Source organism: Rhinichthys klamathensis, unplaced genomic scaffold, assembly GCF_029890125.1.
Source record: "Rhinichthys klamathensis goyatoka isolate OS25496 unplaced genomic scaffold, OSU_Roscu_1.1 h1tg000685l_1, whole genome shotgun sequence".
Classification (NCBI taxonomy): Eukaryota; Metazoa; Chordata; class Actinopteri; order Cypriniformes; family Leuciscidae; genus Rhinichthys; species Rhinichthys klamathensis.
In genome coordinates, this window is record NW_026607114.1 from 275,351 (window position 1) to 347,439 (window position 72,089).

At 37.5% G+C, this 72,089-nt stretch overlaps 3 protein-coding genes across 4 annotated transcripts in view; all 3 read left to right on the forward strand.

Annotated features, from left to right (window-relative positions):
- Positions 1-1,416: 1,416 nt before the first annotated feature.
- mrps27 (mitochondrial ribosomal protein S27) lies at positions 1,417-24,527 on the forward strand. Its single transcript, XM_056241946.1, has 11 exons — positions 1,417-1,530; positions 4,971-5,048; positions 5,143-5,213; positions 5,722-5,780; positions 6,734-6,848; positions 10,422-10,500; positions 10,597-10,712; positions 11,861-11,963; positions 13,935-14,077; positions 16,314-16,442; positions 24,150-24,527. Exons 1-11 carry the CDS (start codon positions 1,455-1,457, stop codon positions 24,384-24,386), a joined length of 1,206 nt encoding a protein of 401 aa, XP_056097921.1. The 5' UTR covers positions 1,417-1,454; the 3' UTR covers positions 24,387-24,527.
- A 7,808-nt stretch (positions 24,528-32,335) lies between these two features.
- On the forward strand, positions 32,336-36,742 carry ptger4a (prostaglandin E receptor 4 (subtype EP4) a). Its single transcript, XM_056241945.1, has 2 exons — positions 32,336-33,253; positions 36,308-36,742. The coding sequence occupies exons 1-2, from the start codon at positions 32,462-32,464 to the stop codon at positions 36,740-36,742; spliced, it is 1,227 nt and encodes a 408-aa protein (XP_056097920.1). The 5' UTR covers positions 32,336-32,461.
- A 5,291-nt stretch (positions 36,743-42,033) lies between these two features.
- The window catches only part of loxhd1b (lipoxygenase homology PLAT domains 1b), an 82,320-nt gene continuing 52,264 nt past the window's right edge, over positions 42,034-72,089 (forward strand). Inside the window, exons 1-17 of one of the 2 annotated variants that reach the window (XM_056241928.1) lie at positions 42,034-42,853; positions 50,443-50,557; positions 52,499-52,579; positions 53,318-53,502; positions 54,107-54,205; positions 54,897-55,045; positions 57,224-57,347; positions 58,540-58,790; positions 60,567-60,702; positions 62,534-62,694; positions 64,489-64,575; positions 64,655-64,790; positions 67,561-67,715; positions 68,528-68,688; positions 68,772-68,848; positions 71,372-71,568; positions 71,986-72,089. The exon at positions 71,986-72,089 is cut by the window's right edge and continues 89 nt beyond it. In XM_056241928.1, the coding sequence (XP_056097903.1) occupies positions 42,175-42,853; positions 50,443-50,557; positions 52,499-52,579; positions 53,318-53,502; positions 54,107-54,205; positions 54,897-55,045; positions 57,224-57,347; positions 58,540-58,790; positions 60,567-60,702; positions 62,534-62,694; positions 64,489-64,575; positions 64,655-64,790; positions 67,561-67,715; positions 68,528-68,688; positions 68,772-68,848; positions 71,372-71,568; positions 71,986-72,089 (2,897 nt within the window). In that variant the 5' untranslated portion in view covers positions 42,034-42,174. Of the gene's footprint in view, positions 42,854-50,442; positions 50,558-52,498; positions 52,580-53,317; positions 53,503-54,106; positions 54,206-54,896; positions 55,046-57,223; positions 57,348-58,539; positions 58,791-60,566; positions 60,703-62,533; positions 62,695-64,311; positions 64,325-64,488; positions 64,576-64,654; positions 64,791-67,560; positions 67,716-68,527; positions 68,689-68,771; positions 68,849-71,371; positions 71,569-71,985 lie in introns of those variants that run through there. The other variant, XM_056241930.1, reaches the window with a different exon arrangement.

The window sequence follows — 72,089 nt, forward strand, 5'->3', positions numbered from 1 at the left end:
TGTTCTTTTGGTAATACTTTACAATAAGGTTTATTTTTGGATGCACCGATATGAATATTTTGGCCGATACCGATAATATTTTATATTTGAACGCCGATATATCGGCTGATAAACCGGAATCCAAATTTTTATATACTTTTTGCGATTCTGATTACAAAAACGAAAGTCTCACAATTAAAAACCATAAGCACACAATTATAATGTTCTCATTATGATAGCCGATATGACACATGTTGCACTGAACTGTATTTTCCTTTTTGAAGTGATTCCAATCATATTTTAAGCAATTCAAGACCATCATGTTGAACAGTGCGCATCTGAAGAGTCTCAGCTGAAGGAAATAATACATTATTTATCCGCTTTACGTAATATATCGGACACATTTTCTTGTCCGATAACAATAACATTAAAAATTAACATATATCGGCTGATACCGATATGGTGGGCGATATATTGAGCATCCCTAGTTTAATTTGTTAACATTAACTAACAATGAACAATACTTTATTTACATGTAAGATAATATTAATCTACACTTAAAGGGACAGTTCACCCAAAAAATAAAACTTCATCATGTACTCACTTTAACGTTGTTCCAAACCTGTATGAGTTTCTTTCTTCTGCTGAACACAAAGGAAGATATTTTGAAGAATGTTTGTAATCAGATAGTTCCATTGACTTCCATAGAGAAATCCTATAGAAGTCGATGGGGTCCAACTGTTTGAATACTGATATTCTTCGATATCTTAATTTATGTTCAGAAACTCATACAGGTTTGGAACGACGTTAGAGTGAGTACATGATGACAAAGTTTTTATTTTTGGGTGCACTGTCCCTTTAATAAGTTTTTAAGATCAAAAGTTATATCTGCTAACATGCACAGTAAACTGACATGAGCATGAATATTTGTAGTACCTAACATTAGAAAAGATTAATAATAGCTGTAAGAATATTTGGCTCGTGTGGTTCATTTGTTATATTTAATGCATTCAATAATGTTTACAAATGAGACCTTATTGTAAAGTCTTGACGGTCTGTTCTTAATGGGAGTTTAATTATATTATAAAGTAACATCAGAAGAATATAGTTTCTAAAGTGTAATCAAATTGATATCCGTGAAATCAGCAACTGTCTTTATGATATCAGCAACTGTCTTTATGATATCAGAACGCCATCTATCGGGATCGTCTATAATCACACGGAAACATGAGGCTTGTAGGAATATTTTACTTTCCTCATATTAAAAATGGCTATTAAAATCTCTTTCCCGGACGCATGAAACCAGATTTTACTATTACACACTCACTGGGTTGATTATATTATACAAGGTTTTTTAGTTTTTTGGTGAAATCTACGAATAATAATATCTGTCATAATGGTAGCACCCAAGCTCACGCATGCGCAGTGACTCTCTGTGATCCCCCGTCGCTCGAGCCGAATGGTTCAGTCTAAAGATGGCGGCCTCCATCCTGCAGCGCTTCCAGTTTCCCGTACAAACCTTTTCCAAATGTGTTAATTACAGATTAATCGGTGAGTGTCACTATTAATGGATGATCATTAAACTGTCATGCTTACGTCAGCCAGAGATTGGTATAGAAGTATGTGCTTTAGTCTTTAAGATAGACGCTAGAGATGTGAATGTGAGGTGAACGCTAATGACACAAGATCACGTGTAAGTCAAATGTTTGTATACAACTCGGTTTTTGAGTGATCATTATGTATATATATATATATATATATATAACCTGACAATTCTGTAGCACAATGGCGTTATAATAATCATATTTTCCATATGTTTGTAGTGAGTGACTTCATTAATATTATTGATCACATTATATGATTCTGATTCACAAGCTCTTAATTTGATTCGAGTTCAATTTCGATTCATTTGGATATATATCAGGTACTGTAGATGTCTCTCTCTCCACTAATCTGTAAACTGTACAGAGAACCCTGTCACTATAACATTATAGGTTAAAATGAATAACAGAGTCCAAATTTCATTGCTTTTTAGATATGGTTAATAATCAACACTTAAATAAAAACAGTTCTATACAAACATTCAAATTACACATTAGGAAGTTAAATATGATATAATCATGTTTTACTCTATTTTAAACATTTAAACGGTGGCTGTAATAAAATATTGACAGATTTAAAGGGTTAGATCACCCAAAAATGTTAATTATCCCATAATTTACTCACCCTCAATAAATGTCTTCTGAAGGGAAGCCATGTGTTTTTGTAAGAAAAATATCCATATTTATAATTTTATAAAAACTATAATCAGTCACTGGCTTTCGGTAACAGCTGTACATGAGTCTAGTTCCGGCAGAAGAGTGACCTCTGACCCGACACATGAAGCGTGACCTCTGACCCGACGCATTACGAGTGACCTATGACCCGACGCATGAAGCGTGACCTCTAATGCGACGCATTACGAGTGACCTCTGACCTGACACATGACGAGTGACCTCTGACCTGACACATGACGAGTGACTCGACGCATGACGAGTGACCTCTGACCTGACACATGACGAGTGACCCGACGCATTACGAGTGACCTCTGACCTGACACATGATGAGTGACCTCTGACCTGACACATGACGAGTGACCCGACGCATGACGAGTGACCTCTGACCCGACGCATGTCGAATGACCTCTGACCCGACGCATGATCTCTGACACGACACATGAAGCGTGACCTCTAATGCGACGCATTACGAGAGACCTCTGACCCGACGCATGACGAGTGACCTCTGATCTGACGCATGACGAGTGACCTCTGACCTGACACATAAGGAGTGACCCGACGCATGACGAGTGACCTCTGACCCGACGCATGAAGCGTGACATCTAATGCGACGCATTACGAGTGACCTCTGACCCGACGAGTGACCTCTGACCCGACGCATGACGAGTGTGACCTCTGACCCGACGCATGACGAGTGACCTCTGACCCGACGCATGACGAGTGTGACCTCTGACCCGACGCATGACGAGTGACCTCTGATCTGACACATGACGAGTGACCTCTGACCCGACGCATGACGAGTGTGACCTCTGACCCGACGCATGACGAGTGACCTCTGATCTGACACATGACGAGTGATCCGACGTATGATGAGTGACCTCTGACCCGACGCATGACGAGTGTGACCTCTGACCCGACGCATGACGAGTGACCTCTGACCCGACGCATTACGAGTGACCTCTGACCCGACGCATTATGAGTGACTTCTGATCTGACACATGACGAGTGACCCGACGCATGACGAGTGTCTTCTGACCCGACGCATTACCTCTGATTCGACACATGACGAGTGACCTCTGACCCGACGCATTACGAGTGACCTCTGACCCGACGCATTACGAGTGACTTCTGATCTGACACATGACGAGTGACCCGACGCATGACGAGTGTCCTCTGACCCGACGCATTACCTCTGATTCGACACATGACGAGTGACCTCTGACCCGACGCATTACGAGTGACCTCTGACCCGACGCATTACGAGTGACTTCTGATCTGACACATGACGAGTGACTCGACGCATGACCTCTGATTCGACGCATGACGAGTGTCCTCTGACCCGACGCATTACCTCTGATTCGACACATGACGAGTGACCTCTGACCCGACACATGACCTCTAAGAGGTCACTCGTCATGCGTCGGGTCAGAGGTCACTCGTCATGTGTCGAATCAGAGGTCATGCGTCGGGTCACTCGTCATGTGTCAGATCAGAAGTCACTCGTAATGCGTCGGGTCAGAGGTCACTCGTAATGCGTTGGGTCAGAGGTCACTCGTCATGCGTCGGGTCAGAGGTCATGCGTCGGGTCAGAGGTCATGCGTCGGGTCAGAGGTCACTCGTCATGCGTCAGGTCAGAGGTCACTCGTCATGTGTCACATTAGAGATCATGCGTCGGGTCAGAGGTCACTCGTCATGTGTCGGGTCAGAGGTCACTCGTCATGTGTCGGGTCAGAGGTCATGTGTCGGGTCAGAGGTCACTCGTCATGTGTCGGGTCAGAAGGCATGCGTCGGGTCAGAGGTCACTCGTCATGTGTCGGGTCAGAGGTCACTCGTCATGTGTCGGGTCAGAGGTCATGCGTCAGGTCAGAGGTCACTCGTCATGTGTCAGATCAGAGATCATGCGTCGGGTCAGAGGTCACTCGTGATGTGTCGGGTCAGAGGTCACTCGTCATGTGTCGGGTCAGAGGTCATGTGTCGGGTCAGAGGTCACTCGTCATGTGTCGGGTCAGAGATCATGCGTCGGGTCAGAGGTCACTCGTGATGTGTCGGGTCAGAGGTCACTCGTGATGTGTCGGGTCAGAGGTCACTCGTCATGTGTCGGGTCAGAGGTCACTCGTCATGTGTCGGGTCAGAAGGCATGCGTCGGGTCAGAGGTCACTCGTCATGTGTCGGGTCAGAGGTCACTCGTCATGCGTCACATCAGAGGACAGGCGTCGGGTCAGAGGTCACTCGTCATGCGTCAGGTCAGAGGTCACTCGTCATGTGTCAGGTCAGAGGTCACTCGTCATGTGTCAGGTCAGAGGTCACTCATCATGTGTCAGGTCAGAGGTCATGCGTCGGGTCAGAGGTCACTCGTCATGTGTCAGGTCAGAGGTCACTCGTCATGCGTCGGGTCAGAGATCACTCGTCATGTGTCAGGTCAGAGGTCACTCGTCATGCGTCGGGTCAGAGGTCACTCGTCATGTGTCACATCAGAGGTCATGCGTCGGGTCAGAGGTCACTCGTCATGCGTCGGTCATGCGTTCATTTTTAGGTGAACCAACCTTTTAAGTTCTCAAAACTGTCAAAATAAAAGTCCCACTTCCGACACATCGGCCAAACAGGAAAACGTATTGGTATTTTAAAAACGGCAGATATCGGTCGGCCGCTAATCACAATGAAGACCAGCTGAGAATAATATTCTGATTAACGCATTAAAGCTTGTGTTGGTTTCAGTCCGGAGATGTTTGCTGTCATCGGCGTACACTGACACGGCATTATGGGAGCAGAGACAGGAGGACCCGCAGGACCTCGGTGAGACTCTCAGCCAATCACGAAGGAGAACCGCTGTAAACACACGTTAAACACGCTTTAACCGTGACGATGTGTGTGTTAATGTGCTCTGCAGGACAGCTGGCCTCTCTGATGGACAGGACGTATGAGAGGAAGTTTCCCGTCAGCTCTTTGGTCATCGGCAGGGTGAGAGAGACGGAATATTATTATATTACATATATTTTACACTTTATTTTTTCCACATGTCGCTTCTGTGTGTGTGTATGCATGTGAAGTTACTTGTGGTTTCTCAATAATGTTCGTAACAGAGACCAAACAACACACAAAAACAAATGGTTACACTATTTTAAGGTGTCCTTGTTACAGTGTAATGATTGAGTAATATTAATTAATACGTATGTAATTATGCATGATTTTTACTGTTATTACTATTACAGTAACATATGTAACAGACACTGTGAAATAAAGCATTATCAAAAACAAAACATAAACGTAAAAACATAAATCACATAAACAAGAATAAAAATCCTCACAAATTTGCCATGTAAATGGAGGAGGAATTTGCTTATGGTTTAAAATATTTTAGAATATGCAATAGAATAATCAAACTGCATTTTTCATGTGAATTCGTGACTTATTTAACATACAAATGATAAATGAAGTAAATGTTTTAACATGTGCACGTCTTGTTTAGTTCATAGACACTTTATCATCAAGAGAAGAAGTCGATAAAGCGGAATATTACCTATATAAGTAAGTATTACTATTTAAATCTTTAAATATGTTACTGTTTGCTCAACACTGCACTGTAAAAACGATTTTTCCAAGTTGTAAATACAATTTTATTGGAGTATGTTTTACATGAAAATACTATTTCTGCTGATGATTAATTGTCATACAAATTATTTTGATTAACAATTTAATTTTGTTTTGTTCATGTCTCTTGCAGTGTAAGCCTAATACTTACTTGGAATCATATATAATATAATAATACAAATTCTAATAAAATAGGCCAAGATGATGATCTTAAACCCTCTGGTGCTTTTTTTTTTACCATAAAATTTTACGTTTTGTTATTTTAGAATTGTTTACTTTATCAGAATGGTACGAAACTTGGTAAAGGTTTTGGCACTTGCTGTGAACACAAAAAAAAATCATGGACAAGATTAAAAAAGTAAAAAAAAAAAGGTGAATTTTTCATAACAATGACATTTTTCACTTTTTAAACTTTTTCCAGTTTTTTCAGCAATAATCTGCCAAATGTCGTCTTTAAAAAGAAACCAAACTTCAGTCTGTGATCCAAAGCATTCAAGATTCAAGAAGCATAAATTAATTAGTAACATAAAATACAAAATAAAATAAATAAAAAACATTATTGAACTCAAAAATAGCACATTTCATTGAAATGAAAAAATATTTCTTCATTTTATAGCACCAGAGAGTTAGTGCTTTGAAAATTACATATAATGTAATGTAATATAATACAATATAATGCAGTGATTAAACCCACAAACCTTCATTTCATATGAAGCAAGATCTTTGTTTGTTTACAAAAGTATTTTTTTTATATTCTCTGGCAAAATGTGAATTTAAACTGCACAATGATTGCGATTGGCTGGAATAGCCGTGATCAGTGACAGGTCTCTAAGTGAAGTCAGTTCCCTGTGTGTGTTCCTGTTGGATCAGTTGAAGTGTGTGTTCCTCAGGTTTCGTCACAGTCCGAACTGCTGGTATCTGCGGGACTGGAGCGTTCACAGCTGGTTCCGGCAGTGTCTGAAACACGGAGCCCGAGATAAAGCCCTGTACACACTGAAGAACAAGGTGTGGGAGAAGTCCACGCATGCTGCCACTTCACCAATGAATTAAAGTCTACGGGCTCTAACACACACCCAGTTTAACACACACACACACACACACACACACACACACCTCTAACACACACCCAGTGCCATGCAAGACAGCTTTAACCTCACACACACACACAGCTTTAACCTCACACACACAGCTTTAACCTCACACACACACACACACACACACACACACACACACACACACACACACACACACACACACACACAGCTTTAACCTCACACACACACAGCTTTAACCTCTTACACACACACACACACACACACACAGCTTTAACCACACACACACACAGCTTTAACCACACACACACACACACACACACACACACACACACACACACACACACACAGCTTTAACCTCACACACACACACACACACACACACACACACACACACAGCTTTAACCACACACACACAGCTTTAACCTCACACACACACACACACACACAGCTTTAACCACACACACACACGCACACAGCTTTAACCTCACACTCACACACACACAGCTTTAACCTCACACTCACACACACACACACACACACACACACACACACACACACACACACACACACACACACACACACACACACACACACACAGCTTTAACCTCACACACACACACACACACACACACACACACAGCTTTAACCTCACACACACACACACAGCTTTAACCACACACACACAGCTTTAACCTCACACACACACACACACACACACACACAGCTTTAACCACACACACACACACACACACACACACACAGCTTTAACCTCACACACACACACACACACACACAGCTTTAACCACACACACACACGCACACAGCTTTAACCTCACACTCACACACACACACACACACACACAGCTTTAACCTCACACACACACACACACACACACACACACACAGCTTTAACCTCACACACACAGCTTTAACCTCACACACACACACACACACACACAGCTTTAACCTCACACACACACACACACACACACACACACACACACACACACAGCTTTAACCTCACACACACAGCTTTAACCTCACACACACACACACACACACAGCTTTAACCTCACACACACAGCTTTAACCTCACACACACACACACACACACACACACAGCTTTAACCACACACACACACACACACACACACACACAGCTTTAACCTCACACACACACACACACACACACAGCTTTAACCTCACACACACACACACACACACACAGCTTTAACCTCACACACACACACACACACACACAGCTTTAACCACACACACACACACACACACACACACACAGCTTTAACCTCACACACACACACACACACACACAGCTTTAACAGGGTTCCCGCGGAGTCTTAAAAAGTCTAAAAAAGACTTAAATTCAGAAAGTGAAATTTAAGGCCTCAAAAAGTCTAAAAAACACAAGTTTAGGTCTTAAATTTAATTTACCTAAGTCTTAAAATTCTTACCTCCGTTCATTTTGTTAATTGTGGTCAAGCGTTGTCCGCCGAAAATAAAACGTTGGTTGTTTTGTTTGTTTTCTAGTAGGCTACGTGATGATGATAATCCCATTGCGTGATCACTGCAGGTATAACTCCTGTAAAGTAGGTGGCGTTATGTAACCCGCGCCGCCAATAAAGTGAAGGAAGTTGATTCACTAGCTACCTGCCCGCCGAATTCGTGCAACGTTAAGTCAGGGCTGTCGTCGAGCGCGTAGTTTTCAAAGATCATTGGGAAGTGTGTGTTTAACAAGATTTGGTATAGCGGACTTCATCAAGAGAGATCTAATTAACACCATTAGCGGACCGTATGTCTTGATGTTGGTTGTTTACTCATTAAACTGCAAGAAAGAGATGATAATTTGGTGGATGATTTTAAAATATTCGTTAATCAATAATCATCTGTAAATTGTGTAGTCATTTGAATGTAATCATAACGGTCGCCTGAGGGCGCTCAACGACCACGTCATCCGTAAGAGTGAGTTTCTAACAAAAAAACAACAGTTACTAAAAAGAATAAATACATTAAATAATTTACCATTGTTAATTTGTGTTTATTTTTGTTTGTTGTTTTTGTATTTAACTCTTTCACACGTAAGTTTAAAATATTCTAACTGATCCCCAGCGTGAGTTTTTCTAGGCGACCGTTATTTAGAACCTGTCACTTTAATGTTTCCATGGTGACGCGTCATTGCTTGTCATGTGACACAGCGCAACCACAACACAGTGCTGAATGAATGATGATCTGCTTTGATGTCATTTTCCCTTTTCTATTCAAAATATTCTCAAATGTATTAGCTATAACATGAAACACTAATATTCCGATTGTCAAATATGTGCAAGTGGATGTGTTTTGTTGTTTAAACACCTTCATAACGATCGCGTTAGTTGAGCTGTTTGTGCGATGGGCGGCGCCATGTTAGTTTACAACACGTCAATTCCTCAACTTCTCACGAAATACATGAAAGTGGGCGGAGAACTGGGAGAAGAATAGTGTAAAATGTAAAGCTACTTACACAATGTGTATCTGATATGAATAAAACGTGTCGTCTTATTATAATGGAAAGGATTATTATTGCCGCTTCCATAGACATCAGTCAGTGTGTGTATTTTACAAACTTAAAATATGTTTAAGAATTTCTGGGATCATTCTAATGTTTCAATTTATGTGTCGTGTTGGTCTTAAACTTCACACATAATGGTCTTAAAAGGTCTTAAAAAGGTCTTAAATGTAACAAACTGAAACCTGCAAGAACCCTGTTTAACCACACACACACACGCACACAGCTTTAACCTCACACTCACACACACACACACACACACACAGCTTTAACCTCACACACACACACACACACACACACACAGCTTTAACCTCACACACACAGCTTTAACCTCACACACACACACACACACACACAGCTTTAACCTCACACACACACACACACACACACACACAGCTTTAACCTCACACACACAGCTTTAACCTCACACACACACACACACACACAGCTTTAACCTCACACACACAGCTTTAACCTCACACACACACACACACACAGCTTTAACCTCACACACACACACACACACAGCTTTAACCTCACACACACAGCTTTAACCTCACACACACACACACACACACACACACACAGCTTTAACCTCTCACACACACACACACACACACACAGCTTTAACCTCACACACACACACACACACACACAGCTTTAACCTCACACACACAGCTTTAACCTCACACACACACACACACACACACACAGCTTTAACCTCACACACACACACACACACACCCATTACTCATTAGAGACACAGCCATTAGAATAGAGACGACTGTTTTAGACCAGCGCCGACCATTTGTCCCGTCGTTAAACTAGCAGAAGTGGATTCAGACACACACACTCCCCTCGCGCCGCGCGCTTTAGACCATGAGCTTAGATCATTAGAACAGGGCCCTGTGAGTGTTAAACATGTGTTTGTTGCTGATCAAATGTGGTGTTGTCTTGCAGGTTCAGTTCGGCATGTTTCCTGACGACTTCACCTTTAATCTTCTGATCGACTCCCTTATAAAGGACTCCGACTTCAAGGGTTTGTAATGCTGTTGTTTGCCACATGAACCGCGTGTGAGTATATCTGTTGGGCTCATGAATGCCACGTGTGTGTGTGTGTGTGTGTGTGAGCCAGGAGCGTGTTCAGTGGTGGAGGAGGTGATGCTCCAGGAGGCGTTCGAGCGGACCTCCACACAGATGCTGTCGCTTTACGCTCTCAGCAAATATCTGGCAACCAAACCTGAACTCAGCGTGAGTCGAGCGAGCTTCTTCCTACACACATCGAAACAGTCCTCAGTCTACATTACTGCTGAAGAAAAATCACTGAAGATATTAAGATGTTTTAAATGAAATGAGTTTGTGCAAAATGCTTGTGGGGTCAGAAAAATAATCTTATTTTCCCCTTGAATTACAGGTGAAACTGGAAAAATTGTAATATGGTGCAAAAGTTCATTTATTTCAGTAATTCAACTTAAAAGGTGAAACTAATATATATAGACTCATTACATGCAAAGTGAGATATTTCAAGCCTTTATTTGTTATAATTGTGATGATTATGGCTTACAGATATGAAAACCTTTTCACAATATTCTAATTTTGAATTTGGGGTTTAAGCCATAATCATCAAAATTATAACAAATAAAGGCTTGAAATATCTCACTTTGCATGTAATGAGTCTATATAATATATTAGTTTGACCTTTTAAGTTGAATTACTGAAATAAATGAACTTTTGCACCATATTCAAATTTTTAGAGTTTTACCTGTAAGTTGATTTTTTTCTGATATTTGCAGATATTTCTTCCTGGGTTATTATTATAACTGATTTTTTTTTTTTTTTTAAGTTTTAAGTAACAAAAATGTTTTGTTTTTTTCCAATTTTTGTTGCTTGAAACTTAAATAAAATTTTATTTAAAAAAAAAGGTGAATTGTATTTCCCATCTTCGTTAAGTTGAACTTGATGTACTAAAAAACATTAAAAATGAGATAAATGAATAAAAACGATTTAATAAAAACAAAAACAGGAAAAAAATACAAAAACACATCAAATTACTACAGTTATAACTGGAATTAAAATATAAACATGAAATCTAATTCAAAATATTCATAAAAACTGAATCTCAATGATACTAAAATAATATTTTAAGCACAAACTCACTTCATTTTTGATACATCTTCAGTCATTGTTCTTCTCCAGTAAATGCATCTTGATTTATGAATGTTTGGACATTTGTGCAGGAAAACATATGTTATATATATATATATATAACAATATGTTATATTTATGGCAGAAGGCAAAATAGATGAAAAAGTTTTATTGCAATACATTAAAATGGCTCTTTTTTTAATGCCATATCTTCTAAAACATTGAGTTGTGATGATCTGATGTGAACGGTCCAGTGGCAGGAGGAGAGGATCATGGGAGCGTCTCTGATGTTGGTCGGACTGAAGCAGGAGAACTCTGTCGGCTTCAGCGCTCGGATCCTGGGATTCGCTCTCATCGGTGTGTGTTCGCCACAACTATCATCTCAAATATCTGAACATTACACTGCAAACATGCTTTTCTTACTCGGTATTTTTCTCAATACTTATTTCTAACTCAATAGTTTCTCAGTATGCCTGTCATGAGTTCTGCTGACGATTAATTGTCATACAACAAATTATTTCGATTAACAATTTAATTTTGTTTTGTTCATGTCTCTTGCAGTGTAAGCCTAATGCACTGCAAACATGCTTTTCTTACTTAGTATTTTTATCTTGTTTCCAGTCCAAATATCTACAAATTCTTGAATCAAGATGCATTGACTAGATGAGTAAAATGCCATACAATATTTTGTCTTGTTTTCTGGGAATATAAATAAAAATTAAATGATTTGTTGCTTAAAGCAAGCAAAATTAATCTGCCAATGGGGTCAGAAAAATAATGTCAATTCAAACAGAAACAAGATTATTTTTCTGACCCCATTGGCAGATAATTTAAGTATAATAAGTATAAGCTTTTATTTCTTGCAAGAAAGGCAGTTCACACACAGACAGAGTCTGACATGAGAAGGGCGATGACTTCGCTTTTCTTTCGGTTCATATACACCCAAACTTCACACTTATTCTTGACACTTATAACACCCCTTGGTTGTACGCACACACTTACACATATGTCATCTAAACAATTAAGTATATTTTCCACTGCAACACATTTTCTCTTAGTGCAAGCGAGCTTATCCGTTTTAGAGAGAAACAAATTGTTCTTCTGCGAATGTTCTTCTCAACTCGTCTTCAGCAAATAAGGAAGACGATGCTATGCTTCTTGCAGTTTCTTTTAACACCATATATGGTATAAGCTGGTTAGATTAAAAATTTCCATTACAGCTTGCTTTAAGCAAAAACTTACTTAATTTTGATTTATATTCCCAGAAAACAAGACATAATATCTTATGGTACTTTACTACTTTAGTAACTCTTTACTAAAGTAGTAAAACTTAAACTTAAACCCTTTATTTAAGAGTTTTTAGATATTTTGGACTGGAAACAAGACAAAAAAAACAAGTAAAGCATTTTTTGCAGTGAATACTTACTTGGAATCATATATAATATAATATAATAATACAAATCATGATAATATAGGCCAAGATGATGATCTTTAACCCTCTTGGAGCTTTTCGGTCATTTTTGACCATAAAATGTACGTTTTTTTTTTTTTTTCACTTCACAATTTTTCACTTTTTAAACTTTTTCCAGTTTTTTCACTGATTAAAAACTAAAATACTATAGTTTATACTAAAACTATAAAAAACTATAATAATCTGCCAAGTGTTGTCTTTAAAAAGAGACTAAAAATTAAGCCTGTGATCCAAAGCACTCCAGATTTATGAGTTTAAGTTGGAAATTTTATTTTTAAGTCGATGCTTAAAAATTGGCACCATAAATTAATTAGTACCGTAAAATCCCTTATAAATACAAAATATTAAATAAAAAACATTATTGAACTCAAACGTAGCACTAGGGCTGTGAAACGATTAATCACATCCTAAATAAAAGTCTGTTTTCATAGTATATATAATACATGCAAATATTTCTTAAATATATATACATGCATGTGTATATACAAAATAATTATACACACTCACGCATGCATGTATATATTTAAGAAATATTTGCATGTATGTACTGGATATATGTTTATATATCATTTATATTATATATAAACATTTTATATATAAATAACACATTTATCTTAAATATATACATGCGTGTGTGTGTTTATATATACAAAATACTTTTACACAGTACACACATATTATGTAAACACAAACTTTTCTTTTGGATGCGATTAATCGTTTCACAGCCATACGTAGCACATTTCATTGAAATAAAACAATATTTCTGTCATTTTTGAGATGCCATGCGAGGAGCATCAGAGGGATAATGCTTTGAAAATGAAATATTATATGATATACTAATATTTAATGTTGTGCAGGTAAAGTGGAGCTGTCCAGAGGAATCCACGCGGTGTTCCACCAGATGCCCCTGATGTGGACCTCGGGTTATCTCAGACGAGCGCTCGCCGTCATGGACTCTGTGTGCCGCCACTTCACACACGTCAGGCTATCGGAGGAAGTTGTGAGTATCTGAAAGCATATCTTAATGACTGTGCTGAGGGCTTGCCGAGTTACATATCTATCTTGCCTGAGGGAAAAGTTTAAAGAGAATCCACATAAATGATGTTTTTTGAAGTCAACGTTTGAGATCACTGAACATAAACTCTCTTCTGGAGTCGATTAGGACGAGAAGAGAAGCTTTAGATGAACTCACCAAAATAACCAGTTCTGCTTTTCTCCACGGTCATCTTTCTTGAGTGTGTAATGTTGCTGATTGAGCATTAAGAAGTTCTTCTCTATATCAGTGTTTCTGAACTCCTGAAACGCCTCCACTGTAGTCTTGAGTTTCTCCCGGGAACGAACACGCCACAATATTCCTCATTATAATAATTCATGCGCAGAATAAAGGGGCGGGGCCTGGTTGAGTGAGTTAGTAGTGTGTTAAACTGGCGGTTATGGAAAGGGGCGGGACTTTCCCAAACACACTTGAAGCGCTCGACCAATCACAACACACTGCTCCAGCCGACCAATCAGAGCACAGTGTGCTTTCAGAAGGAGGGGCTTCATAGAGACAGGAAGTAAACAGAGCGTTACTGACAGACTGGGAAGAGAGGAGCCGCAACAATGGAGAATATGAGGAGAATAATCAACATTCATAGTTAAAATTCAGACTTAAATTTATGACATAAAAAATCATAAAAATGTTAAAATATGACGCGCATACAAATTGCAATTATGACTTAAAAGGTCATATTCTTAAATAAAAAGTTGAAATTCTGACTTCCAAGATTGACAAAAAGTCAAAATTATGAAGTATGTAGGCTAGTCATGATATTAAATATCATAATTATGACATAAAAATCATAGAAATTACAAAAAGTTGTAAAAAATCACATACACGTCCAAATTATGAGATACAAGTCAAAAATTATGACTTCAAGTCATATTCTTAAATAAAAAGCTGAAATTCTTACTTTAATGTCAATTTTCACATACTTTTTTTAACATTTATAAGATAATGATGACTTAGTCAAAATTATGAGTATATTTAAAAAGTTACAATTTTGACATACTACAGGTGAAACTCGAAAAATTAGATTATCGCTTAAAGATATAAAAAGTTATAACTGTAGTAATTTGATGTGTTTTTGTATTTTTTTCCTGTTTTTGTTTTTATTAAATCGTTTTTATTCATTTATCTCATTTTTAATGTTTTTTAGTACATCAAGTTCAACTTAACGAAGATGGGAAATACAATTCACCTTTAAAAAAAAAAAAAATTATTTAAGTTTCAAGCAAAAAAATAAATAAATAAATAAAATTTGTTACTTGAAACTTAAATAAAACATTTTTCATTTCAGTTATAATAATAATAACCCAGGAACAAATATCTGCCAAATCAGAAAAATCAACTTACAGGTGAAACTCGAAAAATTAGAATATGGTGCAAAAGTTCATTTATTTCAGTAATTCAACTTAAAAGGTAAAACTAATATATTATATAGACTCATTACATGCAAAGTGAGATATTTCAAGCCTTTATTTGTTAAAATTGTGATGATTATGGCTTACAGATATGAAAACCCCAAAGTCAAAATTAGAATATTGTGAAAAGGTTTTCATATCTGTAAGCCATACTCATCAAAATTATAACAAATAAAGGCTTGAAATATCTCACTTTGCATGTAATGAGTCTATATAATATAGTTTCACTTTTTAAGTTGAATTACTGAAATAAATGAACTTTTGCACCATAATCTAATTTTTCGAGTTTCACCTGTAAGTTACATTTTTTATAATTCTGACATAAATGTATGACATAATTTTTTTTTTTTAAAATAATGACAGTAAAAAATATGACACTCATTCAAGTTGCAATTATGACTAAAGGTCATTCTTAAATAAAAAGTTGAAATTCTGACTTTCAAGATTATGACAAAAACAAAAGTCAAAATGACAAAAAGTCAAAATGGTGAAATAAGAAGTCATAATTATGATTTTATTGAAATTCTTAAATAAAAAGTTCAAATTTTGAAAGTCATAATTGACATAAAAAAATCACAGTCAAAAAAATGACACACACTGAAATTATGACATACATGTCATAATGCATAAATCCTGTTCTAGTAGAGACCAGAAACAACATCAAGACTTAAGATATAAGGCATTAGATGTCCTCTTGAATGTGTGACGAGGTTAAACCTCGAGCGAGACAGACGTAACGCGGTGTGATGTCATCGAGCGTCCGTGTGTTTCAGCTGGACTGTGTGGAGAAGATCCTGCAGGATCTGTCAGCGTCTCCTGATGGACAGATCTCAGCGGACGGCAGCGATGAGGAAGAGGCTCTGGAGAGACTCAGACTGCCAGACTACAGCGAGCGCTTCAAGGTTAGCTTCAAACATCCTGAACGTGTACACTAGGGCTGTCACTGGGGATGTCACGGTACCAAAATTCCAGTAGTCGGTACCGATACCATTAAAATGTTACGGTTCTCGGTACCAATTTCGGTACCACAGCAAAATCAGTTTGAACTATTTTTTTTTATAATTTATTTAACTATTTGAAATATATATATATTAAATTAAATTCAATTCAATGACTTTATTATTTATGATTGTAAATTTATGAAAGCATTGAAGGTTACATGCTGTTTAAACGAAAATATTGATGATATTGAGAAATATTGCTTATAAAAAAAGTCAAGTGAAAAATAAGCAACCTTCTATGCACTTATTATTATTAGTAGTAGTATCTTGAATTAATCGAGACGTAGTTAAATCTATTGGACAGTAGCCTAATATAATTATTTCTGTCAATTTCTTTAAGTTAAACCAAACTTTTATTTTGACGGGTTGCCGTGAAGACCTTGAGTTTCTGTGCGTGTATGATATGACGATAGTTTTTCTCAAATGAAACGGTAAAATGCTCATGAAGTGACTCTCGGAGATGAATGGAATCATGAATCATGTCATCATATCGTGAGGCAGCAGAGACTGAAAACAGCGCGAGCGTCACTCGATCGTGCTTCAGTGTGTGTGTGTGTGTGTGTGTGAGGTAAAGTTTAATGAAGCGTCTGCGCCGTTCATTCACACAAGCAGAAGATGAAGGGTTCATATTTAAATAGTCGTTTTGCAGTTTAATATACACAGACACCACATCAGCAGCGCCGCCGGTCGCCATGTCTCAGCGCTTTCATGAAGCGGACGCAACTTCACGCCCTTCGTGCATGCGCATTGCGCATCCAGAACCGGGTTTGACCGGGTACTCGGTACCACCGGGACTTGGTACCGTGACGTTTACATTTTTTTAGTACCGACTTGGTACCGAAGTACCGAATATTTTGACAACACTAGCTGTCACTGTTGTGAAAAAAATCCTGTTTGATTTCTGAGACGTAAGTGTTCATTGAATCGATTGTGAAATTGATTTTCCATGTCTAAAGACGTTTCCATTTTCAACACCAAAAACAGGCAAATCCACGGACACCTAACAGGCATTAGGACGAGCGTAAAGAGGCGCTTGAGACGCACAAGTCAGCAATATTCCTGATGATTTACTGCCGTGAAGTTTCAGCACAATGACAAACAGGAGCGACACATTCAGGGATTGAGATTAACTCCCTCGACCCGCCAGATGCGCGTACAAATGAGCTTTGGCGGGAAACGCTGTCAAATCACGAGCCAATCTGGCGTTTCTGTGTTTACTCACTTTGCTGGGGAAGTTCGTGTAAGACAAATCTGCGCGGATTTAGCGCAAATACGCAACTCGTGATCCTCATGATATATTAAATGCAGCGTATCGCAGAATCTGCTCACTTGAACACACACACACACACACACACACACACACACACACACACACACACACACACACACACACACACACTAGGGCTGTCAAAATTGCTCAAAAATGGCGTTCGAATATTCCCTCTTAAAAAAAAACATATATTCGAACTATTCGAATATCTGGTTGCGCATTTTGTCAATGATGCGCATTACGTCAATAACAGGACAAATTAATACAAAGAGACACAACTACTTGTATAGGTAGTTTATTTAAGTTTAAACATATTTGACAACGTATTAACTTACACAAAACCAAGTAAATCAACTAATGGCCAAGACCGCAGACCTCACTCTCGCTCGCACTCTCTCTCTCTCTCTCTCTCTCTTTCTCTCTCTTTCTCTTTCTCTCTCTCTCGCCCTCACGCTCTCTGCGCATAACGGTTTAAATGAACAACAATAAACAAATGTTGAGTGCTGATCAAGTGTTTTGTGCAAGCAATTTAAGGTCGCGAATCTTGTCCTTAATATAGCAGGCTTCATTCGGTGATTGAAACAAATATTATTAACATTAATTGAAGTTTTACAGTATATAGAACCGACATTGAACGCTCCGAGCGAGCTGTGCTGTGGTAAACTCATGGGTAAACTGCTGCTAGCCTGCTAGTACTATGGCTATTTCGAGGGCGTCTGGCCACGCCCCCATTGGCGGGCTCTGACGTGTCTGATGTAATGCTAGCTCATTGGCGCACACGTTGGAGGCGCCCGCGCCATTGGATGTGCAGTTGACGCAGCACAGCCAATGAGTGAGCCAGACACTCACTGTGCTAGCTGTGCAGCTGGAAGATGCGTTTTACATTTTAAGCTTCAGAATTTCGCCACTCGCAAAGCAGACAGCCGCGCCTCTGCTACCGCGCGCGTGTTTTTCCACATGATTCCAATATTAATTTTCACCTTCGAATTTCTGTTTTTTAAAACTATTCGAATATATATTCAAATTTAGAATATTCGTTGACAGCCCTAATCACACACACACACACACACGTCACTACGCAACAAATAACCGCGTGCTTGTTCACTTGCATTGAAGTAATAGCGAATATTAGAAAGCATTTGGTGAACAGAAAAGACATCCAGCATCCTACATGTTCTGTGTCCTGTATTGATCTGTCCTAAAACACATTTTTGGTAAAAAAAAAAAAAAAGGCTGTTAAAATCGATTCCCTATTTTCGTTTTCGAAACTTGTGTTGGTTGGTCCGATCGATTTGGTTGATTTTCGAACGTGAAGTGACAGCGCTAGTTTACACTGTGCTTTCTCGTAAACACCTTCTAAACTCTCTCTCATTAGGCGCGTTTCCATTACAGATTTGCGCAAAACTTTTGCGATTTTTTTCTCTCTCTAAATGTCGACAAAAAACTATTGCGAAATGACGGCGTTTCCATTAACCGATGTTATGCGACTAAAGGGCCGTACACAACGGGACGAATATCGGCGCGCATTATTCGCCAGCGTTTTTGAACGTGTTTTTTGTGTTCACACCCATGCGATTTTCTCTGACGATGAGCCGAGTGAACATGCAAATTCATTCCCTGACATTAGATGGCGCCCATTTGCTCTGCAATACCACTCCATAACGGTTCTCTTTTATCAAGATTTTTGCAGTCGCTGTCGCGTTTGTCGTATAGTTCTTTATGTTCTGAGACCAGCAGCTCTACATTCATCTGGCCTCGCATCTTCCTCGTCTTATTTCTTCCCGGACGTGTAGACCAAGGGGGTAATCCATCGACCGGAAGTTGAAGCCGGCCGGGTGCCGCCATCTTGTAGCAGAACTTCACTTGCGTTAGCACTCCATTGACTCACATTCATTTTGGCATCACTTTGACAGCGAATAACTTTACATCTGAGGCGTTTAAAGACTCCATTTGTCCATTATTTATTTCTAAAGAAACACGACAATGTATAAAGGGCTCCATTACCTTCTATGTTACACTATGGCCCCGTAGAAACAGATTTAGTAAAAATAGGCTAACGATTGCGTCATAACCACTCGACTCTCTGTCACGCTGTACAGAAAGTACCGTACAGACAGGAGGAGAAGCTCGCAGGCGATCGGGGGGACGTCCCGTCAAGGGAGAAGCCCATAGATAATGAGTCCATAAAAGCAACGGAATACTTACTCCTGCTCACTCACGCCAAAGAACTCTTTGCTCAAGTTCCCCGTCTCTGCAAGATTAACGTTGGCAATTTTCACGCACAGCTACTAGAAGAGTAACGTCTGTCAGACAGGTTGCTCACGTCATCAAGCTTAGTTTGAGTCGGTTTGAGTCTGCGCGTCAGGAACGGAAGTGCTCAAAAATCGCTAAAAATGGGCTTCAGCTGCCTCAACTGAGTTCCAATGAGATGGCTCTGTCCACTTCTTTTACTGTCTATGGTGTAGACGCTACTTGGCATAAATCTTCTTCGCCGTTACGTATGTGTGCTCGGCAAGACCGTTTTGTGTTTTCGCGCCCCAAGTTGTGTTTTACTGGAACTTCAGAAGCTCCAGACACGTGAGCAAAAGCGCCAATCTCATTGGTCGGATAGTTTTTAAAGGAGTAGTTCACTTTTGAAAAAACTTTTGCTGATAATTTACTCACCCCCATGTCATCCAAGATGCCTATGTCTTTCTTTCCTCAGTCGAAAAGAAATTACGGTTTTTGATGAAAACATTCCAGGATTTTTCTCCATATAATGGACTTAAATGGGAACCATACGGTCCAAGGTCCAAAATACAGTTAATAACAGTTTCAGATGCAGCTTAAAATGTCTTTAAACGACACCAGACGATGAATAAGGGTCTTATCATGCGAAACGATCGCTCATTTAAAAAATAAATAACAACGTTTAAGTTTTATAAGCTCACATGCTCGCCTTTCTCTGTTCTGTGTGACTCTCCTGTTCGAACTCGTTCATCAAAATGAACAAATCTTTTTCCGAGTCAATTCGTTCATTTCGGTCGTTAAATGAATCAAATGACTCGAAAAAAGATTTGTTCATTTTGATGAACGAGTTCGAACAGGAGAGTCACACAGAACAGAGCAAGGCGGGCATGTGAGCTTATAAAACCTAAACGTTGTTATTTATTTTTTAAATGAGCGATCGTTTCGCATGATAAGCCCCTTATTCATCGTCTGGTGTCGTTTAAAGACATTTTAAGCTGCATCTGAAACTGTTATTAACTGTATTTTGGACCTTGGACCGTATGGTTCCCATTTAAGTCCATTATATGGAGAAAAATCCTGGAATGTTTTCATCAAAAACCGTAATTTCTTTTCGACTGAGGAAAGAAAGACATAGGCATCTTGGATGACATGGGGGTGAGTAAATTATCAGCAAAAGTTTTTTCAAAAGTGAACTACTCCTTTAACACGGCGCGTCAAACCAAAAAAACGAACCCTAGGCGTTTTTTAAAAAATGACGCTTTTACGCATGGCGTTGTGCACACTCACATTGCGCCCTTTGTTTAGTCACAAGGCGTTAAACGTCGGCGAATATCGCGCGTGAATTCATCCCGGTGTGAACAGGCCTTAAAACGTCATTTTTTCCTCTCGCGATAAGTCATTCCAAAAATCATGTATATCCCAGCCACCGCACTGGCCAATATCATTAACCGAAGGAGACGTGTGTGTGTGTGTGTGTGTGTGTGTGTGTGTGTGTGTGTGTGTGTGTGTGTGTGTGTGTGTGTGTGTGTGTTATCCAGCATTAATAGCAAGGAAAGCCTTTTATACTGTGAGCATGAGGAGTTTCTCTGTGTTTCTCCTCATTTGCTCGAGGTCGTGATCGTGGCGTTTCTTTGAGGTTTAGAATCCAGTATTCCTGTAATTCTTTTGTCTTTTATGAATTTAATAAAGAACTCTGTCTCGTCTTCTGTCCACACACACCGCTCATATCCATCAGCTGACCTGTAAATGCACAAAAACTGTTTCCACGGCAGTTTTGCGAAATATTCCTTTTTCGAATTGCCTGAAAAACCCCCTCATGCGAGCGTAAACACTTTTGGTTACACTTTATTTTAAGGTGTCATTGTTACAGTGTAGTTATATATTTAAGTACTGAGTAATATTAAGCAACTACATGTGTTTACTATAGGGTTAGGGTTTGGGTGAGGGTTAGTTGCATGTAATTATGCATCATTTACTGTTATTACTACGGTAACACATGTAACAAGGACACTGTGAAATAAAGTGTTACCGAACTTTTTTGCGATAAATGGGAGTTTTTGTGAAATTGACGTGTTTCCATTGGGCGATTTTTCAATTCGCAATGTGAAGGGTAATGAAAGCGCGGCTCGAGTGTGTGAGTGCTTGTGGGATTACAGAGGAAACTGTCAATGAATAAAAACATTATTAACAAACAAGCATTCTGAGTCTCTAAATGATCCGCATGATCTGATGAACCTGTCGCACTCGATCTTCTGTGTCTGATCATCTACACTCGTTATCCAGTGTTTCAGTGTAACTGTACAAGCGTCCTCCTTCAGCTCGAGTCTTTCTGTGTCACTGACCTGATGTAATCAAGCAAACGCATTAATAACTTTCATATTGGTAGTGATATTTCAGCTGGACTGAAGCAGCTTCGCTTTACTTGATCATCGCATTATTTTTTAAGAAAAATCACGAGTATTTAATATGATATAAAACTACAGAGCTTTGATTATAAAACTAAGCATTTAAATGTAATCTTACTAAGACATTATTGGCAGATATTAATATTTATATGCATTTTTGTCAATATTCTGCTATACTGTTATAAAGATCTCATTGATTTGCATTACAAGCATCTGAATTTCATATAAATATCAGGATCTGCACCATATTTTTGCTCAGTTTGAACCTCTGAATAAGTTGTTCCTCCATATTCTCATTATATCAGAATATATGAGCCACATTTGTGCTTTAAACAAGACAAAAAAACAAATATGTGCCAGTGGGGTCAGAAAAATAATCTTGTTTTCCGTTTGAATTAAGATTATTTTTCTGACTCAGATATTTGTTCTTGTTTTAAGCACAAACTCACTTCATTTTTCAGTCATTTTGCTTCTTCTCCAATAAATGTGTCTTGATTGAATAATATTTAGATATTTGTGCTGGAAAACGAGACAGAAACACTGAGGAAGAGTTCGTTTTTCCAATGTTTTTGTTTTGTTTTTAAATAGTTTTATTAATTTAGAGGTTTTTTAGTACATAAAACTAAACTAAACAAAATGGGAAATAAAATTCAGCTAGTTTTTGTATATTATTTTATGTCAGTTAACATATATTTCATTTCAAGTAACAAAAATAGTTTTAGTTTCAGTTTTAATAACAACCCAGGAACAAATATCTGCCAAATCAGAAAAATCTACTTAATTCAAAGGGAAAATAAGATTCTTTTTCTGACCTAACTAGCATTTTTCTTTTTCTAGTTTTAAGCAAAAAACGAATTAATTTTTTTATTAAAACAAGGCTTAATATCTTCAGTCGTTTTTGCTTCTCCAGGAAATGTATCTGGTGCTCTTCGGACATTTTTGACCGAAAAATTGAAAGAAAGAAAAAATTCATCAGAATGGTACGAAACTTGGTAAATGTTTTGGCACTTGCTCTGTGAACACAAATAAATCACGGTCATGGTCCGAACAGGTTTAATGGTCCTGAAAGCAACAGTCACACACACTTGTGCTGCTCGCGCTCAGAAACGACGCATTGTAAATGAATGAGAGTTTCCTCTAGTGGAAGCGTGTGGAACTGCAGCCGAACACACTCTCACTGAACGCTCATGTACTGAGAGATCAACCTCACATTTAAACACAACTTGTTTAGATTTATGGCTTTGCTTTTCTCACAGTTTATGAAAATATATATTTCATATAAAAATTGAAAATTGTATTTTTGCACATTTTTCATAACAACAAACGTAAAATTCTATAACTTTTTGAAAGTTCACTTTTTAAAACTGTTGTCACTTCAGCAATAATCTGCCAAGTGTCCTCTTTGAGAAGAGATCAAACTTCAGTCTGTCGCTCTAAAGCGTTCAAGATTTACACAGTTAAAGTTGGACATTTGATTTTCAGGTCTATGCTCAAAAAGTGAATAAATGGATTATAAATACAGCGTAAATATAATTTAGTACCATAAAATCCCCTTAAAATACAAAATATTAAATAAAAAACACCATCGAACTAAAATATGGTACATTAATTTCATTGAAAAGAGCACCTGAGGGTTAGGATTATTTCGATATTTGAGCTGTAAACGAGAGGAAGAAGTGTAACCTGTGAACTCGTGTGCTGCAGGAGCTGAAGGATCGTCTTCTGGCTCAGGACCAGACGGACCCGAGGAGCCTGGAGGCTCTGGTGTCGGATCTGACCCGGGACACACTGCTGGGCTGTGAGGAAGCGGATCTGGCCCAGTACCGGCAGACGCTGCGTGACTGGGAGGCCGAGAGACACCAGCTCATTCAGAGAGAGAGAGAGACGAAAGAGAAGAACCAGAAGGAGCGTCTGAACAAACAGCGGGTCGCTGCGGCCTAGTGAACCACAGGCATTGTTTCTCATGTTTATTGTCTTTGGTCGGGTGGATTGAGATAAAGATTTGTGTGTTAATATTATTTGGATTCTTTTTCAGCGGCCTGTAAATCTGAACAGAATAAATAAACAAAGAAAATACTCTTATTTAGTCTGTCCTTTCATACTGTACGCACTGAAATAACAGGATTTACACTGAACGTTTGGAGATTTTTAATGTTTTTATAAGAACCGTCTTCTGTTCACTGAAGCGGATCAAAAATACAGGTGAAACTCGAAAAATTAGAATATGAATATATATATACACTACCGTTCAAAAGTTTGGGGTCAGTGAGAATTTTATTTTTATTTTTTGGAGGAAAGAAATCAATACTTTTATTTATCAAGGACAGTAAAGACATTTATAATGTTACAAAAGTCTTTTGAACTTCCTATTCATCAAAGAATCCTAATTTTTTTTTTTAAAAACTGTACAACTGACAGACCAACAACTGTTTCAACATTGATAATAATAATAAATGTTTCTTGAGCATCAAATCCTCATATTATACTGATTTGTGAAGGATCATTTGACACTGAAGACACTGACACTGGTGATGCTGAAAATACAGCTTTGATCACAGGAATAAATTACACTTTACTATATATTCACACAGAAAACAGCTGATTTACACTGGAGATAATATTTAATACTATAACTGATTTTTGTTGTATTTTTAATCAAATAAGCGCAGCCATGGTTAGCAGAAGAGAATTCTTTTAAAAGTATTTAAAATCGTACCGACCCCAAACTTTTGAACGGTAGTGTATATATAGTTATATATACAGTGGTGTGAATAAGTTATTACCCCCATGCTAAAGTTGCCTAAAAAGAGGAATAAAAAATCATCTTTTGGAAATTAATCTTAATGCCTTAATTAGAAAAATGAGGAAAAATCCAACCTTTAAGGACACCAATTTTCTTTGTGTATGAATAATGTATCATAAATAAATAAATGTTCTTCCTTAAAATACAGGGTCCATAAGTCAGGACACCCCTATGTTAAATTCCCATAGAGTTAGGCAGATTTTTATTTTTAAAGGCCAGTTATTTCATGGATCCAGGATAATATGCATCCTGATAAAGTTCCCTTGGCCTTTGGAATTAAAATAGACCCACATCATCACATTCCCTTCACCATACCTAGAGATTGGCATGGGGTACTTTCCATAAGATCATCTTTCAATGCAAATCAAACCAGCTATTAGGCTAACTGAAATAACACCATGCCAATCTCTAGGTATGGTGAAGGGAATGTGATGATGTGGGATATTTTAATTCCAAAGGCCAAGGGAACTTTATCAGGATGCATATTATCCTGGATCCATGAAATAACTGGCCTTTAAAAATAAAAATCTGCCTGACTCTATGGGAATTTAACATAGGGGTGTCCTGACTTATGGACCCTGTATTTTAAGGAAGAACATTTATTTATTTATGATACATTATTCATACACAAAGAAAATTGGTGTCCTTAAAGGTTGGATTTTTCCTCATTTTTCTAATTAAGGCATTAAGATTAATTTCCAAAAGATGATTTTTTATTCCTCTTTTTAGGCAACTTTAGCATGGGGGTAATAACTTATTCACACCACTGTAAACTAATATATTATATAGACTCTACATGCAAAGTGAGATATTTCAAGCCTTTATTTGTTATAATTGTGATGATTATGGCTTACAGATATGAAAACCTTTTCACAATATTCTAATTTTGAATTTGGGGTTTTCATAAGCTGTAAAAATTAAAACAAATAAAGGCTTGAAATCTCTCACTTTGCATGTAATGAGTCTATATAATATATTAGTTTCACCTTTTAAGTTGAATTACTGAAATAAATTAACTTTTGCACCATATTCAAATTTTGCGAGTTTCACCTGCACTTTAAAAACAGTGAAATATTATTATTATGTAATCATCTGTTTTCTATGTGAATATACAGTAAAGTGTAATTTATTCCTGTGATTTTCAGCATCATTACTCCAGTCTTCAGTGTCACATGATCCTTCAGAAATCACTCTAATATGAGGATCTGATGCTCAAGACACATTTATGATTATTAGCAATGTTCATATTTCTGTGGAATCTGATACATTTTATTTTTCCAAAAGAACAGCGTTTATTCCAAAAAGATTATTTTGTCTTTACTGTCACTTTTGATCAATTTAATGCGTCCTTGATGAATAAATGTATTAATTTATTACTTACTTATCCCAAACTTTTGAATGTTAATGTTCACAGATTCCACAGCATGAACTGAACTTGATATGAACTGTTTTCAACACTGATAATAATAATCATAAATGTTTCTTGAGCATCAGATCCTCATATTAGAGTGATTTCTGAAGGATCATGTGACACTGAAGACTGGAGTAATGATGCTGAAAATCACAGGAATAAATTACACTTTACTGTATATTCACATAGAAAACAGCTGATTTACATTAGAATAATATTTCACATTTTTAACTGTATTTCTTATGACATAAATGCAATTTTGGAGAGCAGAAGACACTCATTTCAGCAACATTATTCTGATTATTATTTTCTCTTGTCTCAGCTGTCAGTTCATTCTTCAGGTGTGTGTGTGTGTGTTGTCTCATGTATTACACACACAGTAATCGATCCTCTTCCAGCTCACACACTCCGCCGCCTCTGCTGTAATTCTGCACCTTCATGTTTAGTGTTTCTTGATGGCGACGTCGTTCCCTTTCCTGCGAACACACACACAATCCCAGCGGACAAAACACATTCTGTTCTGTGTTTTATCAGGAGACTCGGACAAAAGGGCCAGAATCGGACAGATCTGAAGCTGTTTCAGGAATTCTGCTATCTTTCTATTGAGATTCTGCAGCTGTAATGGGTGGAAACTCTAAAAACAAGATGCACAATGTAATGGGAGTGATATCAATCTGTCTTTATATGTGTTTATAGATTTAGGAAGCTTTTTCTCACACTATGATGTTGCAGAATTATGTTGTGATCCTGCGAAACATTACAATATTCCTCTGTGTTTCTGTCTTGTTTTCTACAAAGAAAAGCACTTTACTGAAAAATTATTTATAAACCATTACGTTGTTTTTTTTTACAGTCAAACTAAAATTTACTGGAGAAGAAGCAAAATATTAAATCTGAAAAAATGAAGTAAGTTTGTGTTAAAACAAGAACAAATATCTGTCAATCGAGTCAGAAAAATAATCTAAATTCAAAGGGAAACAAGATTATTTTTCTGACTCCAATGTGTCCGTTACAATTAATAATTTAGCCGAAATATGCAAGTTGTCAATCATATTTTGTGGATGAAGTGGGCGGTAATCAGGAGGTTATTTTTCCACCTAATTTGATTTGTGAAATCTATGGCGTGTCAGATTTATTATAAACCATACGCCATAGGAAGCGGTCTCATGTATCATCTCTTAACTGACAGGTACAAAATGAATCAAATGTATTCTGGGCCTTTTTATCCAGTAATTTCATTAAGATGGAGGACAGAGTGAGCTTTAATTTGATTGGTTCCTCGTATCAAGCGAGTGTTTCCTCTGCTCTGTTTAGCTTTTCATGTAAAAATGATTTATTTGGCCTGTTCCGGCACGTAACCCAAACCTCTGAAAGTGATATGAATCTGAGACTGATTCTAATCATGTGAAGCTCAAATCTCATTTGGATCCCGATTAAAGCTTTCCCTCTTCTATCTGCATCAACTCGTTACATTATAATTCAGGACAAGGCAAGGCGGATTACACCCACTCTATAATTAAGAGCTTTTAAATTCTCAGTTACATGTGATTTTTGATTCGATTTTAGATGAATGACGATATTTTGGTCAAATTTACCATATATAAACCTTACACTGGAAAAAAAATATGTTCTTCCTCAGTGTTTCTGTCTTGTTTTCCAGCACAAATATCTAAATATTCTTAAATCAAGATACATTTACTGGAGAAGAAGCAAAATGACTGAAGATATTAAGTGTTGATTAATAAAATAGTGATCAAAATGCTTAAAACAGGAAAAAAATATCTGCCAATGGTGTCAGAAAAATAATCATGTTTCCTCTTTGAATTAAGTTTATTTTTTCTGACCAAATTGGAAGATATTTTTTTCTTATTTTAAGCATTTTTTTTTTTTTTTGAGAACAAAACTTTTTATATATTTGTACTGGGGCTTTCAAGTGTTTAAAGTTTTTAATGTAATTAATTACATGACGTGCCGATTATTTAATCGATCCCCCAAACAATCTTTTAAAGTCATTGTGTTTGATGAGAAAAGGGTAACACTTTACTTGAAGGGGTGTTCATAAGACTGTCATGACACCTTCATAATCATGACATGACACATGTCATGAATATGAAGGAGGTTTATGCATGTTTATGACAACTGTCATTAAGTGTCATTCGCTCAATTATGACATTTTTAATGCAAATATGACATTGTTTGAGATGTCTTTGTCATGACAACTTGACATTACCAAGACAACACAACCTGTCATAAACATGACATAGCAGATAAATTATCAATAATTTAGAAACTACTTAGCTTCAGTAGTTAAGAAACTACTTAATGTCATTAAATGACATTGTAATGACAAATTCAATGTGTACCACTGTAGTCGAGGTCAAGAAATATATTCATGACACAGTTATAATGCCTCATGACAGCCAATGTGAAAACTAACCACATGACAGTTTAATGTAATGTTAACCCATAAAGCTAAGTGCTTTCTTAAGTTTGATAATTAATCTGCTATGTCATGTTTATGACATATTTATGACAGGTTGTGTTGTCTTGGTAATGTCAAGTTGTCATGACAAAGACATCTCAAACAATTTGCATTAAAAATGTCATAATTGAGCGAATGACACTTAATGACAGTTGTCATAAACATGCATAAAACCTCCTTCATATTCATGACATGTGTGTCCTGTCAGTCTTTATGACAGGTTGTGTTGGTAATGTCAAGGTGTCATAACAAAGACATCTCAAACAATGTCATATTTGCATTAAAATTGTCATAATTGAGCGAATGACACTTAATGACAGTTGTCATAAACATGCATTAAACCTTCATATTCATGATGTGTCATGATTATGAAGGTGTCATGTCAGTCTTATGCACACCCCTTCAAGTAAAGTGTTACCACACACACTTTTAAAGTCCCCCTGTGGTGTAAATCCAGCGTTTAATGTTGTTTATGTGTCTATGTGGTGTTATTAATACGCTTTAAGACACACCATGTGTAAGTTCATAAGTCGACAGCATTGCTGAGTATTTCCTCCTTAAAACTGCAGTGAACCAAAGACAGTCTCAAAAACACGGTTTGAAATCGCTGGTGTTTCTGACGTCACAAACGACCTTGTAACCAATCAGATCAACGTGTGATCGTCAACCAGTGGATCTCTGAGCTGAGGGAGTGAGTGGAGGCGGGGCTCATTTGCATATTCATAGAACCGCGCTTTCTAAATGAGGCGAGGGTGTCGAGTTACATTTTTTCAAAGACATTTTTTTAAATATGTTATTTTGGTGATCAAAGATTAGTTTTAGAGAATAAAATGATTGACTCATGGGAGACTGTAAACAGTCTTCCAGGGAATTCCCAGAATTCTTTGGAATTTCAATGATTGTCCAAATCTAATGTTGCAGCCTGAGATCATACTGTAAGTGCATCTATGATTCATATGATCTTTATATCTGATGGAGAACAGGATTTGAGCATGTTTGCTCTACTTGTGATAACATCAGTTAAATATTAGTGATGGTCCTTAAACAAAAGAGAGCTCAGTATTGTCTAGATCAGAAGTAAACTGTTTAGATTGGCAGCTGCTGATGTCTGACTCAATATCTCAGTCTAAACTAAAGCCAACTGCAAATGTGATATTGAATTTATACATTTTAGACACAATATTGCCAGTTTTGCCAATAAAAGTAGCCCTAAACGAAGCCAGAGCAGAACTGCAACACGTCTCTGAGAAACACAGCGGTGATTCATTACTGAATGAATCCACTGTTTTTAACGACTCGAGTGAGTCATTGATTCAGTGAATCATTCATTAAGACGCCACACGCTTCGTTCCTGAATGAATGATTCAATGACTCACTCATTAAGACAGTGATTTGCCTTTCATATTTAGAGTATCATTTAATTTTTCATTCATTTCCATGCACCTCTGAGCTGCATTAAACAATCTGTGTAAAATATACCTGAATGCCACTTCAGCGTCTGAAAAAACATTATGGCCACATTTATCCCTTAAAAATCATCTTTGATCACCAAAATGACATTCAACTCGACACGCTCGCCTCATTTAGTATGCGCGGTTCTATGAATATGCAAATGAGCCCCGCCTCCACTCACTCCCTCAGCTCAGAGATCCACTGGTTGACGATCACACGTTGATCTGATTGGTTACAAGGTCGTTTGTGACGTCAGAAACACCAGCGATTTCAAACCGTGTTTTTGAGACTGTCTTTGGTTCACTGCAGTTTTATAGAATATTTTTATAGAATATTTTTATAGAATATTTTTCAGATATTTTTCTGCAGGAAATACTCAGCAATGCTGTCGACTTATGAACTTACACATGGTTTGTCTTAAAGCGGATTAAAAACACCACATAGACATAAACAACATTAAAAGCCGGATTTCACGGGGCTCATTTGCATATTCACAGAACTGCGCATACAAAATGAGGCAAGGGTGTCTTTTTTAAGACAAAGTTTTTTTTAAGGAAAAAACGTTTAAATATGTAATTTTGGTGTTCAAAGATGAGTTTCAAGAGATCAAATGATTGACTACAGGGAGACTTAAAGTGTTGACTTAATTCATGTTAACAAATGTGTTAAAACGTTATAACAAGCGATGTTATGTTAGCAATGTGTCAAACATGCTATAGAAACATACTAATTCATGCTAGCAATGTATTCAAATGTAACAAACGCAAAACATAAAATAATGTTAGACACATGCTAAGACAGGCTATGAAGCTTATAAACTTTAAAACTTTGTTTCAGGCGAGCCTTTATCACGCTAACATAAAAGTTTGTCCCAACAATTCAGCTCAAGTTTTGTTCTCATCTGATACACTAAAAAATCTTGGGGTTTTTTTTCTACCCAAATCCTGGGTTGTTTTCTCAGTGTTTGGGTAGTGTTTATGTTACCCAGCTCATGGGTCAGACGTAACAACCCAATGTTTAGGTAGTTTTTGTGTACTTCTAATGTTTAATTTGTCCGAGCTTAATGTAATGCAATATTCAAAACTATATAAAATATGCTATACTGTGAAATATGATTAAAAAAATAAAGGAATTATCATGCAAACCAGTGGTTGTGTGGAACCTTTTTTTATACAAGTTTAGAGGATTTAAGTTAATATGTAAAATTTATGTATGAAGTAAAACAAAAAAGAGCTACAAATGAATCAACCATTATGCTGGGTTAAATAAACGACCCAATTTGCTGGGTAAAATCAATCCAACACGTGTTCTGTCCTGTATACCCAGCCCTTGGGTTGAAAACAACCCAAATTTGGTTGTGTTTTTAGAGTGTAGTGTCAGTGCAGTCAGATCAATAATATTGTCTTTAAACCCCAACTAAGCAAGACAATATTTTTTTCCCATTAAGGAAATGAGCTCTTTGTTTAGAGCAGATATGAATGGTTGTGATTCTATAGTATATTGTACGGGACGCGCTGGTTGTTTTGGTAAGGGCGTCCCGTTATATGTGTGTGTGTGTGTGTGTGTGTGTGTGTGTGTGTGTGTGTGTGTGTGTGTGTGTGTGTGTGTGTGTGTGTGTGTGTGTGTGTGTGTGTGTGTGTGTGTGTGTGTGTGTGTGTGTGTGTGTGTGTGTGTGTGTGTGTGTGTGTGTGTGTGTGTGTGTGTGTGTGATGGGCGGTTCAGTCACTCATGACTTTATTCCCTCCACACCAGGACTTGCAACTCCTGGAAAATGAGAGCGAGAGAAGCGCTGAGAGTTTAGCAGAACCCAGGTTGAATTACATCTAAATGTTTAATTTTTACTTCTAATATTTGGATCCCAGCCGAACATGGACGCGCAGAACAGCACCGCGGCGCGCGGGATCGAGCCCAGGATTCCCACCATTCCCGCCATCATGTTCATATTCGGGGTCATCAGTAACATAATCGCCATCATCGTGCTCTGCAAATCCAGAAGAGAGCAGAAGGAGAGCACGTTCTACACACTGGTCTGCGGTCTAGCGGTCACGGATCTTCTAGGAACAATCCTCGCCAGTCCAGTGACCATCGCTACATATGTGAAGGGCGCGTGGCCTGATGGAGACCCGCTGTGCCAGTACTTCGGATTCGTTTTGCTATTTTTCTCCCTGGCAGGGTTGAGCATAATCTGCGCCATGTCCATCGAGAGATACATCGCTATCAACCACGCGTATTTCTACAACGATTACGCGGATAAGAAACTCGCCGGAGTGACGCTTCTCGCCATTTACGCATCAAACATCATGTTCTGCGCGCTCCCGAGCGCGGGTTTCGGAGAGGTTAAGATGCAGTATCCTCAAACCTGGTGCTTTATCGACTGGAGGACCAATGTCAGCACGCATGCCGCGTTCTCCTACATGTATGCTGGCTTCAGCTCGCTCCTGATCCTGGTCACGGTGATCTGTAACGTGTTGGTGTGCGGCGCGCTCATCCAGATGCACCGGAGCTTCGTGCGGCGCACGTCTCTCGGCACTGACCCGTTCCGAGCGTCTGACCCCGGCAGGACCCGCAGCTTCGGCCGCCTGGCAGGCGCGGAGATCCAGATGGTGATTCTCCTCATCGCAACATCTGCTGTCGTGCTCATTTGCTCCATCCCGCTCGTTGTAAGCTCTCGGAACGCTTTGTGTCCCGCTTTATCTCTCCAATTCTGTCTCAGATATGCCCATCTTATCGGCAAAACAAAAACTTTCTCACGATCTGCGTCGTGATTTTCCACTGCATTGTGCGATTTAGAATGAATCACAGAGGATGATGATGATAAAGTCTTAAAGGAATATGCTGAAATAGTCTCGGGTCACGGTGTCATCTCACAATATAAATATTTTGAAATACAATATTGGTTCAAAACAAGAACTTTCTCACGATCTGATTTTCCTTCAGTGTCATTTTTCTGTATTGTGCTACAGATTAGAATGGATCCAGTCCGATCTCATGAAAAAAGTGCGTCGAATTCTATTTCTCGTGCCATTTATACGCCAAAAATTGTTTTTGCGTGCATATGATACACACTTTATGGCGTGTAATACGCACGCACTCCTCACCCCTAATCCGACAGTGGTTTACAGTGCGTATCATTTGCACGCAAAATTATTTTTTGGCGTATAAATGGCACGAGAAATAAAATTGGCCCAGGTTTCCACTTTATTTCGATAGTCCACTTTAGACATTCTACTTAGGCTACTGTAAGTATCTTTGCAACTACTGTACATGTCAACTAACTCTCATAGACTGCAGTAGTCTGTTAGGTTATGGTTAGGTGTTAGGGTTCGGGTTAGGAGAATAAATTGACTTGTAAACTTAATCACTCCAATTCTGCGGTCAGTCTCAGATTTGACTGTGTTATCGACAAAACAAGAACGTTCTCACGATCTGCGTCGTGATTTTCCTTCATTTCTTTGTGTGTGTGTTTTTTTTTTTTTTTGTTGCATTGTGCTTCAGATTAGAATGAATCTCAGAGGATGATGATAAAGTCTTAAAGGAGTATAAATATGCTGAAATAGTCTTGGGTCACGGTGTCATCTCAACTATATTAAAATACAGTAAAATAAAGGTTCTAAAACAGGGGTTCCACAGATGCAAAAGAGGAACCATTTTGGTTCCCTAAAGAATCTTTCAGTGAACAGTTCTTAAAAGAACCATTTTTAAAGTGTGAAGAACATTTAAAAAATCTAAATAACCCTTTTCCTCCATAAAGATGTTATAGGTTTTTTCATGAAACCATGCATTCTTAAAAATAAAGGTTTCACATTTAACATGGTCCATGGAGCCTTTTTTTCTCCTTTAGATTATAAAATATTCTTCACACTAAATGGTTATTTTAAGAACTGATGACTGAAAGGTTGTTTCTTCTATGGTATCTGCATATATATATATATATATATATATATATATATATATATATACACTCACCGGCCACTTTATTAGGTACCCCATGCTAGTAACGGGTTGGACCCCCTTTTGCCTTCAGAACTGCCTCAATTCTTCGTGGCATAGATTCAACAAGGTGCTGGAAGCATTCCTCAGGGAGTTTGGTCCATATTGACATGATGGCATCACACAGTTGCCGCAGATTTGTCGGCTGCACATCCATGATGCGAATCTCCCGTTCCACCACATCCCAAAGATGCTCTATTGGGTTGAGATCTGGTGACTGTGGAGGCCATTTTAGTACAGTGAACTCATTGTCATGTTCAAGAAACCAATTTGAAATGATTAGAACTTTGTGACATGGTGGAAGTAGCCATCAGAGGATGGGTACATGGTGGCCATAAAGGGATGGACATGGTCAGAAACAATGCTCAGGTAGGCCGTGGCATTTAAACGATGCCCAATTGGCACTAAGGGGCCTAAAGTGTGCCAGGAAAACATCCCCCACACCATTACACCACCACCACCAGCCTGCACAGTGGTAACAAGGCATGATGGTTCCATGTTCTCATTCTGTTTACGCCAAATTCTGACTCTACCATCTGAATGTCTCAACAGAAATCGAGACTCATCAGACCAGGCAACATTTTTCCAGTCTTCAACTGTTCAATTTTGGTGAGCTCTTGCAAATTGTAGCCTCTTTTTCCTATTTGTAGTGGAGATGAGTGGTACCCGGTGGAGTCTTCTGCTGTTGTAGCCCATCCGCCTCAAGGTTGTGCGTGTTGTGGCTTCACAAATGCTTTGCTGCATACCTCGGTTGTAACGAGTGGTTATTTCAGTCACTGTTGCCCTTCTATCAGCTCGAACCAGTCTGGCCATTCTCCTCTGACCTCTGGCATCAACAAGGCATTTCCGCCCACAGAACTGCCGCTCACTGGATGTTTTTTCTTTTTCGGACCATTCTCTGTAAACCCTAGAGATGGTTGTGCGTGAAAATCCCAGTAGATTAGCAGTTTCTGAAATACTCAGACCAGCCCTTCTGGCACCAACAATCATGCCACGTTCAAAGTCACTCAAATCACCTTTCTTCCCCATACTGATGCTCGGTTTGAACTGCAGGAGATTGTCTTGACCATGTCTACATGCCTAAATGCACGTAGTTGCCGCCATGTGATTGGCTGCTTAGAAATTAAGTGTTAACGAGCAGTTGGACAGGTGTACCTAATAAAGTGGCCGGTGAGTGTATATATATATATATATATATATTAAAGTGTTTCGTCAAGATCAGTATTTCGTTTCTTTAGTAATTCTTGTTGGTGGCATTTGAAATGATCACAAATCCCAAAGTAAAGAAAACAGAACCATAATAGTATATATTTTGTTAGAATTGATAAATGATACTTACAATACTAAAGTTAACAAGATCTCCTCTAATGTGTCTGTGTTCAGATTGATGTTCATATTTTCTTTTGATGCAATGAAATTATAAAAATACAATATTGAAAACAAAACCTTTTAATGCTACTTCTAATCATGATGTTTTATTCCTTGAAGCATTTCGGTAAAAATGGACAAAATTAATGTCATTATAAAAAAAAAAAATCTCCCAAACTTATGAACATTTAATGTTTATAGTAAAGAACGGTTTAATTGCACATTTGTAAGAATTTAATTGATGATCACATTTACTGATATCATAACTGCCCCACTGCACATATTCACATGCAAAATGTTTTAATAATGTTTGTCAAATGCATACTGAAAATGTAGTGTCACTTTTTTTTTTTTAGGTCCAGGTGTTTCTCAACCAGCTTTACAAGACGCCAGTGGAGAAAAGGCTGGATCGAAACCCAGATCTGCTGGCGATCCGCTTCGCCTCCACCAATCCCATCCTGGATCCCTGGATCTATATCCTCCTGCGTAAAGCCGTGCTCTCCAAGCTCATCGAGAACATCGAGTGCCTCTTCTGCAGGCTTGAGGCTCAGAGACGGCGGGGACAGGGACTGGACGGAGCGCACGTGTCCTCAGTCTCCAGAGACTCTCCGTTTGCTGTGTCTGGAGGACTCGAAGAGCTCGCTGAAGCCCCTGACACCTGTCAATCAAACCTCTGTCTGTCTGAAGCGGCTTCTCAATCCTCCGATCGCAGCAGTTTAGACAGTCGCTCAAAAGAGCCGAGCTTACAGATGACTATAACCAACGAGACTCTCCAGGAGAAGAGCATTTAACTCTGAAGAGCGTCAAGAGAATCTAAAACAGCGACGCTTTAACCTCCATTTCACTGATTATTTATTTATTTGAGCGAATCATCTGTTTATCAGCTATAAAGTTGTTTATTGGTTCTTTATTGGTTCCATGAAGAACCTTTAACATCCATGATCCATTCCATAAAAGGTGTTTATAGTGGAAAATAAAAGGTTCTTTAGATTTATCAATGCTTGATATTGAATCGTTCACTGTAAGGTTTGGGGAACCACATTTTTTTTTCTTGCACTCTTAAAAATAAAGGTTCTTTATTGGCGTCGAACCTCTAACATCCATTTCACTGAATCTGATTATGTATTTATTTGAGCAAACCATCAGTTTATCAGCTATAAAGTTACTTTTTAAGTCTTTATGCTCTTAAAAATAAAAGTTATTTATCGGGATTGATGTTCCATTGAACATTTCCATTCCATAAAAGGTGTTTATAGTGAAAAATAAAAGTTTTTAGATTGATCAATGCTTGATATTGAATCGTTCACTGTAAGGTTTGGGCAACCAAAAAAAATTAATAATAAATGTTATTTATAGGCATCGATGGTTCCAAGAAGAACCTCTAACATGGAACATGGAATCTTTCCGTTGCACTAAAGGTTCTTTATAGTGGAAAAACAGGTTCTTCTGATTATTAACGTTCTTTACAATACAAGTTTTCTTTTTTTTTCTTTTTTACAGCGACGCTGTATATACAGTAGAAGTACCATTTTTGGTTCCCCAAAGAACCTTTCAGCGATCAGAACCATTTTTTCTTTGTATAAAGAACATTTAAAAAGTATTTAAAAAAAAAAACATTTTTCCACTGTAAAGAACCTTATATGTGGTTCTTCATGGAACCATCGATGCCAATAAACAACCTGTTTTTGTAAAACGTGAAAACTGGTGCAAAACCCCCTCTTCTAGAGCCTTTATTTAGGAGTGTAAGGACTGTTTTGATCGGTTCGGACAGTCCATGTGTTTGTTTTTCCAGAAGAGTTCAAATCAGTCACATCAAGATCAGCAAAAGTCGAGCCCTGCAGGAAATAAGATGTTTTGATAAAAACCTTTCCAGTTTCTCGGTGCGTCCTGCTTCCCAAACCGCAGATAAATAAATACGTTGTGTGTGCGGTTTGTTCTGGTGTGTGAGACGCTTCATCACCTGATCATAAACAGATCCCAGATAACCTGTGCCAACGCTCCCAGTGCTCTCTACACATTCAAAACCGACCGTTTAAAAAAAAATTCTAATGAAATCATTCCATTTTATCAGTTTGCAAACATTAACGGAATGCTTTTGAATGTAACATTCGAACATTCTGAAATAAATAGTAACATTTAAACGGAATGTTACTTTTGAATGTAACATTCCGAAGCAAATAGGAATGTTACTTTTGATTGTCATTTAAACATTCTTAAACTAGTAGTAACATTTAAAACATGTTAGGCCAATGTCCAACAAAAATGTTTCAGATAATTTCCTATTGACTTTGAGAGAATCTTGCCAGAAAGTTCTCGAACGTTTTCCCTGTGACAATCCTTCCAGAAATATCTGGGGGAAATAGAAGCAGACTTGATGTATAATGAAATATTTTGTTCAAAAAAAAAAAATCACAGAATCATCAGTGAATGAAAAGATTCCTCTGAGAAAGCTGCGAGGTTTGATTGGTAAATCTGCTGTGATTTGTTGTTTCTGGTGATGATGTTTGTTCACGACAGGCTTTTTTCCCACTCAGACTATTAGATAACAGAGAAGACTTCTAATCGAACGTGATTGAGTTCAGTGTGAGAATCAGCAGACGCCTGACACACACACACACACACACACACACACACACACACACACCCAGAGCTTCAGGCCAGGAATCCTCCAACCTCCGTGTCCTTCTGATCCTTTAATAAACATTCTTTACACTCAGGATACGGATGTCGTTTACAGGCTTCATAACCCGTGAGATGAAACTGTTCCCATGAAATGTTTGCTAATTATACTTAATCTTTGTTTACAATCACACAGACCAAAACAAATATGACCGCTGCTCTGTCCGGCTCTCCTGTGTTCATTAGAATAGATACAGTATTGATTACATGAGGGGTTTTCATGATGCCGATAAAGAGCCTTTATTTTCAAGAGTTTAGTCCATTCCTGTTGGTGAACTGATCACAAATCAGAAAGTAAAGAAAAAACAATAACCATAATTAACATATATTTGGTTAGATTTGATAAATGGTACTTTTTCCTTTTAAAGTTGCACCATGTCATTTTTTGTTCAAGATTTAAAAGAATGTAAATGATGAGTGGTAATCAATCAATTCTTCCAAAGCGTGTTTTTGTACCCTTTTCTTGAACAGATAAACTCATATAGCTCTATATCAGAGTTCATCATGGTTGTTGTGCTGGAGTTTATTAATGTGTAAAGATACAGTAAAGTCTTCTTGAGAAACTGGTTATATCTCTTAAACCTATAGTGAATGTTTTATGAGCAGCAGGATAATAATAATATCTCTCTTTAGTTATGAGAAAGAACCATATTCATCCGCAGAGCCGAAGCACAACTAAAACAATGTTCTTCCACAGAAATGCATGCAGTTTTGTTTTTTAGGGTTCATAGATTACATAGCCGACCTTTACTTACCATATAAGTATTTAAAAAAAATTATAATAATGATTTGTCTGTGTTCTGGTTGATGTTCATATTTTGACTGCTGGTCAAGTTTTTGATGCAATTGAACTATAAAAATATAATGTTGAAATGAATTGAAGTCAGACCTAATCATTAGATGTTGTTTTTATTCCTTTAAGCGTGTCAGCATAATTAGTATTCAGAACATCTACAACATTTCATGAATAAATAAATAAGCAAATGATTCAAATGTTTTCTGTTTTACACCTTTATAAAGTCGTCCTGCTGGTGAAGTTTATCCTTATAATGATTCTGATACTCTGTGTTTGATATTAAAGTCTCTTTAGATTATAAAGAGTCTCTGTTTATAATATTATCCTGATGGATTATTATAGTAAATAATCATGAGTGTAAATGGGAGAAGTTGTTCTGATCAAGAGCAACGGATGCTGTTGTTCATCATTAATTTGAGGATCTTTTCTTTAGTTTCACATGTTACAGAACAAGCCGGAGGACCAACGCCACAGTTATGCGCCTCAGATTAATAGTTTGTAAGATATGGAAGTCTAAACACACTATCTTGAGCTTTGCCAGTGTTACCTGTACGAGTGTCTCCATCATCTGGCCGCAAACCACCATTGCTAGAATACATTAAATAATTAAAACTTTCTGCTTTAAAAAGTTTTTTTTAAAGGTTTTCTGCTTTATATCTTTATTTGAATGTGCTTCACTCGTTCATAAACTGAGAAACTCTTTCTTTCTTCATATTCGCATTCCTCTTATACTTCAGCTCTTCATTTCCATTTTGTTAATTTTCTTATTGTTGTGTAAATAAGCAAAGCTAGTCTGAGTTTGAGTATTATTTCGTACCATCAATATAGTATTACTGTATTTATTAATATTTTTAATTAGTTTTTATATTGTCTGTTTTCATATTATTATTAGTTTAATGTTTAGTAATGTTGTTGTTGTTGGTGTTGTGTGTGTGTGTGTGTGCGTGTGTGTGTGTGTGTGTGTGTGTGTGTGTGTGTGTGTGTGTGTGTGTGTGTGTGTGTGTGTGTGTCTGTGTCTGTGTATCTGTCTGTGTGTCTGTGTGTGTTTTAAAAGTTTTCGTATTTTTTTATTTTTAGCTTCTGTTCTAAACTAAACATAAATTAGAAATGTGGCCTTTAAGTAAAATAAAATAACTTTTTATCAGTTTATTTAAATATAAAAATATATAAATGTTTTTGAAAAATTGTAGTGTTAGTAAAGTTTAAGTGTCTACGTTTGAGTCTTGTTTTAGTGTAATTATGGCATTTAATAATATTTTCAATTATTTAATTTTTTCTGTTTTCACTTTAATTTCAGTAATTTTGTTGAGTTGTTTTTTTAAAATATGTCCATTTAGTTTTTTTTCAGTTTAGTTATTTTCAGCTTATTAAACTTAAATTAGAAAAGGGGCTTGGCAACTAGCTAAAATAAAATATTTTTGAATATTGTTAGATGTGCAACACTTTACAATAAGGTTCATTAGTTAACAAGAACTAAGAATGAACAATACTTCTACAGCATTTATTAATCTTGGTTAATATACAGGTGAAACTCGAAAAATTAGAATATACTGCAAAAGTTCATTTATTTCAGTAATTCAACTTAAAAGGTGAAACTAATATATTATATAGACTCATTACATGCAAAGTGAGATATTTCAAGCCTTTATTTGTTATAATTGTGATGATTATGGCTTACATGAAAACCCCAAAGTCTTGTGAAAAGGTTTTCATATCTGTAAGCCATAATCATCACAATTATAACAAATAAAGGCTTGAAATATCTCACTTTGCATGTAATGAGTCTATATAATATATTAGTTTCACCTTTTAAGTTGAATTACTGAAATAAATGAACTTTTGCACCATATTCTAATTTTTCGAGTTTCACCTGTAATTTCAACATTTACTAATACATGATCAAAATCAAAGGTTGTATTTGTTACCATTAGTTAATGCACTGTGAACTAACATGAACAAACAATGAACAGCTGTATTTTTATTAACTAACATTAACAAAGATTAATAAAAACTGTAGCACATGTATTGCTCATGGTTCATGTTATACTTGCAAAGGCATTAAGAGCGTATACGAAGTGCAAAAAACATGTATAATCTCCTGTAGAGCGGCTTTACAGACGATCTTCACACTGTCATTGAACAGCATTGAGTCAACATTAAACATAGAATTGAATTTCTCAAATTTGATGAAATTTGCATTATTGAATCTGTTTATTGCTGTGAAGCTGCTTTGTAATAAATTGTATTTTGACCATTTTTTTCTGACTTTCGTGGTTCTTCTGTATTTTGTTAAAGCATATAATAGCATTACTATAATGTGAGAATTGAACTCGCTTCATAATTGATGTAGTATTTATTTTATAAGTTATTTGCCATATCAGCATCACCGGCTATTACATGGCAGTACAACATAATTAACACAAACTTAGAAAAAATCATGACCTAATTTAACTAATGAACCTTATTGAACCTTGTGAACTAATGAACCGTATTGTAAAGTGTTAGCGTCAGATGTAAATGACTGCAGTTCTCCTGTTTGAGTGACAGCTCATGTTTGATTGTTTACTCTCCCCTCAGTCACATGATGATGTTGTGTGTCATGTTTAATGAGGTCGCCTGTCATCAAAGAAGGGGAAAAGCCCCATGGACTCGAGATCTTCACCTGGCAGATCCACCGATCATCACAGGTCACACTCGTCCTCTTTCACAGTCAACAGTTAAAGTTACACTGTAGTAAATAAATTAAAGATGCCCTCGAAGGAGAAAAAAACACGACAGGCACAAGAAACCGAAGAAGAGGGGGAGAACGATGACGGAGAGGAGAAGAAATCAAAGTCGAGAAGGAAAGGTAAGATCAGCGGTCCAGATTGTGCCACTAAGAAGAAACAGAAACACGCCGAGGACACGGTCAGCGATGCATCCGAGGTGAGGAAGAGCCAGAGAGGGCCGGAGAAGAAGAAGAAGAAGAAGAGGAAGAAGAAAAGCTCTAAATCAAAGGATGAGGAGGTGAAGAGCAGCAGTGAGGAAGATGAAGATGAACACGAGTCGAAGAACAAACACAAGAACCTTCCGGATGTCGTTCAAGTGACCGAAGTCGGGAGAAACAGAAGAAAGGAGAAGAACCCTGTCGAGAGCATCATGGGATCCAAAGATAAGAAGTCCAAAGACGAGGGGGGGAAGAAGAAGAAGAAGAAGAAAGAAGAAACGGACCCTGAAGAAGAGGAGGACGACGACGACTCCCAGAAGAAGAAGAAGAAGAAGAAGAGCAAGAAAGGAACCGGTGAGAGCGATGACGAGGGCAAGAAGGGAAAAGGCAAGAAGAAGAAATCCAAAAACGTTGATTATGTCGAGATCTATGAGAACGAACTGAGGAACTATGAGTCTGAGAAGGTGGAGAACTATGAGGACGAGTACCACAAGAAAAAAGGTAAGACAACTCAAGCATTATTAAACATCGGGTTTCTGTTCGTAGCATAGAGCAATGTACTGTTCAACTAATAAAAAAGATATGTTCTGACATTCCCATTAAGTTGAAATGTTTTAATGTTTGAAGAATTATCTAATGGAGTGTTTCCATAGCGTTCACATAACCAAGAAAACCATTTTAAACATTTGAACTGAATGGGAACACTGGAAAAAGTGTCAGCTAGGGAGATTTCAATGCTATTTTGAACACTGAACATGCTAATATTGCACTCCTTACATTGCTGTGATTCATATTCTGTAGGGATGCACGATATATCGGCCAACATATCGGTATCGGCCGATATATTCGTTTTTGATTATTATCTGCCCGATAAGAAAATGTGGCCGATATATTAAAGCCGATAAATAGTGTATTATGTCCTTCAGATGCGCACTGTTCAACATGATGCTTTTGAATTGCATGAATTATGATTGAAATCACAAATACAGTGAAGTGCAACATGTGTCATATCGGCTACATAAGATTATAATGAGAACATTATAAGTGTTTGTTTGGGACGTGGCTTTTAATGGTGAGACTTTTGTTTTTGTAATCAGGCTCTCAAAAATTAAATAAGAATTGGATTTAGATTTATCGGCCGATATATCGGTTATCGGCTTTCAAAAATAAAGATTTATCGGTATCGGTCAAAATTTGGATCTAGATTTATCGGCCAATATATCAGTTTTCAAATATAGTTATCAGTATCGGCCAAAATTTGGATTTAGATTTATCGGCCAATATATCGGTTATCGGCTTTCAAATATAAATATTTATTGGTTAATCGGCATCTACCAAAATTTGGATATCAAGCGTAGCGTCAGTTCTAGCAGGTCACGTTAGTCAAGCTCTCATCAGTGACTCTCAGCTGATCCACGTCTACTGATAGGAATACGACGCCCATCACTGTATTCATATATAAACTCCTTCAGTATTATCAGCAGCAATCGCGTTTCTCAGGAGCAATTACCCTCCTCCCTCCCCAGCTCCACCTCTCGTCAGTCAGGATTTGCCGTTCTGATTCCCCTTGAATCAGAAAAGATTCTCGAATCATGTTGTACTTTAAAATCTGGAATTAATGATATCTGCAATACATTCATGTTGGTTCTGATCTGTTTACCCTAAGGGGGGTTATTGCTCTTATTCATGCTAGGCTGCATGGATGCGCAGGGAGTTCTTGCCCAGAACAGAACCATACCACCAATCCAAACTGTATGCTAATTGTCAATCGGATTTGACGATAGTGGTCCTGACAGAATTAGATTTATCGGCCATTAAATCGGTTATCGGTTTTCAAATATAAAGATTTATCGGTTATCAGTATCGGCAAACATTTGGTTTTAGACTTATCGGCTAATATATTGGTTATCGGCTTTCAAATATAAAGATTTATCGGTTATCGATATCAGACAAAATTTGGATTTAGATTTATCGGCCAATATATCGGTTACCAGCTTTTAAATATAAAGATTTATCGGTTATCGATATCGGCCAATATTTGGATTTAGATTCATCGCCCATTATATCGGTTATCGGCTTTCAAACATAAAGATTTATCTGTATCGGCCAAAATTTGGATTTAGATTTATCTGCCAATATGTCGGTTATCAGATTTCAAATATAAAGATTTATCGGTTATCGGTATCGGCCAAAATTTGGATCTAGACTTATTGGCCAATATATCGGTTATCGGCTTTCAAATATAAAGATTTATCGGTTATCGTATCGGCAGTGCCGCTGCTAGCCATTTTGGTGCCCTAAGCATACTTCCTTGATGATGCCCCCCCCCATCCCCCCCCCCCCCCCCTATTAAAAATAAAATAAACGTTTGTTTCTGTCATTTTAACTTTTTATTGACAAATATATTACTAAATGCCAATAATAAAAAAGCAGCATCACAGTATAATACTTAAGAACATTAAAAAGAGAAAGTAAAATCTTCAAAGCTTTGCTGACTTTGCAAAAATATTATGTAGAATAGCCAACACACACTACACATTTGGAAGTGCAAACTTTTCTTCAGTATAGAACTGTATCAAAATTCCCAAATTCAATGTCACTTTGAATAAATTAAATTAAATGATCATCAATAAGTACAAACAAGAACAGTCAATCTTCTTAAATAAAACAGATTAAGAGGATGAAAAGTCTAAACTTTACTTAGTAAACATAGCCTACTATGTAGAACAGCGAAAACACACATTCAAGTAAAGTGCAAAATCTTCTTAGACCAAATGTTATCAAAATAAACCAAAGACATACATTTTGAGAGAGTCATAATGCTATTCTGTATCAAGCATTTCCACCAGTTTTGGGAGGCTCTATAGGGGCACACGTCTGCATTTCCTCGCTGCAAAATCACTAATTAGGTCATCATATGACAGCTTCTGAGCCACTTCACCATTGATGCTGATGACAGCAAGACCACTTAGACGTTCCTGCCCCATTGTTGAACGCAAGTATGTTTTAATAAGCTTTAGTTTTGAAAACCTTCGCTCAGCTGAGGCAACTGTAACAGGGAGAGTTAATGCAATTCTAAGAGCAACCCATAGATTTGGATACACCTCTTGAAGGCATTTCTCATGGAGAAATGTGAGCAACTCCAAGGCAGTTGTCTGTGGTGACAATTGAGGAAGGTTGATGATTTCCTGAACCATCTCAAGTCCATCAATATCAGAATTTCCTTTCTCAGTCAGTGTCTTCTGCACTTCCATGCATTTTTTTTGTAAGTCCTCCTTGGACATTCCGTTGCTGAACTCAAGCAGCACTCCAAATTTGTCTCTGACCTGGGTCATGGTCTCAAAACGCTCCTGCAGTGACATCAAAGCTGAGTCCACGACACTATTGAAAAATGTTACCTCAAGCCTTTTGAGGGCATCACTGAAGGGCTCGTCAGCAGTCTCATATGCAAACTGCCTTTTTGTGTTCCTGAGCCTTTTCTCCTTGAGCTCTGGCTCTATGTTCAAGGCCTCGCAAAGGTCCTTGGCAGTTGACACTGCTTCAGCAAACCCAGAGTGCCTGAGCCTCTATTTTTGCGACTGAGTCATTGACAGTTTCCCTAGCCTCGATGAGCGCATTTCTGATTTCTTTAATTTGGCTTCTGGCAGCAGTGACACTCTTAAGCCTGCTCTCCCACCTCACATCACTCCATGATTTTACAGTCAGGTTGACGTGTTTTTTCAAGATGCTCCATCGCTGTGTAGCTCCTGAGAAGAAACAAAATAGCTTCTGCAAATAGCCAAAAAACCCAGTGGCCTCCCTGGACGACTTGGCAGCATCAGCTATGACAAGATTAATCGAATGAGCTGCGCAAGGAACAAACAATGCCCTCGAATTAAATTGTAGCAGTCGGGCCTGAACTCCTTGCTTTTTCCCCTTCATGTTTGCTCCATTGTCATAGGCCTGTCCACGGCAATTATCAAAAGGAATGTCGAGTTCCTTCAACTTGTCTAGAAGGACAGTAGACAGGTTCAGGCCAGTTGTTTCAACCACCTCCAAATACCCAAGGAAATACTCCTTGATATTTGGCTTTGGCACCAAATCAACAATGCGCACGATGAGGGACATTTGTTCCTTGTGGCTTATATCAGGTGTACAGTCAAGAATAATGGAGAAATATTTCGCTTCCTGAATCTTTGTCTGGATTGTTTGTAATGTTTTGGTGGAGATGATCTGGATCAGTTCATTTTGTGTCTGCTGTCCAAGATAATGCGTTCGGGAGCTTTCATCGGTTATCTTGGCCAGGTGGTTCTCCATCACGGGATCAAAATTGCCTAAAAGCTCCACTTCCTTTAAGAAGTTGCCATTGTCTGGCTCATAAAGACACTGTGAAGAGCCTCTAAATGACAAATTCCTTGAGGCAAGAGATAGGGTTATTGCAAGTAAGCGTTTGAGAACATCTCGCCACCTTCTTTTTTCTGCCTCCAGCAATGTCAGTTCCTGGTGGTCTATTGTCATATTTGTCTGTAAACGCATGTCCAGTTCTCTCCATTTAAACATGCACTGGGCATGGTCTGGGCTACATTCATGACTCCTCAAACTACTGTTTATGTTGGACCAGTCACTGTGGCCCTCTGCAGTCAGCTTTATAGTTTTCAAACTGAAAAGCTTACACGCAAAACAGAACACAGCATTGTTCTGTTGCGAATAAACAAGCCAACTTCTCACGATTTTCTCTCCATTTGAGAGCGTTTTGAATTGTAGGCTACTATGAAACGCCCTGCCATCTAGTCCCCTTGGAAAAATAAAGTCTGATGGGACTTTAAATGGGCCTCTTCGTACTATTTCAACACGATTCGCGTCTAAAACCTGTGACGGCCAAAGAGCAGGATCAGTTGGAGGGGGCACACAGGTCTCTACATTGTCACCTGCTGATGGACTCTCAATGACAGGACTTGTGCTTACAGAGGTGGTAGTTCTCTGCTGTGTATCTGTCCCTAAACTGCTGGTTGAGGGTGGTTGATGAGGGCTTGGTACTATTGTGGAGTCTACAGACCTGCTGGCCGGCTGGGGTTGATGTGTGCCTGAACCGCTTGTAGATGGTTGCTCGTTGTCTGTATCTTCCTCTTGGTCATGTGCTCCTTGTACGTATCTCAGCATTGCCCCTGCATTAATTTAGAAATACGAAGAAAAAGTATCAGTATAGAAAGAGACAAAATATTCGGTAACACTTTACTTGAAGGGGTGTGCATAAGACTGACATGACACCTTCATAATCATGACATGACACATGTTATGAATATGAAGGAAGTTTTATGCATGTTTGTGACAACTGTCATTAAGTGTCATTTGCTCAATTATGACATTTTTAATGCAAATATGACATTGTTTGAGATGTCTTTGTTATGACAACTTGACATTACTAAGACAACACAACCTGTCATAAACATGACATAGCAGATTAATTATCAAACTTAAGAAACCACTTAGCTTTATGGGTTAACATTACATTAAACTGTCAGGTGGTTGGTGTTAACATTTGCTGTCATGAAGCCATTATAACTGTTTAATGACAAATTCAATTTGTACCACTGTAGTTGAGGTCACGAAAAATATTCATGACACAGTTATAATGGCCTCATGACAGCCAGTGTCAAAACCAACCACATGACAGTTTAATTTAATTTAATGTCAAGTTGTCATGACAAAGACACTGACAGGTTATGATGTTATGGTTTATGTCAAGATGTCATAACAAAGACATCTTAAACAATGTCATATTTGCATTCAAAATGTCATTATTGAGCGAAAGACACTTAATGACAGTTGTCATAAACATGCATAAACCCTACTTCATATTCATGACATATGTCATGTCATGGTTATGAAGGTGTCATGTCAGTCTTATGTACACCCCTTCAAGTAAAGTGTTACCAAATATTCAAACAAAGAATCTTATAGCGGAAAAATTATACATATTTAAAACTGAAAGCATGCAGCCAAGGAGCTCTCACAGTTTATTTCTTATTTATCAACTATTTGATACATCTAATCTAATATAAAAGCATAATAGAATGAGTTGCAATATTGCACACAATTCAACAATAATGTTTGCTTTATATCATTCATAATGACATTTTATATTCATATCTTACCTACAGGAATAAAAGCAAAATGGTACTGAAGCAAGAGGAATTGAATTGTTAGCCTACCTTGTGCACTGCACTGACTGCTGCTAACTGTTAGCAGCAATAATAATAATAATAGGCTAATACTTTTAATAATAAACCAGGATAGTTTCAGTCCTTGATTCTGATTGTTTGAGCTGCGTTCAAGGCCATTGTAAATTACTCAACAAACACACACACACACCTGTGAGCGCATTACATTATTATTACTGTGCAACTGCTGTTTGTGTGTGATTCTTTGTTTCTGCATTGCATGTGTTGCTCAGCAACCATTTTGAAACTACATTCCTTGGCGGAGGAATACATGTATAACGTTATATTTTTTTTGTTTTGTTGCTGGTGTTTATTTTATGAATAAAATAAATATTCAAATATATTTATGGTGTAATCGTTAAATAAAAGCAATAACCCCATTTACAGTGTAGCTAAAACACGGCTTCGCAGGGTTATTGCTTAACCACCGGCACCGTCACGTCAAAATAAACCAAACTACTGCTCAATAGTAAAATCTCAATTTAGCTTGCACCTAAGTTATAACAACATTCAACATATTTGAATTTGCTAACATTGACGTCAGCTAATTCGAGCAACGGTAACGTTAGGCATTAAATTAGCAGCACATTTCCCGTATAATGATTAAACATGGACTTACCTGCAAGTGATGTACGGGCATCATCTCGCAGTTTCTTCTTCTTTCTCTTCTCTGATCCTGATTCCTGCTGTCTTTTCGGGGCCATTTCCCAAAAAGTTGACAGCCTACTGTCAAACTTCACCAGGCGCCGCGCAATCCAACGGTCCACTGAGCTTGGGAAGTTGAGTGTGTTTGGGGGGAGGGGCGGCGGCGCGCCGGCGGTATCATCGTTCTAGACGTTTTTTTTTTTTTTTTTTTACATCCCTAAAAGGTGCCTAATAATATATTTCTATACTAAAAATAATATCGTCGGCATTGTAATTATTATTATGACTATAATATGATTATTGATTTTTCATTAGGCTATTTTTGGTGCCCCCTCAGCACATGGTGCCCTACGCACAGCGCGTGATGCGCGTGGTGGGAGCGGCGGCACTGCGTATCGGCCAAAATTTGGATTTAGATTTATCTGCCAATATATCGGTTATCACTGCAGATTTCAAATATAAAGATTTATCGGTTATCGATATCGGCCAAAATTTGGATTTAGATTTATCGGCCAATATATCGGTTACCAGCTTTCAAATATAAAGATTTATCGGTTATCGTATCGGCCAAAATTTGGACCTAGACTTATCGGCGAATATACCGGTTATCGGCTTTCAAATATAAAGATTTATCGGTTATCGATATCGGACAAAATTTGGATTTAGATTTATAGGCCAATTTATCGGTTATCGGCTTTCAAATATAAAGATTTATCAGTTATCCGTATCGGCCAAAATTTGGATTTAGATTTATCGGCCATTATATCGGTTATCAGCTTTCAAATATAAAGATTTATCGGTTATCGTATCGGCCAAAATTTGGACCTAGACTTATCTGCGAATATACCGGTTATCGGCTTTCAAATATAAAGATTTATCGGTTATCGATATCGGACAAAATTTGGATTTAGATTTATAGGCCAATTTATCGGCTATCAGATTTCAAATATAAAGATTTATCAGTTATCGGTATCGGCCAAAATTTGGATTTAGATTTATCGGCCATTATATCGGTTATCGGCTTTCAAACATAAAGATTTATCTGTATCGGCCAAAATCTTCATATTGGTGCATCCCTAGTTTTAATATAGGTTATCGTGGCTTGTTTGTATCACGGCTTGATTTGACCGTAGTCATTGTTCATCAGGGTGTTTCACACAGTTATTCACTCGAGTGTGAATATCCTCCTCATTAATTATGCACTGGATCTCTTACTCATTCTTTCTGTGCTCAATCGAATGACAGTGTATGAGGTGGTGACCATCACTGGAGACGTTAATGGCGCAGGTACAGACGCCAATGTGTTTGTCACGCTGTTCGGGGAATATGGCATCACTCCCAAACTGCACCTGGCCAGCAAGTGAGTCAACACTACTGACCTGAAACTTGATTCATAATCATCTCTGTTAATAATAAATGAAATGCCTGGTAGCCGCAGCCTCGTTGTTTGCTGTTGTATTTAAAAGTTATTTTTTCTGATGAAATGTAACACCATCACTCTGTCTTTCCCTGAATCCACAGCACAGAGAAGAGGTATTTGAGTCGCTGCTGTTGTGACCTTTACTCTGAACTTGTGCACATGATATTCTAGAACCTTTCATCAAGGACCAATATTTCCGATTCGACAGCAGAAAAGGCTTTTCAGGAGGTTTATTGCTCCTCATAATGAAGGGCTACAATATGCATGTGCTGTACATCACCACTATGATGGACTCGTGTGGATCAGATTGTGGAAATGTATAGCATTGTGCTGTAGAGACCAAACACCACAGCACTTTACTATTCTGTTTCCAGACACACATCATTCAAACTGATAATCTAGCTTGACTCACACTGCAAATATGATGTTCTTACTCTGTATTTTTGCCTTGTTTTACAGTGCAAATATCTAAACATTCCTCAAAGCAACATACACATTTACTTGAGAAGCAATAAGTCTTGTTTTCTGAACAATGTATCAAAATTTGGTGCTTATTTTTGACCAAAACATTTTTATTTTTTTAGAATTTTTTACTTCATCAGAATGGCACAAGACTTGGTAGAGGTTTTGGCACTTGCTGTGTGAATGCATAAAATAATCATGGACATGATTTGAAAAGATTTAATGGTCCTGAAAGCAACAGTCACACACACTTGTGCTGCTCGCGGTCAAAAATGACGCATTGGCAATGAATGAGAGTTTCCTCTAGTGGAAGCGTGTGGAACTGCAGCCGAACACACTCTCACTGAACGCTCATTTACTGAGAGATCAGACTCACATGCGGGACAACTTAATGGCTTTGGTTTTCTTACAGTTTTAGAGTAAAACTTGTTTTAAAAAATACATATATATATATATATATATATATATATATATATATATTTCCAAAGCATTCAATATGACAGTTTAAGTTGGAATTTTCGTTTTCAGTTCTATGCTCAAAAAGTGAATTAATGGATTATAACTACTGCATAAATATAATCTATAAAATCCCCTAAAATACAAAATATTAAATAAAAAACATTTTCGGAATAAAAAATAGTACATTAATTTAATTGAAATAATAGTAAAAATTGGCCATTTTTGACCGCCACACGAAGAGCAACAGAGGTTTAAAAAGAACAAATATCTGCCAATGGGGTCAGAAATATAATCTTGTTTTCTGTTTGAATTAAGATAATTTTTCTGACTCCATTGACAGATAATTGTTCTTGTTTTAAGCACAAACTCACTTCATTTTGATACATTTTTTAGTCTTAATATCTTCAGTAATTTTGCTTCTCCAGTAAATGTATCTAGATTTAAGAATGTTTAGATATTATACAAAAATACTAAGCACGACAAACATTTTTTGCAGTTTATGTCACATGAAATACATAATAAGCCAAAGCTCGTTTACTGAATATGTGTGTTTACAATATGTCCCATCAGCAAATACATGATATATTGGGTGCTAGATATCATATATTTTCTGAAATGTATCGTGACTCTGTACGTTTACCAAGGACATTTAATATATGAAGTATTTGTGACTTTCAAACACTGTTTTTACACTGTGTGCATTTATTCAGTGCACAACTACTTGATGCTTATGATGGATAAGATTGTTCTTCTTCTGTAATTTAGATTTACACCATAAAACATCATTAGTGTATTATTATGGTTTCATATTAACACCTCATTGACATTCATATTATTACATTCATATTGACCTGAATATTGTGATGGTTTAAAGGGATTAAAGGGATGCAGGGTTTGATTTTGTCTTTAACTTCAAGAAATGAAATGTTTGGTTATTGTTTGCATTGATATTTATTACAGGAATCGAACTGCTTTTGAAAAAAACAAAACTGACGTCTTTCGGATAAAAACACACAATGTCGGCCCTTTGAAGAAAATTAGGTAAGTTGATAAGTTTTACTGTAATTTGAGGTCAGCAATAACTGAATTTATTATTGAAGATAAATATTAATCCAATAAATTTAATAATAAAAATTAAATGCATGCATTTTTTAACAAAATTCCTGTTTTGTACGCTACTAGTCAAAAGTTTGGAATTTATTTCGATATATCGGCCACCATATCGGTATCGGCCGATATATGTTCATCTTAATGTTATCGTTATCGGCCCGATAAGAATATTTGGCCGATATATTAAAGCTGATAAATAGTGTATTATGTCCTTCAGCTGAGACTCTTCAGATGCGCACTGTTCAACATGATGCTTTTGAATTGGTTGGAATATGATTGAAATCACTTCAAAAAAGTAAAATACAGTTCAGAGCAACACAAGTCGGTCATATCGGCTACATAAAATAATAATGAGAACATTATAATTGTGTGCTTATGGCTTTTAATGGTGAGACTTTTGTTTTTGTAAGCAGGCTCTCAAAAATGTTTTAAAAAAATTGGATTTAGATTTATCGGCCGATATATCGGTTATCGGCTTTCAAATATAAAGAATTATCGGTTATCGGTATCAGCCAAAATTTTCATATCGGTGCATCCCTACTTAATGTCTTCAGTCATTTTGCTTCTTCTCCAGTAAATGTATCTTGATTTATTTGTACTGGAAAAAGTAAGAACATAAAGAAGAAGTATGTGGTGTTGATTGTCAGTCCGTTCTGTGCTGTTGTTCAGGATTGAACATGATAACACGGGCCTGAACGCCAGCTGGTATCTGGACCGGGTCGTGGTCACAGACATGAACCGGCCACATCTACGCTTCTACTTCGCCTGTAACAACTGGCTGAGCCGAGCCGAGGGCGACGGGCTGTTCGTGCGGGACCTTCTGGGCAGCCCCGACCCCATGGACATGCCCAAATGTGAGACGAGACCTCTTATAGCACACATTAGGTTGTCTTTCTTAACTCAAAGCTTTACAAAACCGACAAAACAGACTGAAACACAGGGCTTAAACACACAGAGAACAGATCAGGGAAACGAGACACCGCTGGGACAAATGAACTCATAATGACAGTAATTAACAAGACAACAGGTGACAGGGATTAAATCAATGAAACACATACATGAACACAAACACTAAACGTGACACTTTTATCACAATTAAGAGTGATAAAACGCAGTGAAATTAACTCTACACTGCAAAAAATGCTTTTCTTACATAGTATTTTTGTCTTGTTTCCGGTCCAAATATCTAAAAAAATTCTTAAATTAAGATGCATTTACTAAAGTAGTAAAATGCCATAAGATATTATGTCTTGTTTTTTGGGGAAATCAATCAAAATTAAGAGAGTTTCTGCTTTAAAAAAAAGCAAACAACAGAATTTGTAGGTATTTGGACTGGAAACAAGACAAAAATATTAAGTAAGAAAAGCATATTTTGCAGTGTTTATTGTTTCCTCTGATTCCTTGAGTCAAATCAATACAGTGAGTTTCATAAAGTGTCTTTATTGTGCTTTTTTGCAGATAATAAATATGTTGTGAGTGTGTTCACGTCTGACGTGAAAGGCAGTGGGACGGATGCTGATGTTTTCCTCAATATTTTTGGTGAAAATGGAGATACAGGTAAGAGGTAACTGGTTAAACAGACGCGTTTCTATGTCATTAAAAGTGATTCTCAACAGGCGTAAACAATGTAAATAAAGAAATACAAAAGAAAAAAAAAAAAATTATAGGCTACATTACTAGTTAAAAGTTGGGAATAATTATGTTTCTGAAAGAGCCTCTTCTGCTCACCAAAGCTGCATTTATTTGATCAAAAATACAGTAAAAACAGGGATATATTATTATAATGTAAATCATCTGTTCTCTATGTGAATATACAGTAAAGTGTAATTTATTCCTGTGATTTTCAGCATCATTACTCCAGTCTTCAGTGTCACATGATCCTTCAGAAATCACTCTAATATGAGGATCTGATGCTCAAGAAACATTTATGATTCTTATCAGTGTTCATATTTTGTGGAAACATTTAATTTTTTCAAGATTCTTTGACAAATAGAAAGTAAAAAAAACAGCATTTATTTGAAATAGAATCTTTTGGAACATTATAAATGTCTGTACTGTCACTTTTGATCAATTTAATGCGTCCTTGCTGAATAAAAGTACTCTTTTTTTAATTCTTTTTTTTATATCTATACCTTTCTTTTGAATTGTTGTCTCATGGTTTCCACAATAAGCGTATCCTAGAACCTGAAACTTTATCTATGATGTAATATCCTGTTGCATTATTATCAGATGTTTATATTTCCCGAAGGTGAGAGAAGACTCGACAATGATAAAAACAACTTTGAGAGAGGAACAGAAGACAAGTTTACCATCGAGGCTCCGAATCTGGGCCGAGTGAGGAAGATCACCATCGGACACAACAACAAGGGCTCCTCGGCGGGATGGTTCGTGGAGAAGGTCAAATCCCAGTAAAAACATTTAGAATATAATACGGCCGTTTGCTGTAATAAACACATATGCCTGAGAACTGACACGCATAGCATGATTTGATTCCAATTTTGATTCACAGACACACATTCACAGAATCCGATCCGACTCAATATCGATTCATTTGAATATAATACAGTAGTATCGTATATCTCTCAAGGAAAAATTCTCAACTAATAAGTAATGTTTAAAATTAACAACTGATTACATTTCAATTGCATATACGACAGTGTATTAATGACAATTGTTTTTGAAAAATATAACGGCGGCTGTCATAAAACCTGTTTTCATGATTTAGTCAAACACCTTAAAAGAACAGGTTGAGTCAAATAAATGAATATGTAATATAGTGCTGTGCATATATGAATCCAACATAAGAGAGTTATTTTTCTAGCTGATATGGAGTTTATGGACACTGATGTGATTTCTGAGGTGAATGTGACGTTTGAAGCGGTTTTATTGACGCTGATTGATGGATTATAGGAGACATGATTGATTTCAGGAAGTTGTTCTGCATCTTTTATCATTCCTTCTGATGTTCATTTTCATGTTTATTTGCTGCTGTAACTAGTAGTGAAGAGGAAAAGATGATCGGTTCATCTGTCGCACACATTAAAGAGACACAAACACATCAGAACTGCATTTAAACTCGCAATTCTGACTTTATATCTCGCAATTCTGACTTTATATCTCGCAATTCTGACTTTATATCTCGCAATTCTGACTTTATCTCGCAATTCTTACTTTATATCTCGCAATTCTGACTTTATATCACAATTCTGACTTTATAACTAGCAATTCTGACTTTATCTCGCAATTCTGACTTTGTATCTCGCAATTCTGACTTTATATCGCAAATCTGACTTTATCTCACAATTCTGACTTTATATCTCGCAATTCTGACTTTATCTCGCCATTCTTACTTTATATCACGCAATTCTGACTTTATATCACAATTCTGACTTTATAACTAGCAATTCTGACTTTATCTCGCAATTCTGACTTTATATCTCACAATTCTGACTTTATAACTAGCAATTCTGACTTTATCTCGCAATTCTGACTTTATATCTCGCAATTCTGACTTTATATCTCGCAATTCTGACTTTATATCGCAATTCTGACTTTATATCTCGCAATTCTGACTTTATATCGCAAATCTGACTTTATCTCGCAATTCTGACTTTATATCTCGCAATTCTGACTTTATATTGCAAAATTGACTATCTCGCAATTCTGACTTTATATCGCAATTCTGACTTTATAACTCGCAATTCTGACTTTATATCGCAATTCTGACTTTATATCGCAATTCTGACTTTATATCTCGCAATTCTGACTTTATCTCGCAATTCTGACTTTATATCTCGCAATTCTGACTTTATATCGCAATTCTGACTTTATATCTCGCAATTCTGACTTTATATCGCAATTCTGACTTTATAACTCGCAATTCTGACTTTATAACTCGCAATTCTGACTTTATATCTCGCAATTCTGACTTTATATCTCGCAATTCTGACTTTATCTCTCAAATCTGACTTTATATCTCGCAATTCTGACTTTATATCCCGCAATTCTGACTTTATATCTCGCAATTCTGACTTTATATCTCGCAATTCTGACTTTATATCTCGCAATTCTGACTTTATATCTCGCAATTCTGACTTTATCTCTCAAATCTGACTTTATATCTCGCAATTCTGACTTTATATCTTGCAATTCTGACTTTATATCTCGCAATTCTGACTTTATATCACGCAATTCTGACTTTATATCTCTAAGCTGAGACTCTGTTTCATATCAAGGCGCTACAGATAATGTTTAGTGAAGCTTTTTCCTACTGAAAACAGCACCGACTAAAAGATCGATCTTGTGATTATATTCGAGACATCGGTGTTGTCACACAAAGGCATTCGGGTTGGTAGTGGACGATTTGCATTCGCTCCACCTCACACGGCATCTCTCCGGATGAGGTAATTCTAGTCACCTTATCCACGCTGAAAGGAAACACCACACTACTCTACTGGATTGGCTTTCCTTCTGATGAGAGCCACAGCCTGCAGATAGATGGATAGATATGCACATAGACACCATATATCACTGCAATGAAACCCGCACTGCTGATGGCGCTCGCTTTTATTTCAGGTCATACTGGATGATTTGGGAAACAAAGCCTTGTACGAGTTTCCCATCAACCGCTGGTTTGCCATCGATGAAGATGATGGAAAGATACAGAGAGATGTTCTGGTTGGAGGGAGTCAACCCACCGGTAAACCATACAGCATCTTCAAGTTTTACAAAATCTCCTCATAAAACCTCCGAAAACCAACATACTGATGATGTAGTGAGTGTAATGTTTGAACACACATGACTGAATCGCTTTCTCTGAGGACTTCAATGCTTTAGTAAATTGCATCTGTACAGGTGAAACTCGAAAATAATGGTGCAAAAGTTCATTTATTTCAGTAATTCAACTTAAAAGGTGAAACTAATATATTATATAGACTCATTGCATGCAAAGTGAGATATTTCAAGCCTTTATGTGTTATAATTTTGATGATTATGGCTTACAGATATGAAAACCCCAAATTCAAAATTAGAATATTGTGAAAAGGTTTTCATATCTGTAAGCCATAATCATCAAAATTATAACAAATAAAGGCTTGTAAATTGCATCTATGTACACTACCAGTCAAAAGTTTGGCTTTTTATGTCTTTGAAAGAAGTGAAAAATACTGGAAAACAGTGAAATATTATTCTAATGTAAATCAGCTGTTTTCTATGTGAATATATAGTAAAGTGTAATTTATTCCTGTGATTTTCAGCATCATTACTCCAGTGTCACATGATCCTTCAGAAATCACTCTAATATGATGATCTGATGATCAAGAAACATTTATGATTATTAGCAGTGTTCATATTTATCAGGAAATTATGATACACTGCTATTCAGAAGTTTAGGATAAGTAAGATTTTAAATAAAAAGAAAAAAATAATACTTTTATTTAGTAAGAATGCATTCAATTGATCAAAAGTGACAATAAAGACATTTAAAATGTTACAAGGATTCCTACATCAAACAAATGCTGTTCTTTTGAACTTTCTATTCATCAAAGAATCCTGAAAAATAAAATGCATCACAAAAATATGAACACTGCTAATAATCATAAATGTTTCTTGAGCATCAGATCCTCATATTAGAGTGATGTCTGAAGGATCATGTGACACTGAAGACTGGAGTAATGATGCTGAAAATCACAGGAATAAATTACACTTTACTATATATTCACATAGAAAACAGTTACTTTAAATTGTAATGATATTTCATAATTTTACAGTATTTTTGATTAAATAAATGCAGCCTCGGTGAGCAGAAGAGACTGATGATGAGCAGGACCGTTGACTGGCTGTACGATTAAGCTCTTATGTTCAGACTCTCAGACTGGACTGTGTTTTTGCAGGAATCGTGTACAACGTTCAGGTGGTGACGGGGAAAGTCCGAGGTGCAGGAACCAACTCTAAAATCCACATGATCATGCACGGCTCCAAAGCCCTGAAGAACAGCGGGAAGGTTTTCCTGGAGGGAGGAACGTTTGAGCGCGGGCTCACCGACATCTTTAACGTGGAGATCGCAGCGCTGCTCAGTCCTCTCAGTCGGGTCACCATCGGTCATGATAACGGAGGGGTCAGTCCCGGCTGGTACTGCGAAAAGGTCACGTTTCACCCGATAACCTTTGTGTTTCTCAGCTATAACTGCTGATTATGATAGAAAAATCATGTTTAAAATAATGCAAGTACATGCAACAAAGCAATGCACAAACACCCACTGGTGTTAAGCTTCATCTTTCCCTCGTGGGTCAAAATGATCCAAAGGCCTAAAATGATACTCAAATTTTTTATATATATAACATTTTTCCTATTTTTTTTATAAAACATTTTTTTAATTAAAAAAAATAATTAACCTTTAAATTACTAGAATATATTAATAAGTAATAAATAAATAGTAATTTAAAGGGTTAGTTCACCCAAAAATTAAAATGATGTCATTAATGACTCTCCCTCATGTCGTTTATGGACACTGATGTGTGTTCTGATGTGCACAACAGAACCGGAACACAATACAATGCTGAATAAAGTCCTAGTTTGTGTTATTTTTAGGGCTGTCAAATGATTAATCACGATTAATCACATCCAAAATAAAAGTTTTTTTTACATAATATATGTGGGTGCACTGTGTATAATTATTTTGTATATATATAAATACACACACATGCATGTATATTTAAGAAAAAAATATAATTTATATATAAAATATTTATATTTATATATAATATAAATTATATATAAATCTATATACAGTATATACATGAAAATATTTCTTAAATATATACAAGCATGTGTGTGTATTTATATATATAAAATAATTATACACAATGCACCCACATATATTATGTAAAAAAAACTTTTATTTTGGATGTGATTAATCACGATTAATCATTTGACAGCCCTAGTTATTTTTGGACCAAAATGTATTTTCGATGCTTCAACACACTCTAACTAACCCACTGATGTCACATGGACTACTTTGATGATGTCTTTATTTCCTTTCTGGACAAGGACAGTATACCGTACATTTACAATGGAGGGACAGAAAGCTCTCGGACTAAATCTAAAATATCTTAAACTGTGTTCTGAAGATGAACGGAGGTCTGACGGGCTTGGAGCGACACGAGGGAGAGTCATTAATGACATCATTTTTGGGTGAACTAACCCTTTAAGCACATTCCTCACATTCTTTCAACTTAAATTCAAAATAACGTCTCGGTTACGCATGTAACCCTCGTTCCCTGAAGGAGGGAGCGGAGACGTTACGTCAGTGACTGACGAAATGGGAGTTTTGCTAGAGAGCCTTATCACCTTCGAGTTATTAGAACACCAGCCAATGGGATGAAAGGGACGATTCACCTTTCATATTTCACTTCCAAAACATTCAAACTGTTTAAAAATACATTCTTTTTTAAAAATGGCATTATTTTACTTCCATAGATGCACAATAACCTGAAAAGAATCTTAAAACAACTCAATACATTTTTTGTACACTTTACTTGCATCTTGTTTGTTTCAAGAAGGGCATTTTTTTGCAGTGTAACAACGAATCATATTTGACCTTTTTTAATTAAGATTCTTGAAATTTGAATTTTTTTGAGGGGTGGTATTATTAATAAAATTAGCACAACAATCTAATTGAACATAAACTTGCACTTTATGCCACTCTGGTAAAATCAACCTCAAAATTAGCAAAAATTCTCTTGCCAAGACTGAAGACGACCAATTTTCTTAAATTAAGATTTATAGTCTAGTGCGCAATGTATTTTAGACTTTGACAAAAAACAAGATTTTGTAGAATTTTTTTATATTATAGGACAAAAACTGAAAATTATCAACAAAATGTATAAAATGCTTAATTCGCCTGTGTTTGTTGTGTTAGGTGGTTGTGTTCTGTCCGTTCACTGGCATCGAGCAGACGTTCCCCTGCTCTAAATGGCTGGATGAGAACGAGAGCGATGGACTCATCGAGAGAGAACTCTACGAAATGGTCTCGCTCAGGCAAAAGAGGCAGAAAAGTGCGTATTGGTCTTACAGCGAGAGTGAAAGAGGTTCTAGGTGTGTGAGGTTAAAGGGTTAAATCTCCTGCCCCTCAGAACTATGGAGGGATTATTGGGTCAGATTGAAAACTAAAAGTCTAAAACTAAAAGTCTTAAAGGAAAACCAAAAGTCTAAGTTTGAAACTAAAAGTCTAAGTCGAAAACTAAAAGTCTAAGTCGAAAATGAATTTGGTATTTAGGATTGGGCATTTGGTATTTAGGATTGGGCATTTGGTATTTAGGATTGGGCATTTGGTAATTTAGCCATTTAGGATTTAGGATTGGGCATTTAGGGATTTAGGATTGGGCATTTCATCATTTAGCCATTTAGGATTGGGCATTTGAGGATTGAGGATTGAGGAGTGTATGCAAATAAGGAGGCGTGGCCCAAATACTGGAGGCTGGGTTTGAAATGACTGGTGCAGATGCACCTAATGGACAGCAGAGGGCGCTCCAGTGCTAAGGAGCACACTGTAATGAAACCAAACAGAGCGAGTGAGCAGGTCTGGAGCGAGGACTGTACTTTATAATGTGATAACTTCAACTTAATCACATTGTTGTATAGGGGTACTGGAACGGTACATGTATTCCTATTGAACCGAAACGGTAGCCTACGGGCGTCACGGTTCGGTGCACGAATTTACACGGAGAATACACGGTATAAAAATAAATAAAACTCTAAATAGCGATACATTTCGCTCTACTCGCGTTTGGTGTGAACGCAGCATAATAAACAGGCTGCGATATCAAGATTGCAATGCTGGAGTGTGTGTGTGCGCACGAGAGAGAGAGGGGGAGGCGTGGGCGCGAACGAACTTGGTGTGTGTGTGTGTGTGTGTGTGTGTGTGAGAGAGAGAGAGAGAGAGAGAGAGAGAGAGTGTGTGTGTGTGTGTGTGTGTGTGTGTGTGTGATTTTGGTTGGGTGATAGTTGTAGGTTACAGTTTGACAAGATTTTAGAGTGTGACAAAAGCACAATGTTGTATTTTATTGCGAGTGTACACAAATATACACACTTACAATTTGAACTTTGCGCACACACTCCAACATTGCAACCTTGACGTCGCAGCCTGTTTATTATGCTGCGTTCACACCAAACGCGAATAGAGCGAAATGTATCGCTATTTAGAGTTTTATTTATTTTTATACCGTGTATTCTCCGTGTAAATTCGTGCACCGAACCGTGACGCCCGTAGGCTACCGGTTCGGTTCAATAGGAATACATGTACCGTTCCAGTACCCCTATACAACGCTGTCATTAAGTTGAAGTTATCACATTATAAAGTACAGTCCTCGCTCCAGACCTGCTCACTCGCTCTGTTTGGTTTCATTACAGTGTGCTCCTTAGCACTGGAGCGCCCTCTGCTGTCCATTAGGTGCATCTGCACCAGCCATTTCAAACCCAGCCTCCAGTATTTGGGCCACGCCTCCTTATTTGCATACACTACTCAATCCTCAATCCTCAAATGCCCAATCCTAAATGGCTAAATGATTAAATGCCCAATCCTAAATCCCTAAATGCCCAATCCTAAATTCTAAATGGCTAAATGACCAAATGCCCAATCCTAAATACCAAATGCCCAATCCTAAATACCAAATGCCCAATCCTTAATACCAAATGCCCAATCCTAAATACCAAATGCCCAATCCTTAATACCAAATGCCCAATCCTAAATACCAAATTCCTTTTTGACTTAGACTTTTAGTTTTCGACTTAGACTTTTAGTTTCAAACTTAGACTTTTGGTTTTCGTTTAAGACTTTTAGTTTTAGACTTTTAGTTTTCAATCTGACCCAATAATCCCTCCATACAGAACATCCCTGGTCCCTGTGGATTTGGACGTCAGATCTTGCAGGCGCAGGAACAGACGCCTCCATCTTACTCCAGATATTCGGGGAGAAGGGCAAGTCCGATGAGATGAAACTCGACAACAAAACTGATAACTTTGAGCAGGGCCAGCTGGACAAGTTCATGGTAAATCCGCTGTCTTGCAGTAAAAATAGGTGTTTTTGGTGTGTTGGGGGACTAAAGGACAAACTATATATTAGGGGTGTAACGGTACATGTACAGTATTCGTCTCGAACCGTCACGGTACGGATGTTACGGTTCTGCACACAGTCAGACACTGAATACAGTCAGTCACAAGCCATGTTTCCATCCACTTGTCAATCGAATTATCTGAAGTTCGGTAAAAAACCTCATGCGAATAAAGCTGGTGAAAGTGTGTTTCCATCAAATGGCTTTAAAGCGGATAAAAACCTGTGCGTAATGACGTCACATGCTGTTTTGCGATCAAATTGGTATATCGAATTGATTTGAGACATGTTAAGGTGTTTCCATTCATTTTCTCACCGAATTCCACAACATTCAAGCCAACATTTGCGAACAAAGTTTTACTAGGCAAAATGGATCGCACAATAATAACGCTTCCAACCGATCGTATTTCATTTGAGTCGATATTAAATTAGTCGATATAAAATTCAATCGAATTTTACTGTTTCCATAAGGCATTTTTCATTCGATATCACTTAATGCGGATAAAAACGTGTGGACGGAAACCTACAGATGATTAGGGCTGTCAAATACAAATTAGAATTTCGATTATTCGTCAAAAAAAAAAAAAAAAAAAAAACTCTGCAAATTCGAATGCAAAAACCGTGCATTTGAATTTTTGGTGTGTCACACTTGACCAAACCTGCATTGGTCAGAGCTGAGTGTGTGTGTGTGTGTGTGAGTGTGTTTCATCAACTGCGCTCAGCACTCGCTCAGATCTGGTGTTTTTGACGAACAATATGTCGATATTGTAGTGAGTGGAAGTGTTTCTGAATGCTAGTTTGCTATTTAGTGTTCAGTGTTTAGTGTTGAACGTGTGTTTTCTCAGGTTACTGATGCACGAACACAGTTTTATGCACTATTGTAACCTAATTTTCCTTGCATGCACATTAAGGAAATTATATTTCATTTAAGAACAATTGTTTCAAAAGTTAATGCACTTTAAAAAGTGAATGTCATTTAATTTCAATAAAAGATGCGATGCTTGATTTGGGTTATATTTGCTAATTGCGTTCGCTTGCGCCCTCTTGTGGACACAGGAGACAATACAGTGCTCTCTTCCTCTAACATTAATATTGCCTTTAGAATTCGAATATAATTTTCGAATTTTGCTAATATTTAAGAAAGAAATTCGAATTTAGCTTTTCAGCCATTTTGACAGCTCTACAGGCGATCCGCACTCCAATCCAGAAAGAGGTTCGCGTGGAAATGCAATGCTGTTTGCTAACCTCCATAACAGAAATAGAGCAGGGGAAGAGATCTACACTGCAACACAAAAGTTCTAATGCACGCAAGAGCTTATACGCTGAGAGCGCACACAAATAAAAATAGACTCTTTAATCTATTAAATATGCATATTTGCACTACTTTAGTTTGCATACATTTCCAGAAACAGAAATCTTAACATTGTATAAAGTCAGGTTCATAATTCTTGTTTGATTTTTTTTTTTTAGTCTCGGGTATTCTAAGTTGTTTTCACTTTTATAATGAGACATTTCAACTTAAAATTTGGTAAATTGAGTTGACTTGAACCCAGCTGGACAAGTTCATGGTAAATCTGGTGTTTTGGAGGAAAAATTTGTGTTTTGGATAAAAATGACTATGAAAGGTATTTTAATGTTTCATTTGTTGCTGTATGGATTGTCATTCTTAATGCATTTCAGCAATTCAAACCATCTAATCTGCATATCATTTGTTCGTCATCCATACTGTCAGATCGAGCTGCCGGATCTTGGGAAGCTGACGAAACTGAGGATCTGGCATGAGAAGAGGAATCCCTTCGCCGGCTGGCATCTGAGTCGAGTAAGAGCTCGAGATCGAGTGTTTCACAGTGATTTACTGTGACATGATCTGAATAACGGTCTGCTTTATGTCTCCTAAGATGTCCATAATGAAAACTTTAACGAAGGAAACGTATAAGTTCCCATGCGAGCGCTGGCTGGACACTAACGAGGACGATAACGAGGTTGTGCGAGAGCTTCCGGCCACAGGCGAGCTGATCCCAGAGCCGCTGCCAGGTATAAAGATTCATTACAAACTCTAGTCTGTTGCTGATTATAAGTTACATTTATAAAGTAATCTATTTGATTACACATGTTAGCTTACACATGTGTTCTGGCAAAGTATGATTTAACATGTTAAATGTTAACAATAAGCATGTTGGAGCACATTGCTAGCATGATTAGCATGTTGCTAGCATGATTTAGCATGTTGTTAGCATGATTTAACATATTGTTTTACTATGATTTAGCAGGTTGTTAGAATGATTTAACATATTGTTGGCATGATTTAGCATGTTGCTAGCATGATATAGCACACTGCTAGGATGATTTAGCATGTTGCTTGCATGATTTAGCATGTTGCCTGCATGATTTAACAAATTGTTGGCATGATTTAACATGTTGCTAGCATTATATAGCACACTGCTAGCATGATTTAGCATTTTGCTTGAATGATTTAACACATTGTTAGCATTATTTAACATTTTGCTAGCATGATTTAACATTGTTAGCATGATTTCGCACACTGCTAGCATGATTTAACATGTATTCTGGCTACGTTTAGATGACCTTTGAATTTTAACTCATTTATCACATAGATTCAGTGATGGGAATAATGGCGTTATACTAACGGCATTACTTTTTCCAGTAACGAGTAATCTAATTGATTACTCTTCTCATCTTAATAACGCCGTTACCGTTACTGCCAAAAAAAGCGGCGCGTTAGGCTACTATAACTGATGAAGCTGTTTTTTTTTTCATCAGACCAACTAGATCTCTGAGCGAGAGGCAAATACTTTGTTTACTGTTCTTCCTTGGTTAGTGGGCAGAGCACGAGACAAGCTCATAAATGCTGACGATTGGCTGAGGTAGAGTAAAATGTCATTGTAAACCAATCAGAGGTAGAGTTAGACGGGTCTTCGAAAGCACGCATAGTAGTGATGGGCATTCGGCTCTTTTGTCTCAGCTCACTGAGCCGGCTCTTTTGGCTCACAAACGGCTCTTTAAATGACTTTGACTATAATATTTCAATTTTTATTACATAATTATTTAATTTCTATAGGCTAAATTTGTAAAAATAGAGTCGGCTCTTCAGATATGCGAGATATGGCTCTTAGAGTCGGCTCATTCGCGAATCGCGAACGACCCATCAAAAGCTTATTCGCGAACGAGTCGATCCATCATCACTAACGCTCATTCGCGAACGCCTCATCATCACTAACGGCTAACGCTCATGAATTGCGAACGACCCATCATAACGCATAGTCGGACAGGACAGGACACACAAGGAACAACACAAGACAGTCAGTCTTTTTGGTATATTGCTTAACAAGCTTAATTTAATTTTGCCCAGTTGTGGCCTGTTGAGGGGCAATAAATATCAAAAGTTCCAAAACATCTATTGTGTTATTTGCATTGATCCACTATATAAACATAATATCTACATACATGGCATTTGATTGGAGGCTAGTCTCACTTTGTCCCACAACAACATTTTTTTTTTAGATGTGTGTACAATGTTTCATGTTTCTGTTAATAATGTAGGCCTACTGTATTAAGTGTCCATTTCATTATAATATTCAGATTTATCATAAATAATTGAACATGCACATGTATTTTAAGTTCTGTTAAAGAGGGGTAGAGGTGGGGTCACATTTGAGCATTTAAAATTTAATTTTACTTGAAAGTAACGCAATAGTTACTTTCTTAAGTAACTAGTTACTTTTAAAATTTGTAACTGAGTAACTAATTTAGTTACTTTTTGGAAGAAGTAACTAGTAACTGTAACTAATTACTTTTTAAAAGTAACTTGCCCAACACTGCATAGATTTGGTCCTTTTGTGTCAAATCATATCAGAAAATACATTCTGTAACACTTAACAATAAGATGCATTTCATTTGTTAACATTAGTTAACTATATTAGTTAACATGAACTAACAATAAGCAATACTTCTACAGCATTTATTAATCTTAGTCAAACATAATTTCAACATTTACTAATACAGGTTTAAGTTCCAAAGTTGGATCTCTAAATAATAGTTAATGCACTGCTAACATGAACATCAACAAACAATGAAAAATTGGATTTTTACTAACGCTATACATAATCTATATAAAAAGGTAAATATAAAACTAGATTAAAGAAATTGTCGAGAAATAGTTTCTAGCATGATTTAACATATTGTTAGCTTGTTGCTAGCATGATTTAGCACATTGTTAGCATGATTTAGCATTTTGCTAGTTTGATATAACACATTGCTAGCTTGATATAACACATTGCTAGCTTGATATAACACATTGCTAACATGTTGGTAGCATGATTTAACACACTGCTAGCATGATTTAGCTCATTGCTAGCATGATTTAGCACATCGTTAGCATGATTTAGCATGTTGCTAGTTTGATATAACACATTGCTATCTTGATATAACACATTGCTAACATGTTGGTAGCATGATTTAACACACTGATAGCATGATTTAGCAGGTTTGTTCGTATGATTTACCATGTTGCTAACATGATTTAACAAATTTGCTAACAAGAATCAACACATTGCTAGCATGTTGATAGCACAATTTAGCATGTTGCTAACATGATTAGGGGAGAACATAATTTTTGCAATGCACTTAATTTGTGGAATATTCTGATTATGTCGATCTGAGTCAGCTATTATGACCCACCAGTGATTATTACGCATTATGTAGCATGTGTTTTCCGTGATCAGAACAGACGTGCAGTATGACCCTCATGTTGCTCTCTAATGTACATCTGTGTTGTTTCCCCCAGTCATCAAGTATCGCGTCACCGTCTCCACGGGGAACGTGAGCGGCGGAGGAACGGACGCCCATGTGTTCCTGTGTCTGATCGGAGATCTGGGAGACACGGGCGAACGCACGCTAATCAACTGCAAGAACAACGTCAACAAGTTTGAGAAGGGCAACGTTAGTGCAGTTCCTGTGGAGATCTAGAAGTGACTCGCTCTCGGCACATCTTAGAATTCATTTAATGTTATATTTTTATGATTTAAAGACATGAGAATTCAAATTTGCCTTGTTCTTTTGACATATAAGAGGCTTAAAACGTCGTCCTCATTATAAACAATGCATTTATTTAATCAAGCTCCAAAAACAGCTCGTTTTGATATTGCAGGATCTGTGACGTCACACAGGCAAATATATTTGCATATGCCCGCCCCCAGATAAAGACATCGACAAATAGTTATAGATATCAAACCATAGGCCCCGCCCACTGCAATCATAGGCCCCGCCCACTGCCGCTCAGTCTCTTAATGGCTGACATTCGCAAATGTACAGGTGAAACTCGAAAAATTAGAATATGGTGCAAAAGTTAATTTATTTCAGTAATTCAACTTAAAAGGTGAAACTAATATATTATATAGACTCATTACATGCAAAGTGAGATATTTCAAGCCTTTATTTGTTAGAATTGTGATGATTATGGCTTACAGATATGAAAACCCCAAATTCAAAATTAGAATATTGTGAAAAGGTTTTCATATCTGTAAGCCATAATCATCACAATTATAACAAATGAAATATCTCACTTTGCATGTAATGAGTCTATATAATATATTAGTTTCACCTTTTAAGTTGAATTACTGAAATGAACTTTTGCACCATATTCTAATTTTTCGAGTTTCACCTGTACTGTGAAGCACTTTGGATCGTGTTCAACTTGTGCTCTGTATATAAAACTTGACTTGACTAAGCTAAAATCTTCTGCTTGGTCTCAGGCTGACGAGTTCCTCATCGAGGCGGTGTCGATCGGGCACGTGCGCCGGGTTCGGATCGGTCACGACGGGCGAGGCGGAGGCTGCGGATGGTTCCTGGATAAAGTGCTGATCCGAGAGGAAGGCCAGGCCGAATCCCAGGCCGTCGAATTCCCGTGCAACAGGTCACAATCATGAACTTGCATCCAGATCAGTGCTTTAACACACAGAAGCGGCTCATGTCCTCGTCTCGTCTTCATCTGTGCAGATGGTTGGACCGCGGGGAAGACGACGGCCAGATCGTTCGGGAACTCGTGCCGTTCGCAGACGGACAAAGACTTTACAGTGAGTTTCTCCTGTTTCATATTATGCTTTTCATCTAGTCATAAACCAATAGATCAGGGGTTTCCAAACCCTTTTCTCAGCTGAAGCCCTTCAAGCTGCTTAGAATATTTTATATTTCAATAATATAACAGCACATCTGCACGTGAGCGGCTCTTCCCTGATGTCGGTCGCCTGACTTTCATCTTTTTTAGTGTTCTTTAGTATTTTGTTTGTCGTTATTTTAAAGTTTAATATTTAATGCATTTTTAGTAAGTGTTTTATTATGATTGTGTTTATTTTAATTTTATATATTTTTATTTTGTTAATTTTTAGTGTTTTATTTTAATTGCTATTATTTAGTTTTGTATTTTAAATTGTTATGCTTTAATTTTTATTAAGTGTCTTATTGTGGTTAATTTTATTTTAAAATGATTTAGTGCGATTTGACATTTTTATCATTTAGTTCATTTTTAGTAAGTGTTTTATTTTGATTTGCTTTTATTTTAAAATGGTTTATTTTTGTATTTTAAATTTTTATAATTTAATTAATTTTAAGTAAGTTAGGCCATGAGACGGGACCCCAAATTTGGGCTACCGGTACCATTTTGAGGGATTAAATTTCTTTTTGATTTTCATGAAGGTACACATCTCTAGTGTTGGAAAATGTGTGATAGCATCCGATCCATTGTAGCTTTCATTAGAAATCCACACTTATATCATCCTACCTCAAGGTAAGGTGTTCAGTGACTACAAGAGAGAAAAATGTATCCTTTTATAATTGTAAAAATTTATTTAAAAAAATTATAATTATAATCATCCTCCGTAACCAAAAACTACCTTGAATCTAATGCTATCACACTTTTTTTTTTACAGAGTCATATACCTACACAAAAATCACCATGCGGTTTAATCCCTCAAAATGGTACCAATCAACCCTCTGTCTCACGGCCTAAGTGTCTTATTCTGGTTTATTTTATTTTAAAATGATTTCAATTGTACATTTTTATCATTTAATTCATTATTATAAAAAACAGTTTGGGAAACCATGCAATCTGAGAACAGGGAACTCGCACTGCGTGGATGATGCTTTGGGGAACGCCTCCGCGTGAACCGGTGTCTGAAACGCTTATCAAATCACTGCAATCCTATTGGTCGGCGACAGCCTATGACGTCACTACTAGTGCGACCCGGAAGTATATAAGGGGAGCCTAGAGAACATGCCAACAACGTATCGTCTGAAGGGACTGTTCAGGATCCCCGAGGCGTGGCGAAAGACGCAGTGTCTCGTTCCCTGTTCTCAGGGAACAGAGGTTACAGTCGTAACCTAGATGTTGCCTTTCGAAAGGGAACTCGCACTGCATCGATGACGCTTTGGGGAACGATATACCAACGCCACCATGCTGAGGGGAGGGCATGCCAAGTTATGGCTGTGACAAAAACGTCAAAAAACAGCAGTTTCACTGAAATGGCCAAACGCTCCCCCTTCAGGTCACATACAGGCGAAAGCTTATGAAAACCCCAAATTCAAAAATAGAATATTGTGAAAAGGTTTTCATATCTGTAAGCCATAATCATCACAATTATAACAAACAAAGGTTTGAAATATCGCACTTTGCATGTAATGAGTCTATAGAATATATTAGTTTCACCTTTTAAGTTGAATTACTGAAATAAATGAACTTTTGCACCATATTCCAATTTTTTGAGTTTCACCTGTAGTGTGAACACAGTCCATCGGGGGAGGGGTGAGCAATCGATCTCGGGTTCGGATTGGAACAGGCAATCAATCACCAAGTGTGAAAGCGCCCTCCGGTTCACGCTAACACCGTGTCCTAACTACACGCGACGCGATAAAATTCCAGCGACAGCAAGTGTGTCTGTCCACACTAGACGCGACGCGACTGTGAGACGCCACACGTCAATCAAAAATCACAGCCATTCAGAACAGCGTGTGGGCGGAGTCTCTCTGTGAAAGCGCACTCGCATTGGAAATGGGTAAGGACATAATCAAATCAAGAAATAACATTATTAAAAATCAAAACATTAACAAAATATACTCATTGACTAATTTTGTTATGAAGTACAGTTGTATGTTTGCATAGAATTCAGTTTAAACGCTATATTATATGCTTTCAAAATCTGAGGTAAATTATCCATTATCGCTTGTGGCACAGTGACCTATTTTTAACTAAAAATAAATAATGTGTACTCATAACCAGTGTAATTTCATTCAATGAGATCTCTGTGTGGGCGGATCTGTCAGCCGCGACGTCGCAGAAATAGGAACCGTTTCTAAATTTGAAACTTTGCGTGTCGCCGTCGCGTCTGGTTAGGACAAAAACTCGGATTAACATGGAAAAGAGACCTTTTATCGAGTGTAGTTAGGACACGGTGTGAGGCGTTCCCCAAAGCGTCATCGACGCAGTGTCTCGTCCCCTTTCGAAAGGGAACCCAGAATTCAGCACACAGATCAGATTAGCCGTTCGAGTTCACAGAAGGCAGATGAACGCTCACTAGCTGAAGATGAGAAATGCCTGTTTTCAGACGTCAGTTACCACATCGCAGTGAAGACGGGAAACGTCAGCGGAGGAAGCTCCGACTCTAAAGTGTTCGTCAAGTTTTACGGCGAGAAGGGAGACACCAGCAGGATGATGCTCGTGGTTTCCGACAACAACCTGCGCAACTACTTCGAGACGGGACGGGTGGATGTGTTCACCGTCGACACCGCGGACATCGGGCAGGTGTGTGTCGCTCTCGTGCCACTTCCAAACAAACACACACACATTAAAGTGCTCATATAATGCAGTGTGAAATATGATATATTAATTTTCCCAAAAGAAAGTCGATTCTGAACTGCACTCATTAATTCCAGTCTCACTTGAACTTGTCACTGTGTATCAAGAGCTGAGAGTCAGATATGATAATGAGCGTTTGGTTTCTGGCCAATCAGAGCAGAGCAGCTCTCAGAGAGGCGGAGCTTAGATTGACTGAATCCTCGATCGAAGCGTTTCAGACACTGAGGGAAAAGAGCTGATGCTGTAATGGAGATTATGAGAAAAGTAAATCTGTTGTAGGAGACCTTTAGAAGAACATTAGGAGCTTTAAAATAGCATAATGGGAGCACTTTAAACTCATTAAGATGTTGTTGTTGAATGCAGATCAACCGGCTCCTGATTGGTCACACTAACGAAGGGATGCGCGCCGGCTGGTTCCTGGACAGCGTTCAGATCATGGTTCCCAATCACGGGAATCACTACATGTT

Bases quoted from the DNA above. Each gene is read 5' to 3' on its own strand.
- mrps27 (XM_056241946.1), top strand. From the start codon at position 1,455: ATGGCGGCCTCCATCCTGCAGCGCTTCCAGTTTCCCGTACAAACCTTT. The intron at 10,501-10,596 runs GTTTGTAATGCT...TGTGTGAGCCAG, and splicing joins AAAGGACTCCGACTTCAAGG to GAGCGTGTTCAGTGGTGGAG. The intron at 10,713-11,860 runs GTGAGTCGAGCG...TGAACGGTCCAG, and splicing joins CAACCAAACCTGAACTCAGC to TGGCAGGAGGAGAGGATCAT.
- ptger4a (XM_056241945.1), top strand. From the start codon at position 32,462: ATGGACGCGCAGAACAGCACCGCGGCGCGCGGGATCGAGCCCAGGATT. The intron at 33,254-36,307 runs GTAAGCTCTCGG...TTTTTTTTTTAG, and splicing joins TTTGCTCCATCCCGCTCGTT to GTCCAGGTGTTTCTCAACCA.